Genomic DNA, 72089 nt, shown 5'->3' with positions numbered 1-72089 from the left:
ATGAGATGATCATGTTTTGTAAAAGTTATCGGCAACTGGTAGGAGCCTTATGGTTGTCGATTTATTGTATGAAATGCAATCGCTATGTAATCGTTTTACTTTATCACTATGCGGTAGCGATAGTTGTAGAAGCAATAGTTGGCGAGACGATAACGACGCTATGATGGAGATCAAGGTGTCAAGTCGGTGACGATGGAGATCATGATGGTGCTTTGGAGATGGAGATCAAAGGCACAAGATGATGATGGCCATGTCATATCACATATTTTGATTGCATGTGATGTTTATCTTTTATGCATCTTATTTTTCTTAGTACGGCGGTAGCATTATAAGATGATCCCTCATTAAATTTCAAGGTATAAGTGTTCTCCCTGAGTATGCACCGTTGCTAGAGTTCATCGTGCAGAGACACCACGTGATGATCGGGTGTGATAAGCTCTACGTTCACAAACAACGGGTGTAAGACACTTTTGCATATGCAGAATACTTAGGTTAAACTTGACGAGCCTAGCATGTACAGACATGGCCTCAAAACACTGAGACCATAAGGTCAAACGTGAATCATATAGTAGATATGATCAACATAGAGAGGTTCACCATTGAAAACTACTCCATCTCATGTGATGATCGGACATGGTTTAGTTGATATGGATCACGTGATCATTTAGATGACTCGAGGGATGTCTATCTAAGTGGGAGTTCTTTAGTAATATGATTAATTGAACTTAAATTTATCATGAACTTAGTTCTGATAGTTTTTTGCATATCTATGTTTTTGTAGATCAATGGCTCATGCTACCGTTCCCTTGAATTTTAATGCGTTCCTAGAGAAATCTAAGTTGAAAGATGATGGTAGAAACTACACGGACTGGGTCCGTAACTTGAGGATTATCCTCATTGCTGCACAGAAGAATTACGTCCTTCAAGCACAACTGGCCGCAAGGCCTGCTGCAGGAGCAACACCGGACGTTATGAATGTCTGGCAAGCTAAATCTGATGACTACTCAATAGTTCAGTGCGCCATGATTTACGGCATAGAATCGGGACTTCAAGATGTTTTGAACATCATGGAGCATATGAGATGTTCCAGGAGTTGAAGTTAATATTTCAAGCAAATGCCTGAGTTGAGAGATATGAAGTCTCCAACAAGTTCTATAGCTGCAAGATGGAGGAGAACAGTTATGTCAGTGAACACATACTCAGAATGTATGGGTACCATAACCACTTGACTCAGCTGGGAGTTAATCTTCTGAATGATAGTGTCATTGACAGAGTTCTTCAATCACTGTCACCAAGCTATAAAGGCTTCGTGAGGAACTATAATATGCAAGGGATGGAAAAGACAATTCCCGAGCTCTTCGCGATGCTTAAGACTGCGGAGGTAGAAATCAAGAAGGAGTATCAAGTGTTGATGGTTAACAAGACCACTAGTTTCAAGATAAAGGGCAAAGGTAAGAAGGGGAACTTCAAGAAGAATAGCAAGCAAGTTGCTGCTCCCGGGAAGAAGCCCAAGTCTGGACCTAAGCCTGAAACTGAGTGCTTCTACTGCAAAGGGACTGGTCACTGGAAGCGGAACTGCCCCAAGTATTTGGCGGATAAGAAGGATGGCAAAGTGAAAGGTATATTTGATATACATGTTATTTATGTGTACCTTACTAATGCTCGTAGTAGCGCCTGGGTATTTGATACTGGTTCTGTTGCTCATATTTGCAACTCGAAACAGGGGCTACGGATTAAACGAATATTGTCTAAGGACGAGCTGGCGATGCGCGGCGGAAATGGTTCCAAGGTTGATGTGATCGTCGTCGGCATGCTACCTCTGCATCTACCTTCGGGATTAGTTTTAGACCTGAATAATTGTTATTTGGTGCCAGCGTTGAGCATGAACAATATATCTGGATCTTGTTTGATGCGAGACGGTTATTCATTTAAATCATAGAATAATGGTTGTTCTATTTATATGAGTTATATCTTTTATGTTCATGCACCCTTGATGAGTGGTCTATTTTTGTTGAATCTTGATCGTAGTGATACACATGTTCATAATATTGAAGCCAAAAGATGCAGAGTTAATAATGGTAGTGCAACTTATTTGTGGCACTGCCGTTTAGGTCATATTTGTGTAAAGCGCATGAAGAAACTCCATGCTGATGGGCTTTTGGAATCACTTGATTATGAATCACTTGATGCTTGCGAACCATGCCTCATGGGCAAGATGACTAGGACTCCGTTCTCCGAAACAATGGAGCGAGCCACTGACTTATTGGAAATAATACATATTGATGAGTGTTAAGGCTTGCGACGGGTATCGTTATTTTCTGACCTCCACATATGATTTGAGCCGATATGGGTATATCTACTTAATGAAACATAAGTCTGAAACATTTGAAAATTTAAAAGAATTTCAGAGCGAAGTGGAAAATCATCGTAACAAGAAAATAAAGTTTCTACATCTGATCGCGCAGGCGAATATTTGAGTTACGAGTTTGGTCTTCATTTGAAACAATGTGGAATAGTTTCGCAACTCACGCCACCTGGAACACCACATCGTAATGGTGTGTTCGAATGTCGTAACCGTATTTTATAAGATATGGTGCGATCTATGATGTCTCTTACCGATTTACCACTATCGTTTTGGGGTTATGCTTTAGAGACAGCTGCATTCACGTTAAATAGGGCAGCATCTAAATCCATTGAGATGACACCATATGAACTGTGGTTTAGCAAGAAACCTAAGCTGTCGTTTCTTAAAGTTTGGGGTTGCGATGCTTATGTGAAAAAGCTTCAGCCTGATAAGCTCGAACCCAAATCGGAGAAATGCGTCTTCATAGTATACCCCCTGTTCAAGAATTCATCCGATTAACCAGTTAACTTGCCGATTAATCCCTACTCATAGGGTCACCGAGTAGCCGATAAACCGAAAAATCGTCTGATTAATTGATTAAATGGCCGATTAACTTGCCGATTAGCCGATTAATACCCTACTCGCTAGCCAACCGAGCAGCTACTAGTTAACGATTTCCTCAACAATGAGTATACCCAAAAGAAACTATTGGGTACACCTTCTATCACAGATCCGAAGGCAAGATATTTGTTGCTAAGAATGGATCCTTTTTAGAGGAGTTTCTCTCTAAAGAAGTGAGTGGGAGGAAAGTAGAACTTGATGAGGTAAATGTACCTTCTCTAGAGTTGGAAAGTAGTTCATCACAGAAATCAGTTCCAGTGATGCCTACACCAATTAGTGAGGAAGTTAATAATGATGATCATGAAACTTCAGATCAAGTTACTACCGAACCTCATAGGTCAAACAGAGTACGGTCCGCACCAGAGTGGTACGGTAATCCTATTTTCGAAGTCATGTTACTAGACCATGACAAACCTATGAACTATGAGGAAGCGATGATGAGCCTAGATTCCGTAAAATGGCTTGAGGCCATGAAATTTGAGATGTGATCCATGAATGAGAACAAAGTATGGACTTTGGTTGACTTACGCGATGATCGGCAAGCCATAGAGAATAAATCGATCTTCAAGAAGAACACTGGCGCTGATGGTAATGTTACTATCTACAAAGCTCGACTTGTTGCGAAAGGTTTTCGACAAGTTCAAGGAGTTGACTATGGTGAGACCTTCTCACTAGTAGCGATGCTTAAGTTTGTCCAAATCATGTTAGCAATTGTCGCATTTTATGATTATGAAATTTGGCAAATGGATGTCAAAACTACATTCCTTAATGGATTTCTTAAAGAAGAGTTGTATATGATGCAACCAGAAGGTTTTGTCTATCCTAAAGGTGCTAACAAAGTGTGCAAGTGCTACCTCTTGAGAATGCGTTGGTTTTCCCTTAAAGAGGAAAGGGTGATGCAGCAAAGTAGCGTAAGTATTTCCCTCAGTTTTTGAGAACCAAGGTATCAATCCAGTAGGAGACTACACTCAAGTCCCCTAGTACCGCACAAACAAACAAGAACCTCGCAACCAATGCGATAAAGGGGTTGTCAATCCCTTCACGGTCACTTACGAGAGTGAGATCTGATAGAGCTAATAAGATAAATATTTTTGGTACTTTATGATGTAGATTGGAAAATAAATATTGCAAAATAGATAGTAACTAGAATTGTAGATTGGAAACTTATATGATGTAAAGTAGACCCCGGGGCCATAGGTTTCACTAGTGGCTTATCTCAAGATAGCATGTATTACGGTGGGTGAACAAATTACTGCTGAGCAATTGATAGAAGAGCACATAGTTATGATGATATCTAAGGCAATGCTCATGAATATAGGCATCACGTCCGTGACAAGTAGACCGAAACAATTCTGCATCTACTACTATTACTCAACACATCGACTGCTATCTAGCATGCATCTAGAGTATTAAGTTCATAAAAACAGAGTAACACATTAGGCAACATGACATGATGTAGAGGGATAAACTCAAACAATATGATATAAACCCCAACTTTTTATCCTCGATGGCAACAATACAATACGTGCCTTGCCGCCCCTGCTGTCACTGGGAAAGGACGCCTCAAGATTGAACCCAAAGCTAAGCACTTCTCCCATTGCAAGAAAGATCAATCTAGTAGGCCAAACTAAACTGATAATTCGAAGAGACATGCAAAGATATAAAATCATGCATATAAGAATTCAGAGAAGAATCAAATAATATTCATAGATAATCAAGTTTATAAATCCACAATTCATCGGATCTTGGCAAATAGACCACAAAAAGAGTTACATCAAATAGATATCCAAGAAGATCGAGGAGAACTTTTTATTGAGATCCAAAGAGAGAGAAGAAGCCATCTAGCTAATAACTATGGACCCGAAGGTCTGTGGTAAACTACTCACACATCATCGGAGAGGCTATGGTGTTGATGTAGAAGCCCTCCGTGATTGAATCCCCCTCCGGCAGATCGCCGAAAAAGGCCCCAAGATGGGATCTCATGGGTACATAAGGTTGCGGCAGTGGAAAAGGTGTTCCGTGGTGCTCCTCCATCATGGAGAGCATACTAACAAAGTAATCATGTCTTCTCAAAATAACATGGCCAAAGAAAGCTATCCCTACAAAATCATATAGTCTAGCTATGCTCTATCTTCATCACACAAATATTTAAATCATGCACAACCCCGATGACAAGCCAAGCAATTGTTTCATACTTTTGATGTTCTCAAACTTTTTCAATCTTCACACAATACATGAGCGTGAGCCATGGATGTAGCACTATAGGTGTAATGGAATGGTGGTTGTGGAGAAGACAAAAAAGGTGAAGATAGTCTCACATCAACTAGGCATATTAACGGGCTCTGGAGATGCCCATCAATAGATATCAATGTGAGTGAGTAGGGATTGCCATGCAACGGATGCACTAGAGCTATAAGTGTATGAAAGCTCAAAAAGAAACTAAGTGGGTGTGCATCAACTCGCTTGCTCACGAAGACCTAGGGCATTTTGAGGAAGCCCATCATTGGAATATACAAGCCAAGTTCTAAAATGGAAAATTCCCACTAGTATATGAAAGTGACAAAATAGGAGACTCTCTATCATGAAGGCCATGGTGCTATTTTGAAGCACAAGTGTGGAAAAGGATAGTAACATTGCCCCTTCTCTCTTTTTCTCTCTTTTTTTAGTTGGGCTTCTTTGGCCTCTTTTTTTTTTCTTTCCTCACATGGGACAATGCTCTAATAATGATGATCATCACACTTTTATTTACTCATAACTCAATGTTATAACTCGATACTTAGAACAAAATATGACTATGTGAATGCCTCCGGCGGTGCACCGGGATATGTGATGAATCAAGAATGACATGTATGAAAGAATTATGAACGGTGGCTTTGCCACAAATACGATGTCAACTACATGATCATGCAAAGCAATATGACAATGATGAAGCGTGTCATAATAAACGGAACGGTGGAAAGTTGCATGGCAATATATCTCGGAATGGCTATGGAACTGCCATAATAGGTAGGTATGGTGGCTGTTTTGAGGAAGGTATATGGTGGGTTTATGGTACCGGCGAAAGTTGCGCGGTACTAGAGAGGCTAGCAATGGTGGAAGGGTGAGAGTGCGTATAATCCATGGACTCAACATTAGTCATAAAGAACTCACATACTTATTGCAAAAATTTATTAGTTATCAAAATAAAGTACTACGTGCATGCTCCTAGGGGGGTATATTGGTAGGAAAAGACCATCGCTCGTTCCCGACCGCCACTCATAAGGAAGACAATCAATAAATAAATCATGCTCCGACTTCATCACATAACGGTTCACCATATGTGCATGCTATGGGAATCACAAACTTTAACACAAGTATCTCTCAAATTCACAACTACTCAACTAGCATGACTCTAATATTACCATCTTCATATCTCAAAACAATCATCAAGTATCAAACTTCTCATAGTATTCAATGCACTTTATATGAAAGTTTTTATTATACCTATCTTGGATGCCTATCATATTAGGGCTAGTTTTATAACCAAAGCAAATTACCATGCTGTTCTAAAAGACTCTCAAAATAATATAAGTGAAGCATGAGATATCAATAATTTCTACAAAATAAATCCACCACCATGCTCTAAAAAATATAAGTGAAGCACTAGAGCAAAATTATCTAGCTCAAAAGATATAAGTGAAGCACATAGAGTATTCTAATAAATTCCGATTCATGTGTGTGTCTCCCAAAAGTTGTGTACATCAAGGATGATTTTGGTAAACTAAAAAGCAAATACTCAAATCATACAAGACGCTCCAAGCAAAACACATATCATGTGGTGAATAAAAATATAGCCTCAAGTAAAGTTACCGATAGACGAAGATGAAAGAGGGAATGCCTTCCGGGGCATCCCCAAGCTTAGGCTTTCGGTTGTCCTTGGATTTTACCTTGAGGTGCCTTGGGAATCCCCAAGCTTAGGCTATTGCTACTCCTTGTTCCAAAATCCATCAAATCTTTACCCAAAAACTTGAAAACTTCACAACACAAAACTCAATAGAAAATCTAATGAGCTCCGTTAGTATAAAAAAACAAATCACCACTTAAGGTACTGTAATGAACTCATTCTTTATTTATATTGGTGTTAAACCTACTGTATTCCAACTTCTCTATGGTTGATGCCCCCCGATACTAGCCATAGATTCATCGAAATAAGCAAACAACAACCCAAAAACAGAATCTGTCAAAAACAGAATAGTCTGTAGTAATCTATAGGTTTCGAATACTTCTGTAACTCCAAAAATCCTACCAAATTAGGAAGACCTAAATAATTTGTATATTGATATACTGCAGTTGGAATCAGTATTTTATCGCTCTCTGGTTAAAAATGAAAATTATTCTCGTGAGCGCATACTTTCTGTTTTTTTCAGCAAGATCAAATAACAATCATCCAAGAAGATCCTAAAGGCTTTACTTGGCAAAAACACTAATTAAAACATAAAAACACAATCATAACAGAGGATAGATGATTTATTTATTACTAAACAGGAACAAAAATCAAGGAACAAAAATAAAATTGGGTTGCCTCCCAACAAGCGTTGTCGTTTAACGCCCCTAGCTAGGCATAAAAACACGAATAGATTTAGGTATTGTCATCTTTGGTATGCAATCCATAAGTGGCTCTCATAATAGATTCATAAGGTAATTTAATTTTCTTCCTAGGAAAGTGTTCCATGCCTTTCCTTAATGGAAATTGGAATCTAATATTTCCTTCTTTCATATCAATAATTGCACCAATCGTTCAAAGGAAAGGTCTACCAAGAATAACAGGACAAGTAGTATTGCAATCTATGTCAAGAAAAATAAAATCTACAGGCACATAATTCCTATTTGCAACAATAAGAACATCATTAATTCTTCCCATAGGTTTCTTAATGGTGGAATCCGCAAGATGCAAATTTAAAGAACAATCATCAAATTCACGGAAACCTAGCACATCACACAAAGTTTTTGGAATCGTGGAAACACTAGAACCGAAATCACATAAAGCATAGCATTCATGATCTTTTATATTAATTTTGATAGTAGGTTCCCACTCATCATAAAGTTTTCTAGGGATATAAACTTCTAATTCAAGTTTTTCTTCATAAGATTGCATCAAGGCATCAACAATATGTTCGGTGAAGGCTTTCTTTTGACTATAAGCATGAGGAGAATTTAGCACGGATTGCAACAAGGAAATACAATCTATCAAAGAGCAATTATCATAATTAAATTCCTTGAAATCCAAAATAGTGGGTTCATTGCTATGTAAAGTTTTGACCTCTTCAATCCCACTTATAATAATTTTTGCATCAAGATATAAAAACTCTGAATCATTGGGACGCCTTCTAACTAAAGTTGACTCAGCTCCAGTCCCATCTTTATCAAGATTCATATTGGCAAAAAAAGATTTAATAGGAGACACATCAATCACTTTTAGATCTTCATCATTATGATCATGTAAACTAGAAGAACACGCTTTTACATAGCAATCTTTCTTAGCACGCATCCTAGCGGTTCTTTCTTTGCACTCATAAATGTAAATTCTCATGGCTTTGATAGACTCATTGATATCATGCTTAGGTGGAATAGATCTAAGTTTCAAAGAATCAACATCAAGAAAAATTCTATCCACGTTCCTAGCCAACTCATCAATCTTAAGCAATTTTTCTTCAAGCAAAGCATTGCAATTCTTTTGCGAATTCATAAATTCTTTAACGCTAGTCTCAAAATAAGAGGGCATCTTATTAAAATTTCCATAAGAGTTGTTGTAGGAATTACCATAACTATTAGAGGAATTACTAGGGAACGGCCTAGAATTAAAGTTTCCTCTATATGCCATAGATTCATTATTATTCTCAATCAAAGTAGACAAAGGCATGTCATTAGGATCATAAGAAACACTGTTATTAGCAAAAAAATCATAAGTTCATCCATCTTTCCACTCAAGACATTAATCTTTTCTATCGCATGAACCATTTTACTAGTAGATCTTTCGGTGTGCCATTGAGAATAATTAACCATAATATTATCTAGGAGTTTAGTAGCTTCTCCTAAAGTGATTTCCATAAAAGTGCCTCCCGCGGTCGAATCTAAAAGATTTCTAGAAGGAAAATTCAACCCAGCAAAAAAAATTGTATAATCATCCATAAATTCAAACCATGTGTAGGGCAATTACGTATCATTAATTTCATCCTCTCCCAAGCTTATGCAACATTCTCATGATCAAGTTGCTTAAAATTCATAACATCGTTTCTAAGAGAGATGATCTTAGCGGGAGGAAAATATTTAGAGATAAAAGAATCTTTGCACTTATTCCATGAATCAATACTATTTTTAGGCGAAGAGGAGAACCAAGTTTTAGCACGATCTCTAAGCAAAAACAGAAATAGCTTCAATTTAACAATATCATTATCCACATCTTTCTTCTTTTGCATATCACATAAATCAACAAAGTTGTTTAGATGGGTAGCAGCATCTTCACTAGGAAGGCCAGCAAATTAATCTTTCATGACAAGATTCAGCAAAGCAGTATTAATTTCACAAGATTCGGCATCGGTAAGAGGAGCAATCGGAGTGCTAATAAAATCATTGTTGTTTTGTATTGGTAAAGTCACATAATTTAGTATTATCTTGAGCCATCGTGACAAACACTCAATCCAACACACAAGCAAAAAAGAGGCAAGCGAAAAGAGACGAACGTAAAAAGGACGAACAAAAAGGAGGCGAATAAAATGGCAAGGGTGAAGTGTGGGAGAGGAAAATGAGAGGCAAATGGCAAATAAAGTAATGCGAGAGATAAGAGTTTCTGATGGGTACTTGGTATGTCTTGACTTGTGCGTAGATCTCCCCGGCAACGGCGCCAGAAATGGCTAGTTGACAGGAGATCAAATCTTGACTTGACTTGGTGAAAATATCCCCGTCAACGGTGCCAGAAATCCTTCTTGCTACCTCTTGAGCATGCGTTGGTTTTTCCATGAAGAGGAAAGGGTGATGCGGCAAAGTAGCGTAAGTATTTCCCTCAATTTTTGAGAACCAAGGTATCAATCTAGTAGGAGACTACATTCAAGTCCCCTAGTACCTGCACAAACAAACAAGAACCTCGCAACCAGCACGGTAAAGGGGTTGTCAATCCCTTCACGGTCACTTACGAGAGTGAGATCTGATAGAGATAATAAGATAAATATTTTAGGTATTTTATGATATAGATTGGAAAATAAAGATTGCAAAATAGATAGTAAAGTAGAATTGTAGATTGGAAACTTATATGATGTAAAGTAGACCCGGGGGCCATAGGTTTCACTAGTGGCTTCTCTCAAGATAGCATGTATTACGGTGGGTGAACAAATTACTGCTGAGCAATTGATAGAAGAGCGCATAGTTATGATGATATCTAAGGCAATGATCATGAATATAGGTATCATGTCCGTGACAAGTAGACCGAAACGATTCTGCATCTACTACTATTACTCCACACATCGACCACTATCCAGCATGCATCTAGAGTATTAAGTTCATAAGAACAGAGTAACACATTAGGCAAGAAGACATGATGTAGAGGGATATACTCAAGCAATATGATATAAACCACATCTTTTTTTCCTCGATGGCAACAATACAATACGTGCCTTGCTTCCCCTGCTGTCACTGGGAAAGGACATCACAAGATTGAACCCAAAGCTAAGCACTTCTCCCATTGCAAGAAAGATCAATCTAGTAGGCCAAACCAAACTGATAATTCAAAGAGTCTTGCAAAGATATCAAATCATGCATATAAGAATTCAAAGAAGAATCAAATAATATTCATAGATAATCAAGTTCATAAACCCACAATTCATTGGATCTCGGCAAACACACCGCAAAAAGAGTTACATCGAATAGATCTCCAAGAAGATCGAGGAGAACTTTGTATTGAGATCAAAAGAGAGAGAGGAAGCCATCTAGCTAATAACTATGGATGCGAAGGTATGTGGTAAACTACTCACACATCATCGGAGAGGCTATGGTGTTGATGTAGAAGCCCTCCGTGATTGAATCCCCCTCCGGCAGATCGCCGAAAAAGGCCCCAATATGGGATCTCATGGGTACAGAAGGTTGCGGTAGTGGAAAAGGTGTTTCGTGGCTCTCCCCGAAGGTTTCAGGGTACGAGAGTATATATAGGTGAAAGAAGCAGGTCGGTGGAGCTGCGAGGGGCCCATGAGGGTGGGGGCGCGCCCACCCCCTGGGCGTGCCCTCCTACCTCGTGGCCGCATCGCTGCTTCCTTCACGTCCACTCCAAGTCTCCTGGATCACGTTTGTTCCAAAAAATATCCTCGTGAAGGTTTCATTCCGTTTGATATTCCTTTTCTGCGAAACACAGAAATAGGAAAAAAACAATTTGCACTGGGCTTTCGGTTAATAGGTTAGCCCCAAAAATGATATAAAAAGGTATATTAAAGCCCATTAAACATCCAAAATAGATAATATAATAGCATGGAGCAATCAAAAATTATAGATACGTTGGAGACGTGTCAGCAAGCTCCAGCAATCCATTTATGGACTAGTGCAAGCCTCTCGGAGTTGGAATATACGCTTTGATAGTGTAATCAAAGCATATGGCTTTATACAGACTTTTGGAGAAGCCTGTATTTACAAGAAAGTGAGTGGGAGCTCTGTAGCATTTCTAATACTATATGTGGATGACATATTGTTGATTGGAAATGATATAGAATTTCTGGATAGCATAAAAGGATACTTGAATAAGAATTTTTCAATGAAAGACCTTGATGAAGCTGCTTATATATTGGGCATCAAGATCTATAGAGATAGGTCAAGATGCTTAATTGGACTTTCACAAAGCACATACCTTGATAATGTTTTGAAGAAGTTCAAAATGGATCAGTCAAAGAAAGGGTTCTTACCTATGTTACAAGGTGTGAAGTTCAGTCAGACTCAATGCCCGACCACTTCAGAAGATAGAGAGAAAATGAAAGTCATTCCCTATGCTTGAGCCATGGGTTCTATCATGTATGCAATGTTTTGTACCAGACCTGATGTGTGCCTTGCTATAAGTTTAGCAGGGAGGTACCAAAGTAATCCAGGAGTGGATCACTGGACAGCGGTCAAGAACATCCTGAAATACCTGAAAAGGACTAAGGATATGTTTCTCGTTTATGGAGTTGACAAAGAGCTTGTCGTAAATGGTTACGTCGATGCTAGCTTTGACACTGATCTGGATGACTCTAAGTCGCAAACCGGATACGTATTTATATTGAATGGTGGAGCTGTTAGCTGGTGCAGTTCCAAGCAGAGCGTCGTGGTGGGATCTAGTGTGAAGCGGAGTATATAGCTGCTTCAGAAGCAGCAAATGAATGAGTCTAGATGAAGGAGTTCGTATCTGATCTAGGTGTAATACCTATTGCATCAGGTCTAATGAAATCTTTTGTGATAATACTAGAGCAATTGCCTTAGTGAAGGAATCCAGATTTCACAAGAGAACCAAACACATCAAGAGACGCTTCAACTCCATCCGCAATCAAGTCAAGGAAGAGACATAGAGATTTGCAAAATACATACGGATCTAAATGTTGCAGACCCATTGACTAAGCCTTTTCCATGAGCAAAACATGATCAGCACCAAGACTCCATGGGTGTTACAATCATTACAATGTAATCTAGATTACTGACTCTAGTGCAAGTGGGAGACTGAAGGAAATATGCCCTAGAGGCAATAATAAAGTTGTTATTTATATTTCGTTATATCCAGATGAATGTTTATTATTCATGCTAGAATTGTATTAACCGGAAACTTGATACATGTGCGAATACATAGAGAAAACATAGTGTCCCTAGTATGCATCTACTTGACTAGCTTGTCAATCAAAGATGGTTAAGTTTACTGACCATAGACATGTGTTGTCATTTGATGAACGGGGTCACATCATTAGGAGAATGATGTAATGGACAAGACCCATCTGTTAGGTTAGCATAATGATTGTTAAGTTTTATTGCTATTGCTTTCTTCATGACTTATACATATTCCTTTGACTATGAGATTATGCAACCCCCGAATACCAGAGGAACACCTTGTGTGCTATCAAACGTCACAACATAACTGGGTGATTATAAAGATGCTCTACAGGTGTCTCTAAAGGTGTTTGTTGGGTTGGCATAGACCAAGATTAGGATTTGTCACTCTGAGTATCGGACAGGTATCTCTAGGCCCTCTCAGTAATGCACATCATGACAAGCCTTGCAAGCAATGTGACTAATGAGTTAGTTGCGGGATGATGCATTATGAAACGAGTAAAGAGACATGCTGGTAATGAGATTAAACTAGGTATGATGATACCGACGATCGAATCTCGGGCAAGTAACATACCGATGACAAAGGGAATTACGTATGTTGTCATTGCGGTTTGACCAGTAAAGATGTTCGTAGAATATGTAGGAACCAATATGAGCATCTAGGTTCTGCTATTGGTTATTTATCAGAGATGTGTCTCAGTCATGTCTACATAGTTCTCGAACCCGTAGGGTCCACACGCTTAATGTTCGATGACGGTTTGTATTATGAGTTATGTGTTTTGGTGACTGAAGATGGCTCGGAGTCCCGGATGAGATCACGGACATGACAAGGAGTCTCGAAATGGTCGAGAGGTAAAGATTGATATATTGGAAGATGGTATTCGGACACCAGAATTGTTTCAGAATGGTTCGTGTATTTTTTGGAGCACCGAGGGGTTACCCGAACCCCACAGGGAGAGTAATGGACCTACATGGGCCATAGGGGAGAGGGGAGGCAGCCCAACAAGGGGTGGCCGCACCCCCTTCCATAGAGAGTTCAAATTGGACTAGGGGAGAGGGCACACCCCCTTTCCTTCTCCTCTTCCCTCTCCCTTCCCCTTTTCCCCCTCCGTAAGAAAGGAAGGGGAGCTGTAGGACTTGAAGTCCTATTCGGTTTCCCCCCATGGCGCGCCCCTCTAGGCTGGCGGCCTCCTCCCCACCTCCTTTATATACGGGGGCAGGGGGCACCCCATAGCACAACAATTGTTCTCTTAGTCGTGTGCGGTGCCCCTCTCCACAGTTTACTCCTCCGGTCATAGCGTCGTAGTGCTTAGGCGAAGCCGTGCGCGAATCACATCACCATCACCGTCACCACGCTGTCGTGTTGACGAAACTCTCCCTCGACCCTTTGCTGGATCAAGAGTTCAAGGGACATCATCAAGCTGAACGTGTGCTGAATTCGGAGGTGTTGTATGTTCGGTACTAGATCGGTTGGATCGTGAAGACATTTGACTACATCAACCGCGTTAACCTAACGCTTCTGCTTTCGGTCTACGAGGTACGTGGACACAGTCTCCCCCTATTGTTGCTATGCATCTCCTAGATAGATCTTGCATGATTGTAGGAAAAAATTTGAAATTGCATGCTACGTTCCCCAACAATCAGTTCTTTGAAGGATCAAATTGCATATCAAGAAGACTAAGACTAGCCAGAGAGAAGATACCTCTACGAGAAGAACCTCCCTTGCCAGGTAGGCGAGCCTGGAAAGGTTAGAGTTACCCCGGAAGTGAGCCTCCATGATTGCCCCGGCAGACCTGCCGGGGCGCGGAGGCAAACCACTCCACCACACCACCTCACAGCGACGCACGTCGTCGATCAGTGCGGTGTCAAGCTCCTAAGTGACTAAGTCGCTACTCTCTGCCACATGGCAGTGACTTCCTACAGAAAATACCTCCAAGCGACACCCCTCTTGAGACATGTCAAGCAAGCAGGCGCAAAGCTGGCAAAACAGCCCCGCAGGGCCTACCGGGCAAGCCGTGATGTGACATTGAGCGACACATTTAATGTGCTCTATCAGCCTGCAGATTTAGGTATGATAGCACTGTTTGCTATCTAATCAGTATGTAAAGACTGATTTGCCGATGTGGTGGCCCCTTGATCTATAAAAGGAGGCCCATGGCAATCGTAGAAGGGATTCAGACCCCCGCACATTCATACGCGCGTTGCCACTTTCGCCCCGAGGCAACCTTGTCGGGCAAGAGCGCTACGTTTTTCCGCCATCTTCCACCATCAATCCACCAAAGCAGGAGTAGGGTTTTACGCCTCCCAGCAGCCCGAACATGGGTAAAACTGCCCATGTGATCTCTTCCGCACTGTGTTACGCTTCTCCGCTCTTTGTGCAACGTGCCCATCCCCCTGCCGAACCAAAAGGGGCTCATGGCCCCATGGGTGGTTGTGGTTTCCCATGACATCTTTGACGCGCCAAGTAGGAGGATCACTTGCGCGAACCCGAGAGCGTAAGCAGCGTGTCATATTCATCGCCATTCTCATCATCGACGGCTCCATGGACTATGGCGCCCAAGAAGAAGTCTGGTGCCATAGCTCACCCGTCCACCTCAAAGGCCCTGCCGCCCGCGACCGCTGACACCGCGGGAAATGCAGAGGCACATGAGGATATGGGCGTTGTGGGAGACGTGGTCGGCGCAGGCGGCGTTTTCACCACCTCCCCCGCAGCTGAAGCAGGAGCGGGAGGCACTGGAGAAGGATGGCACCAACAACATCCCGGCGACCACGCTCCGCGAGGTATGGGTAGAGAGATTATTCCTTTTGTCCCTCCCGGCCTGGCCTAGGGCATAGCCACGATGGTGACGCTCATCCCGAGGCAAATCGCAAACCTATGGCTGCCCCTGCCGTGGGCGCGGTTGTAGGACATGCGCCGACCTCGGAGCAAACTGGCCCAGCCAATGCTCCGAACGGAGTCATTGGCCCGCCCGCGCCATCAACTCGTCACCACGCCATCCCAGCGACTGGCTCCCGACGACGGGAGCCCGACGCAGCCACCGCCGGCGCCGTCAGGAGCCGGGCGACGGTGCGGTCTACATCATCATCACCAATGCCAAGCACCACTTCAGAAGCCATGGTGCAGGCCCAGCTGCTACTGAGGTTTCCATCGGCGGCTGATCATATGGATGAGTGGAGAGCCACCATTCAGAGTCCGATTGGCTTTGTCGAGGCTGGAGGCTCACATCAAGCTGGCCCACCATGGCCTCCCAAGACGACGATGGCGACCCACGTTGCTGGCCATGTGGAAGGGGCCACCCCCATGGTGCAATCCCCACCGCGGCAACCAACATGAGGGCCGCAAGACGAAGAGCTTGATGATGTCTCGATGGCTTCGTCCAATCCTCGAGCACGTCAAGGCCGACGACGAGCCCCGGAGAACAGGCAGATGGAGGGCGCGCGCGTCACCATCGAGCGACACCGCGACGGCCACCACCAGTCCAATGGGCGTGATGGCCCCAACGTCAACGAGCCTATGCCCGTGAGCTGCGGCTAGTCCGTTGGCCGTCCGCTCGCACATTCAAGCCAGAGATTCTAGAGAAGTATGACGGAAGACTGAACCCAGCAGAGTTCTTGAGCATCTACACCATCGTCGTTCAAGCTGCCGGGGGAAGAGATGAGAAGGTTTTTGCCAACTACTTCCCTTTGGCACTCAAGCCAAATGTGAGGTCTTGGCTGATGCATCTGCCGGAGAACTCCATCTCGACCTGGGTTGATCTGTGCCATGAGTTCGTTGGCGCCTTCACGGGCAGCCACCAAGAAACAGGACGGCCCAGCGATTTGCAGCTTCTCCCGTAGAAGGAAGGAGAGACTCTGCGAAAGTACATGCAGAGGTTCAGCCGAGTCCACAGGAATATTCCAGATATCCACCCAGCAGTTGTGATAGCTGCGTTCCAGTCCAACATGCGCAACCGTCGGATATGTTCGAAGATGAATGTTTGATTGCCCAAGACTGTGAACGAACTTTACACCTAGGTAGACAAGTGTGCTCGGGTGGAGGAGGGGAGGAAACTCCCTAGAGAAGAGGATGGCGTTGATGTCGACTCAGAAGATGACGACGAGGCCACCAGTCAGAAGAAGAAGAACAAGAAGCGCAACAAGAAGTGCAGGAAAAAGCAGTACTAACCATTGAGGGATCGGGCATGCCTTAGTACTGGCAAGAAGGCTAAGGCCGAAGCCCCCGACAAGGAAGTTGCCGCGTGTAGTGACTGTCAGGAGGCTGCGGCTACTGAGAAGGCTGGAAAAGGTGATGGGCCGTATTGCAAGATTCATCGGACCAAGGGCCACGAACTGCAGGAATGCCATCAGGTTGAGCAGCTCGTTAAAAAGCAGAGGGCTGAATATGAGAAGCATGATAAGGAAAAAGGTCAGGATGGCGTTGGCGGGAAGGGCCGAGGCGGTGAAGCAAATCGCCCTGGCAAGGCTCTTCGGAACCAAGGAAAACCAACCAGGGGCCAAGAGAAGGAAGATTGCAATGATGAAAGTGGTGGAGGGGATGAAGAAGAAACCATCGAGCATGAATTCCAGAAAGCCAGTGATGCCCTGTGCATTGACGGAGGTGCATCTCTGCACTCCTCTCACCGACAACTTAAACGGTGGGTGCATGAGGTCAATGCCGTGGAGCTAGCGGTAGAGTCTCGGAAGCCGCTCAAGTGGTCACGCACGCCCATCATCTTTTACGAAGAGGACCATCCTGACCGCACCACCGCGATAGGATGCTTGTTGTTGTTGGTTTCACCAACGATCCGCAACCTCAGAGTCACAAAGATGTTGGTTGACGACGGGGCCGGGTTGAATATGACCTCCCCAAAGGTTATTAGCAAACTTCACATAGTAGAGGAAGAACTCAAAGTCACGGGCACGTTTCAAGGAATCAACCCCGGTAGGATTCATCCTAAGGGAAAGATCATGTTGCCAGTGACATTCGGAGGAGAGTTGAACTACCGGACTGAGAAGGTTGTGTTTGATGTGGTCGACCTCCCCCTGTCATACAATGGAATCCTTAGACGCCCAGCTCTGGCAAAATTCATGGCGGCATCCCACTATGCCTACAACACCTTGAAGATGCCAGGGCCGGTGGGAGTCATTTCCATTCCATCAGACGAGAAGGATACAATTATTTGCATGGATAAGATGTACCGGGACGCAGCAGTGGCATAAGCCGTAGAAGCCACAGTTCTCACCAAGGAAATCAAAGGAAAGAAGAAGGCTAGCAGGGACACCAACAAGGAATCCGAGAAGCATACCTCTTAGGAGTATGCTGCGCCTGTTGATGACTTGCCGGAGAGTTCCAACAGCAAGAGATCCAAGGCTACTGCACCTCATGTGAAAAAGGTCCCGGCAGGGCTGGCTAGCGCTGATGGTACCTTTACTATCAGTGCCACCCTTGATGACAAATAGGAAAGCGCGCTCGTTGCCTTCCTGCGGGTGAATATCGATATGTTTGCTTGGAAACCATCTGATATCCCCGGTGTTCCCAAGGAGGTAATCGAGCACCACCTTGCTGTCTGCCCACGTGCCCGACCCGTCAAGCAGAAGGTCTGAAAGAAGCTTTGGAGTGGCAGAAATTCATTGCAGAAGAGATCAAGAAACTTGAGGTAGCTGGTTTGGTCATAGGAGTACTACATCCGACGTGGTTAGCAAACCCAATGGTCGTACGCAAGGCTAACGAAAAATGGAGGCTTTGCATAGGTTTCACAAATCTTAACAAGGCCTGCCCGAAGGACCCATTTCCCTTGTCGCGCATCGACCAGATTGTGGATTCCTCTTCAGGATGTGATTTGCTCTCTTTTCTGGATGCATACTCTGGATATCATCAGATTTTTATGTCCAAGGAAGATGAAGAGAAGACGTCATTCATCACCCCATGTGGCACATACTGCTTCATGCGCATGCCTTTCGGGTTGAAGAGTGTTGGGTCCACTTTTGCAAGAGCAGTACAGATTGGTTTTGAATCACAGTTGCACAGGAACATGAGGCTTATATGGATGATATTGTGGTCAAGACCAAGGACGGATCAACCCTCATCCAGGATTTAGAAGAGACATTTGCTAATCTGCACAAGATCAACTTGAAGCTGAACCCGGAGAAGTGCTTGTTTGGCGTTCCATCCGGCAAGCCACTTGGTTTCTTTATGTCCCATCGCGGGATAGAGGCCAACCCCGATAAGATCAAGGCTATCGAGCAGATTCAGGCACCTAAGACAGTTAAGGATGTAAGGCGTTTGACAAGGTGCGTTGCCGCGCTTAGCAGATTCAAATCCAAGTCTGCCGAGCACGCCTTGCCTTTGTTCAAGATCTTGAAGAAGGCAGGACCCATGAAATGGACCCCGAAAGCAAATGCAACACTACAGACTAGCGCCACTGCAAAGGGATCCGACAAGGAGATTCTATATCTCCCTTCCTCTTTAACCTAGCAGCTGAGTGCCTTACTAAAATGATTCTCAATGCCCAGAAAAATGATCTGCTTAAAGGGTTGGCAACTGACCTTATTCCTAATGGGGTTGCTATTTTGCAATACGCAAATGACACGGTTCTCTACATTGAAGATGATGTTGATAAGCGGTCAATCTTAAGCTTTTGTTATATCTGTTTGAGCTAATGTCTGGCCTAAAAATCAACTTCCTTAAAAGTGATGTGTTGTGTGTGTGCGAGGATGATTCTGTCCTTCAAAAACATGCCGATTTGTTTGGATGTCAAATAGGGCGCTTCCCTATGAAATACCTGGGAGTGCCGGTTAGTTATTCTTCCCTGAGGAATTCTGATCGGGAATATGTTGTTGCTCGGTATCTCAAATGTTGTGACTCCTGGATCGGCAATTCTGCCTCATCTGGTGGGAGATTGACCTTGTTAAATTTGTCCTTATCGAGCATCGCATACTACTATATGTCGATGTTCCTGCTCTCTAAAACCTTTATTGAGAGACTAGACAAGTATCGTCGTAAATTCTTTTGGTGCGGAGGGATGGGAAAAAGGCGGTATTATCTGGTTAAGTGGACACGGGTGTGTTGCTCTAAGAATAAAGGAGGTCTATGCATTAAAGATCTTCACAAATAGAACATCTCTCTTTTATCTAAATGGTGGTGGAAATTAGATACAGGGGAGGGGCTCTAGCAAAAAGTAGTGAGAGTGAAATACTTGGGAAATAATTCCGTGGCCAATGCTAAGACCAAGTTTAATGATTCCCCTGTTTGGAAAGCCCTGCTCAAACTTAAAGAAGTTTATATGGCTGGGAGGAAAGTGATTGTCAACAATGGCAACATTGCCAGAATATGGTATGACCCTATTAGCACTCATCCACCTTTATGTGTTGCTTATCCAGACCTGTTTAGTATTGCCAATTATCAGGGTGACCCGATTGCTCAATTTAGGAACCGTGTCAATGGAGAGATTTTTAGGCGCAGATTGAATGCATATCTGACCCGTCAGTATGAGGGGGTCAAGAATATCATTGATAGCCTTGAAACCTCGGCTGGCCAAGATGGGATTGTATGTGCTTTTGGTTCCAAAGGCAAATACACAACTAAATCTGTATTTGGAAGGCTAAATTGCCTGTCAAAATACAGATCTTTCTTTGGCAACTTTTTCAAGATGCTATTCTGACCAGAGATGTTATGAAGCGTAGAAACTGGGTTGGCAACCCTCGATGTTCCTTTTGTGATTGTAGAGAAACATATCTACATTTGTTCTTTCGTTGCCCTGTGGCAAGGATAACTTGGCGCACAGTTGGGGCACTGCTTGGTACAGATTTATGTCCCAATAATTTGTGTCAATTTTACTCTTGGTGCTATGCTTTCCTCCCTCAGAGGGAGTGATATTTCACGATGGGCCTAGCGGCTGTTTGCTGGGCTATTTGGAATCGAAGAAACCAAGCTACTTTTGAATTTAAAAACATTTCATCTCCTTTTGAGATTGTTTTCACTGCCTGTGTGCATTTATCTTATTGGGCAGGTCTCCTGAAAGGCGAAGGGGAATGGAGCTAGAGCGTGGCGCGATGTTGCTAAGGGAGAATGTCAAGGAGATGATGAGACTCTGTGAGACCGTGTATGTTGGTGACACTATGAAGTGATTCATCAGAGGCACCATAGCTCTCTGCAGTTTGTTCACTGGAGCTGGGGGATGAAGCTCCACCCGAAGATCTCAGTAGTTTCCTTTTTAGTCTGCTTCTCTTGTTATGTCGCCTCTACGTAGGCTGTGATGGAACCTGAACTTGTTGCTGTTTGCTGCGTGTTGATAGTGCTTCGGGGTTTTTGCCTCGTAGTGGGTGTTTAGATTGCGAGTGCTCACAAAGGGTTTCCCTCAACTGTTTGAACTCGCCTTTTCCCTTTCCTTTTTGTGTGGACTTGGATTTGGCTGTATTTCTGTTATATCTTTAATGAAAAGAGGATTAGCCCGGTTCAAAAAAATTATCCTTCAAAAAATAACACACTGCACGATTGCAGCATGGCTTCCAAAAATAAATGGATGTGGCATTTTCTTTAGGGCTGGAATTGACAATGCATATAGGGAGTGAAAATTGTATATGCACCTACAAATTGGAATTTCTCTCAAAAACCAATATACCTATTATGAAGGAACTGAAGGAGAATATAGTTCAATGCAAACAAATGCAACCATTCTCGTCGCATTCAGCAAACTACTTTGGTAATCATTCACCAACCGGGTACAACAATGCAGACTTCAAACATATACTCAGCCGTTTCGAAAGAAGAAGAAAAAAACATATACTCAGGATAGCGCACACACTTGAATATAAAGTGTGTTTTCGCGTAAACTTGTTCAAGCCTTGTAATTTACTTTTGTTGTCTTTGTTATTTTATTTTTAGAAAAGGAGGATGACCCCTGGCCTTTGCATCTGAGAGATGCATTCAACCATTTTATTAATTATTCCCGAGGACCTTACAAAGTAGTACAACAATATACCTGAATCCGCCATCTTGACAACATCTGCCGTTACTCCAATCCATATGATGAAGGGGCGCAAGGTGGGCCAAATATCCAGACCTCTCACCTAAGCCTAACATCTAAAGCCGGGGGTCCTGACCGAGCCACATACCAGGTCCGGGGCACAAACCGGTCCGACGCACTCACATGTGTCATCGCCGCCATCTTCCACTGGTCCATCTTCAGAGCAGATTGAGGTGCCAACCTTGACAGGTGCATCTGCCATCGACGCCACCATGACGCCAAACAACGACCTCCACCTACGCGAGTCCATCTCCAAGCAACGGATGCAGATCCATGCTAGGATAGGGCCGCACCACAGCCGTCGTCCACCACCCACAAGCACCACCCAGCCCCAAGGTTCCCAAAGCGGCGCCTTCAAGAAGTGAACGGCGCCGTGAGTGCCGTCGCCGCCCAACAAAGTTAGGGCTTTCGCCGGGGAGACCTAGGGGAATGGGAAGAGATGGGATCAGTCAATACCGACGCCTCCAAGAAGGGGAAAGGTGCCCTCAGGTGTCTCCATCGACGCGGCCGGCATGGCCGACCAGGGATTTCGCTCGAACTAGATCCCCGCCACCAGCAGTGCTTCCTGTACAGAACCGGCGACCCAAGGAAGCACGGCCCGACGAGGCTGACCCGCACGCCGAACAGGAGAGGAGGGGAGGCGCCAGATCGCCCGCACCGGCCACCGAAGAAACTGCCGCCGGCCGCCAACGACCACCGGATCCCGCCTCCCGCGCGGCCGGGACGCCAAATCCACCGCCCGCACGGCTGCTAGCCGGCCGTGCCTTGCCAATGGAGGCGTCGCTCTAGATCCGTGGTTCCCCACGTAGTGGCAGGGCAACTGAGGCCCCACCGCCACCATCCTTGGCGCCCCGGGCTTGCCCGGCGGCTGCCTCAGGCGGCGGCAAGGAAGGGAAGAGGAAGAGGGGTGACTAGGGAGGAGGAGGGGCTCCTTGTATCTATGTTTATTGTTGAATATATGGTTTGTGCAAGTATATTGTATCCGGCCCACCTCCTAGTCTTTGTAGAGTTGAGGTTGTGGCCCATCTTGTACTCCATATATACGTGCGCTATGCACCGATCAATACATCGTGAAGCATTGCCAAAACATTCGTTTCCAACATGGTATCATACCTGCGATCCTAACCCTAACCCTTGTCGCCGCCACCGCCACCCGCCGCCGCCCCCGTGTGCCGCCGCCGCTCGCGCTTCCGCCCTCACACTACAGCGCCGCCCCAAGCCGCGCCACCACCCCCCTTGCCGCGCCATCTCACCACGCGCCGCCGCACCCCCCCCCTCTCGAACATGGCCTCCCCCGATTCCACCGGTACCACCCGCAGCCGCCGCACCAACCCGTTCGAAGGCCCCGATCCCGTCGTCATCCGCGATCTCAACATCCTCGCTCAAGTTCCCGTCGTCCTCGACCACCTCATCTCCACCTACTATGCCTGGAAGACGTACTTCTCCCTTGTGTTATGTGAGTACAATCTCCGGGATCACATCGATGGCTACGTGGACTCCCGCTTCCTGGAGGACGATGAGGAGTGGACGTCCATCGACGGCACTCTCATCTGTTGGTTATACACCACCATCTCGAAGGACCTCTTCCACACGGTGGTCTCCGTTGATGATGATGCTCACGCCATTTGGACTAAGCTCAACGGCCTCTTCACCGACAACGCACTCCAACGCAAGGTTTTCTTGCACGGCGAGTTTTTTGGGTGCCAGCAGCTCGGCTCGTCCGTTGATGATTATTGCATGCGCCTCAAGAAGCTTGTTGACGAGCTCCGTGACCTCGGCGAGAAGGTCTCTGTCGGTGTCAAAACCGTTGGATCTCGGGTAGGGGATCCCGAACTATGCGTCTAGGCCGGATGGTAACAGGAGGCAAGGGACACGAAGTTTTACCCAGGTTCGGGCCCTCTCGATGGAGGTAAAACCCTACGTCCTGCTTGATTAATATTGATGATATGGGTAGTACAAGAGTAGATCTACCCCGAGATCAGAGAGGCTAAACCCTAGAAGCTAGCCTATGGTATGATTATTGATGTGTATGTCCTTCTACGGACTAAAACCCTCCGGTTTATATAGACACCGGATAGGGTTAGGGTTACATAGAGTCAGTTACAATGGTAGGAGATCTTCATATCCGTACGCCAATCTTGCCTTCCACGCCAAGGAAAGTCCCTTCCGGACACGGGACGGAGTCTTCAATCTTGTATCTTCATAGTCCAGGAGTCCGGCTTGAAGGTATAGTTCGGCTATCCGAACACCCCCTAATCCAGGACTCCCTCAGTAGCCCCCGAACCGGGCTTCAATGACGATAAGTCCGGCGCGCAGATCGTCTTCGGCATTGCAAGGCGGGTTCTCCTCCAAATTCCGTGTACCTGTTTGAATAAAGTCCAGTTTCTTGTAGATGTTGCGCTCCTTAGCTTCTACGCCCAATAATGGCTGTTTCCCACGTGTCAAACGAATATGAAAAGTCTGAGTGTTTTTTCATTCACACCCTTAGCCGCGTAAATGAGCTGCCCTATTTAAGGGGACGAGGATTTAGATCCAATCCACACCTTCTCCCCTCCACGAGTGTTCATCAGAGCGCATCCGACAAAGGTCCATTCCACCATGGCCAGCCGCCGCAACTCCTCCGCTCGCCCTTCCAACCCTAAGCCTGGATATTGGGAGAGATGTTCCACTCCGCATAGCGAACTAGTGATGCTCCAGACCAAGGGATTTCTACCCCCGGCCTATATGGTCCCGGTTCGAGCCGGTCTTGCCGTCTACAACTGCGGAGAGCAAGCAGAGAATGCCCCTAATCCATCCAAAGGAGAGCGGGTGTGCCTTGTCCCTTACTTAATAAGGGGGCTCGGATTTCCCATCCACCCATTTCTCCGGGGGCTGCTGGAGTTCTACGGCCTCCAGCTACATCATCTCTCATCTCACGCCTGCCTCAGTATTGCATATCGTGAGCTTTGTAGCCCTTTGCGAGCTGTTCTTGGGTATTGAAGCTCATTTCGGACTATGGAAGGAGTTGTTTTGCCTTGTGCCCCGTTCCAAGAAAGGGTCAATATATCAAGTGGGCGGAGCCGAAGTATGGCGCATCGCCGGGACCGGATATCTGTCCGGAACTCCAAAGAAGGCGTCCGAAGATTGGCCCTTGGAATGGTTCTATATAGAAGACGTCCCGCTGTCGAATCCTGTCCGGATCGGCCTCCCAGAATTCGATAGTGCTCCCTTAAAGAAGCGCCTAAGCTGGCGTCCACGGAGCCCTCAAAGGGAAAGTGACAGGAACATCGTTTACCTGATGGGCTGAATAAGATTGTTGGCCCATTCCGGACTAACCATGATCGGAGTTATGGCCGAATGCATCATGCGGGGGGTGCAGCCGCTTCAGTATAGAAGCCACCCCATGTGGGATTTCAACAGGGAGGATGATGCCACCCGCTACGGACGTAAAGGGCCAGATTCAGTTACCGCTCTATTAAAGATCTTGTCCACTTTGTACAAGGGAGAAGAGGAGGAATTTCTCCGTGTCAACCCACAGGGTGGATTATCTATGCACAATCCCCCAAGCTGGGTAAGTGGTCGCATCTACTTGCTCATCCGTTTAGTGTTCCCATTGTTGAATACTTAGTCTGATGACCTCAATGCAGGAACTGCGCCGGGCTGTTAAGGAAATAAGCAGCCCGCCTCCACAAGCCGAGGACCCAGGATGGTCTCTCGACCTGGCCTCTCAAGAGGATCCGGACATATCTGTGGAGATGATTGATGGAGTGTTCCATCAATTGAGCGAGGACAACACCTTGGTGGCCATTACGGCCGATTACCCAGGGCTAATCCTGACGCCCCAGGTATTTGAGATCGAAGTCCAAGTACCCTGGATAGGGGTCCATCCATGCGTGTTCAATTTCCTGATTGCAACCGAACTTTGCAGGGGAGGTTGTTGAGGCGGAAGGCCGAACCTGCGGCGACAAGCCAACGAGGGGCCGTAGGGCCTCGTGGGCAGAAAAGAGGTGCAGACCGGACCGAGGCATCAGCGCAAAGGTATGGCGCGCCCCTCTATCCCAGTTGTTATACCTTCGAGGCACATTTGACACTTGCGCCCCCTTCAGGACAAAGAGACCTCGCCGGACTATATCCGGAGAGACTGCCAATCGCGCCTCCACCAGCCAGGCTCCAAAGCCTAGTCCGGGGGCGAAGGCGAACGCAAGGCGCGTGCCGGACATTCCTCCAACGGAGGATGCGGACGGGTTGTCTGCCACCAACTCTGAAGTGGAAGGTGCCATGAACCACAGGCGTCGCCGGACAATTCTTCGCGACGCTTGCTTCTCCCAAGAGGCGTTAGATGCCTTCAATTCGGGAGATGCGCACCTCCGTGCCGCTCAAAATGGTCTAGCCAGAGCCACGGAGCAATATGTAGAAGACATACGGGTAAGAAAATTTTGGTAAATATATATGTAGCAGTAGCCCCTGAGACTTGAAACAGTTAGAATAACTGGTTTAAGGATCATTTGATATGCAGGTTCTTAAAGAAAAGAATTCCCTACTGTCCCAGGAGCTGGAAGAGTGCAAAGCCCAACTGGAGGCCACACTAGCCGCGGCAGGGGAGCCTAAGGAGGCCCCTTCTGGTAATATACATTTCGAAAGATAAGTATTTTGCGAAGCACGGGTTTGGTGCGAATCTGACAAATAAAATTGCAGATGGCGCCGGATTGAATCCGGAAAAGCAACATCTCCTACGCCAGCTAAAGGTTGGTGAGAGGGTGTTATTAAAGGTGATGGGGGAGAAGAACGTTCTCCAAGATGCCAACACCCGGCTGGGCGTCGAGCTAAAAGATGTTCGTGCCCAGCTATCAGACTCCGTGAAGGAGAATCAGCGGCTTCGGTGCGGCATATTTAGTAAGTGCTTGAACGAACCATTTGAAAGAAAGTTCGGCGGGGAAGTCAACTGATAGAGCAATGTTTGTAGGTGTGTTAACAGGTCGTCCGGCGGAGGAGATGCCCGGTTCTATGGGTGACCTTCTTCCCGAGCTCTCGCAACTGCTCCATCGAGTTCGGCAGGCGATGCGAGGCGTCGCCCAGGCCCTGTGGCCATCCGTCTCCATGCCCGAAGGTATTGGAGAGCTTGCGGAGAAGCTAAAGGGAGCACGGTGGCGCTTCCAATTGTGGAAGATATCAGCCTGCCGTCAAGGCGCTAGGGAGGCCTGGGCCATGGTGAAGACGCGGTACTCAAAGGCTGACCCCAACCACATGGCCGAGGTCGGTCCTATAGGGCCCGATGGGAAGGAGATCCCTATAAGCTTAGTGTACGGCCAAGTAGAGTTGTCCGCAAAGTACTCCCAGCAGGACTGTAAATTAGACAGCCTGTTAGATGGTATTGAAGAGGAATACAATCAGTCAAAATGACTATGTAATCGAATTGACATTTATAATGCCTTCTAGCCGGATTGTAGATCATTTGTCATGGCCGACCTTTTCGCTTCAACCTCGGGGCCTGACAGTCCGGAGTGTGTCCGAATTCTCGTGCGGTTATATACGAACCGGGGAATGCGTGGAGACCAGGCGTAGGGGTCATTAGTGCGTGAACAGACAAGTGCCCGACTAGTTATGTTATATTACATGGTTAGTAAGAAACATCTTCCGGGGAGAATAGTTCCGTTAGGGGTTCCTTTCCCTGGGGGGCATGCCCTAAAGTGCATGTCCATGCTGCGAAAAGAAACGCAGGAAAAACGCCTGGGGGCACATAGATAAAGAAAAAGATCATCTTTAGTTCACCGACCGAATATTCTCTTAAGAACGCTAGCTTTCGGCTTCACCCAGTCTGAGGTACACGTTCGGCTGATCCGGCAGTAACAATCGCAGAGGTGCTCCCTTTACCACCTAGCCGAATAATCGGGAACGTAGGGGTAAGCACAGGAGCCAGGCAACCCAGCTTGGCCAAAACTTAAGTCATATCGATGCATATAATGGTGAATAAAAGGTACATGCGGAAGTTTGACACATGTGTTAGGCATGAAGCCCGTATAAATAAGCTTCTGTTTAAAGAAGCCCCCAGGTTTACTGAGCGCGGATAGCGCGTCAATTTGTGAGCCTTTAAAGGTTATAAGAGAGAGAAAAAGGGAGAAGGAGAGAAATGTAAGACGGACAGTATATAAAAAATGGACAGAGTAAGGAGACGAACACAGGATCCGGTGCTAGGCATAGAATCTTCGGAGACGGGCTGCGTTCCATGGGTTCTGCTCGAGTCGGTTATCCGATGCGTTTCGCAGGCGGTATGCTCCACCAGTCAGGACTTGGTCAATTATGAAGGGACCTTTCCACTTGGGCTTGAGTTTGTCCTTTTTCTTGTCCGGCAGGCGTAGAACTAATTTGCCAACGTTGTAATTTTTGGCCCGTACTTCTCTGCTTTGGTATCTTCGAGCTTGTTGTTGATAGAATGCAGAACGGGCTTTCGCCACGTCACGCTCCTCCTCTAATGCATCCAAACTGTCCTGCCGATCGAGCTCGGCTTCTCTTTCCTCGTACATGCGCACTTGAGGTGAGTCATGAATTATGTCGCAAGGCAGAAGTGCCTCTGCGCCGTACACCATGAAGAATGGTGTGTATCCGGTGGTGCGATTCGGCATGGTCCGCAGCCCCCAGAGTACGGAGTCGAGCTCCTCTACCCAGTGCGTGTTAGATTCCTTGAGGGACTGCACTAGTCTAGGTTTGATGCCGCTCATGATAAGACCATTTGCACGTTCGACCTGGCCGTTAGTTTGTGGGTGATAGACGGAAGCATAATCGCGTTTTATGCCCATGTTCTTGCACCAGAGTTTTACCTCGTCGGCCGTAAAGTTCGTGCCATTATCAGTGATGATGCTATGGGGTACGCCGTAATGGTGTACAACCCCGGATATGAAGTCTATCACAGGTCCGGATTCGGCCGTCTTAACAGGCTTGGCTTCTATCCATTTGGTGAACTTATCTACCATGACCAGTAAGTATTTGTGCTTGTGGGTTCCACCTTTAAGGGGTCCAACCATATCAAGCCCCCAGACCGCAAAGGGCCAAGTGATGGGGATAGTTTGGAGGGCGGTGGGTGGCATATGGCTTTGGTTTGCAAAGAGATGGCAGCCGGTGCATCGTTGGACTAAGTCCTGAGCGTCTGCTCGGGCTGTCGGCCAATAAAAGCATGTACGGAAGGCTTTGCTTACCAGGGACCGGGCTGCAGCGTGATGACCGCCGAGTCCGGCATGGATTTCAGCCAGGAGATTCTGCCCCTCCTCTTCGGAGATGCACCTTTGAAGGACTCCGGTAGTGCTTTTCTTATAAAGCTCTCCCTTGTGGACTCGGTAGGCTTTGGATCGCCACACTATGCAGCGTGCCTCATTTTGGTCCTCAGGGAGTTCCTGCCTAGTAAGGTAGGCGAGGAATGGTTCTGTCCACGGGGCGATGACGGCCATTATTACATGGGCTGAAGGTGTTATTTCAATGGCAGAGCCTCCGATTGTGTCAGAATGTTCGGTGTCGGGCAGTGCGGTTGGGTCCGGGCTGTTATTGTTCGGCTCCCCTTCCCATACCATGGATGGCTTGAAAAGCCTTTCCAAGAAGATGTTGGGGGACTACATCGCGTTTTGCGCCGATGCGTGCCAGGACATCTGCCGCCTGATTATTTTCTCGGGCTATATGGTGAAATTCAAGTCCCTCGAACCGAGCTGACATTTTTAGGACGGCGTTGCGGTAAGCTGCCATTTTTGGATCCTTGGCATCGAAGTCTCCATTTATTTGGGAGATTGCGAGGTTCGAGTCCCCGCGCACCTCTAAGTGTTGGATGCCCATGGATACTGCCATCCGGAGACCATGTAGAAGGGCCTCATATTTGGCTGCATTGTTGGAGTCCGTGTACAGAATGTGTAGTTCGTATTGAACTGTGTCTCCTGTGAGGGACGTCAAAACGACGCCAGCCCCCAGTCCAGCCAACATTTTGGAGCCGTCGAAATGCATGATCCAATTTGAATATGTGCCGTACTCTCTAGGGAGTTCGGCCTCCGTCCATTCTGCGACGAAGTCGGCCAAAACTTGTGACTTGATGGCTAGTCGTGGCTTATAAGTTATGTCGAACGGGAGGAGCTCGATGGCCCATTTCGTGATCCGGCCCGTTGCGTCACGGTTGTTTATAATGTCGTTAAGTGGTACTTCCGAGGCTACTGTTATTGAACACTCTTGAAAGTAGTGTCGTAGCTTCCGGGATGCCATGAATACCATGTACGCAATCTTTTGATAATGCGGGTACCATGATTTGCAGGGAGTGAGGACAGTGGACACATAATAGACCGGCCTTTGAAGGGGGAATTTGTGTCCGTCCGCTTCTCGTTCTACGACGAGCACTGCGCTTAGAACCTGATGTGTTGCTGCGATGTACAATAGCATTGGTTCGCCGGTGTTTGGCGCGGCCAGGACTGGGTCTGTTGCCAGTATGGCTTTTATTTCGTCGAGTCCGGCCGTGGCTGCGTCCGTCCATTTGAAGTGTTCGGTGCGCCGAAGGAGGCGGTAAAGGGGAAGGGCCTTTTCTCGCAAGCAGGAGATAAAGTGGCTTAGAGCCGCCACACATCCGGTTAACTTTTGTATTTGTTTGAGGTCCTTTGGGATATCCGGTTGCGACAGAGCTCGGATCTTGGCTGGATTTTCTTCAATTCCTCTGCTGGATACAATGAAGCCCAAGAGCTTTCCGGCTAGAACGCCAAAAACGCATTTTTCCGGGTTGAGCTTGATGTCGTATGTTCGGAGATTATCAAATGTGAGCCTCAAGTCGTCTACTAGAGATTCAACATGTCTTGTTTTGACGACCACATCATCTACGTATGCCTCCACTGTTTTACCGATCTGGCTTGCCAAACATGTCTGAATCATGCGCTGATATGTTGTGCCAGCGTTTTTGAGCCCGAAGGGCATCGTGTTGAAGCAGAATGGCCCGTATGGTGTGATAAATGTCGTTGCGGCTTGGTCTGTGTCCGTGTCAAAACCGGCGGATCTCGGGTAGGGGGTCCCGAACTATGCGTCTAGGATCGATGGTAACAGGAGGCAGGGGACACGAAGTTTTACCCAGGTTCGGGCCCTCTTGATGGAGGTAAAACCCTACGTCCTGCTTGATTAATATTGATGATATGGGTAGTATAAGAGTTGATCTACCATGAGATCAGAGAGGCTAAACCCTCGAAGCTAGCCTATGGTATGATTGTTGATGTGTATATATGATATATCGACTAGCCTGGCCCTGGTTTATATAATGCACCAGAGGCCTAGGTTAACAAGAGTCCTAGCCGAATACGCCGGTGGGGAGAAGTCCTTGTCTTGATCTCCAAGTCTTGTGGAATCTTCCTTGTATGCGGCAGTTGTCCGAACTGGCCCATGAGTATACGGCCACGGGGGTCCTCGACCCAATCTATCAGATCGGGAGATGACGTGTTGAGTACCCCCTAGTCCAGGAAACCGTCAGTAGCCCCCTGAACCGGTCTTCAAGTTAGGGACGCTCCTCGATTCTTTTGAACTGTTCTTCATCTTCGGTTGACGGTCTTGAAAACTAGTTCAACAAATCTTCTCATCTTCGATCTTGAGGATCGCCGAAATGAATTCGACAAGTTTATACATCGGGTATCCGAGGAGCCCCTTTAAGTTTCCGGCCTTTACCAATGCCTTATTATTTTTATGCCACACCTCGGGTTTGAAGTTGTTCCCGGGAGGCAGTGTCCTCTTGCGTCCGAGCTCTAACGCCGAACTGCATTCGACGTATCTTTTGCGGCCAAGCACCAATGTCGGACCGCTTCCGAGCTCCAACGCCGGAATGTATCCGAGCTCCAACGCCGGAATGTATCCGAGCTCCAACGCCGGACTATGTCCAAGCTCCGACGCTGGACAGTGTCCCAGCTCCAACGCCGGACTATATCCAAGGTGTCATATCACCTTGGTTCAAAAAAAGTTGAAGGAGTTTAGCCGAGCTTAATGCCGGAAATGCCCTCTATAGAGCCAGCCACTAGCGCCCGAGCTTTATGCCGGACTACTTCCGAGGTGGTGCACCACCCCGAATGTGGGCAGACTTTTGTGAATATTTTTTGTTGGTGCAATTTATTCTCTGCTGAGATATATAGCCAGTAGCCCTCAAGGTGTGTATCGGTGTAAAAACCGAGATGCACATGAAGGATGACATAAGACCGCTGATCCCAGTAGCCGCTGAGACTCAGGTTGATTTGCAAAATCGGCCTGAGGATCAAGTCCTAGCTCGGCAGAATACTTTGGGACACTAAAAGCGGCGTGCTCAGTCCTCGAGACTCAGGTTGGGTGCGGCCGACCAACCTGAGGATCAAAATCTCCTCGGAAACTATATTGCACATAAAATTCTCTGCATTGGACAAGCAATGCAGTAGGCCCCGAGACACTGGTCGGGTGGCAACACCAGATCAGGGGACCGATGTGCCCCTTTAATATTTGTAAATAATAAGCCCGAAGCCCAGTAGCCCCCGAGCCTTAATGCGGGCACGGGTGGCCGAATTAAGGATCAATATCCATAGTAAAATCACAAATTATGTGTAATGACTCTATGTATCCAAGTACTTTACGTCATTAATGCTCGGATTCACATTGTACAAAACTTTGTTGACCGACCATCGGCTTCCACCTCCTCGGCCAGTAGCCGAGGAGTGTTTGTCCTACTTTATAAAGCCTTTATGAGGGCAAATATTTACAGCAAACAAGGCAATCTGGCCATACGGTTTTATAAACAAAGGTACGCAGAGAGATATGTTATATTACTGTTTAACAGAAGAAATGTCTTCCAAAGAAAAATAGTCCCGCTATCGGTTTCTTTCTTTGGGTTTTCATGCTAAGCATGATCATTAAACCTCAGCTCTAATGTAAGAGCAAAATATCGAGGATTTAGTTTGGGAGGCCAGTTAATAGCCCCCGGTAGTGTTCGGCGACAGTCGGGGTCAAGCCGTAAACACTTCGGCTAATGTTATGAACGGCCCGTCATAGTCATCGGATCGCTGACCAGTTTACGCTTATTGTGACAGTCAGTTTTCGGCTTTCTCCACTAAGGTGCTTAACCATGTGAGCTGGAAGCACAATCGCAGTGGTTCTCCCTTTGCACGCCTAGCCGAACAAAACGGAACGTAGGAAGCAAGTGCAGGAGCCGGGCAACCCAACTATTGACTGAAGACACAATTTGAAACCGATGCATATATAGCAATATCTGAGAATGTTTTTGCCGAATCCCTAAAGGTGTCCGGCGTTGCACTGCGAGACTAATGCTGGAAAAGCACAAATAGTTTAAAAGTGCCATAGGCTCGAAAAGCCAAAAAAAACATCAGTAAACACTTGACGTCCGAACAAGATCAAGTGTTCGGTGCCAATCCAAAAATTGGTTTTAGAAAAAAAAAGTGCTTCTGTCGTGCTTTAACATGATAAATCCTATCTCAAGACTTCGAGCGGGTCAGCCTACGGCTTCAACCTCCTATCCCGAGGGCGGAGTACTTCTCATCAGGCAAGTTTAGAAAACTAAACTCTAGCGGCTTTGAGAGAGAAATTAGGCTCCCCGGCTAGTGACCGCACACTCGTGTCGAAAAAGGGAGTGATAAATAATAATAAAACTTTGCAACGACTAAGAAGAAGAATACTTATTATAAAACGGCTCAAATAAACTTAAGAGCCCCCAAGTGACTTGGGTAGAAGAATGATTGCATGTACCGAAGTACTTATATCATATCTATGTTCAACCAAACTTTAAACGCGTCTTAACCGACCGTCAGCTTCTCCCTCTTCGGTCAAGGACCGAAAAGTGTTATGTACTCCATCGGTCGAGAATATCGATGGTGTTTCCAATAACCAGGCAATCAGGCCATAAGGCTGTAACAGACAAAGCGCGCTCAGGGAACTTATGCTATATTACCGTGAAGTGTAAGAAGCATCTTCGAAGAAAATAGTACCCCCACCGATACCTTTCTTCGGTGCTCATTGTTATTATGAGACTTGTGCAATAGATTTTTTGTACTCATGAGTTCCGTTGTGTGCCGAGCATCATTGAAAACTATAAGAGCGCTAGCTTTCGGCTTCACCCAGTCTGAGGTCCGGCTCGGGCGACCCGATCGTGACAATCGCAGAGGTGCTCCCTTTACTACCTAGCCGAACAATCGGGAACGTAGGGGTAAACGCAGGAGCGAGGAAACCCAGCTTGCAAATCGCTTAAGTCAATATGGTGCATATTGTGGCATAATACACGAACAAGGAACGAAGCCGTACAAGTATAATCATATGCAAGAGGAAAAGCTTCATAAAGGAAGCCCCCAAGTGAATTGGGTCCTTGAATTTGTGTGTCACAAACAAAGTTTGGACAAGGAAAATTTTTTACAAGCAACTTTTTTTCAAAAAAGTATAATGCTTGGTCGAACCGAACACAAGTTAGAAATTAAAGCTTTGAGCATGAAAGCGACTTAGCTGGCTAATGTGTTCGGTATTGATGACGCGGTCCGAGCTTGATGCGGGGCAAGGTTCCATCCCCCAAGCCGGTCCCGAGGTGGCGGAGCGGAGAGCTCGACACGACGAAGTGGTGACATAGCACGGTCAATGCAGACCGGCAGAGTGACGCCGAAGTCCCCGGATCATTTTCCTGTGCACAAAAAATAGTGCAAACCGGAGATCATAGAATAATGATAATTAAAAATCGTTTCATAATAAATAATTTATGCAAAGTGAGTAATAAAAGAAATATGGCCTGGCGCCGAAGTCAATGTCGATGTAGGGCGTCGGCGTGATGCGGTAAAGGCGTGGCAAAGCCTGAATTCACAGGTCGGTCCGGGCTCCGGATGAGGCGTTCGCCGGACTATGTACGGAAACTGACCGAACCACCATGCGACTGTCGTCAAGGCGGCCACCATTTGATAGACCTGTGTACATATGATGGACAAACCAGAGTAATAATTCTTTGGGAAAAATGAACCCAAACAAGCAAAAAATACTGGGATTAATAGCACCTGGTTTATTTGTTGTAGCAATCTGAAGGAAGGTGATTCCCAAAATTGGAACTCGATCCGCACATCCATTGCCTGGTGGGCGATAAAACGACGGCATGGCAATGCTGGCAAAGGTTGGCTCGCCGAGGCAAAGCCCTCGGCCCAGCTAACGTGACGGAGCTGGTCGGCTAGTGACGCCGAAGTGTCCGGAGTAGGTTGATGAAGAGATGGCGAAGCCCCCGGTCCAGCCGAGATGTCGAAGCCTCGATGTCAGCCGATGAGTCGAAGTAGGTCGGCGTGATGGACACCAGCTTGAAGAAGCAATAGTGCGGCCCTGCCGATGCAGGTCGTGACGTGGTCGATGCCGGCTTGATGAAGCGACCGTGCGGTGATGCCGGTATGCCCGCTCCGTATAATCCGTGGGGCCGCGATGTTGGTGATGATTTATCCTTCGCGATGCCAGACTCTTGTTCGGCTTGCCGAGATGATGATCCGAAGAAGTTGATCTTGGCTCAACAAAGTGACGACGTGTCTAGCGCAGGTCGGCAGCCGTGGAGCAATATTGCCAGACTGGTTTGACACCAGCATGATGTTGAAGATCATGTTCAAAAGATCTTAAAGTTAGTGGGATGTGTTCGGAAACAAAACACAATACCCCATACAAAACTTCCTTCAAAAGGGATGTCCGAAATCCTGTTCATAAAAAAGACGAACTCTGGTCGGATTCGTTTTCGCGCAGAAAACAGATCCGAAAAGTGATGCACTAATCGGAAGGTTCCCGGAGTTTGGACGGTCGGATCGAGCTGAAATTTTGAGAGGTGGTAGATCTAGGAATTCCACAGCCGATCAACGGTTGGATCTTACAAAGGACGTCCGAGCTAGAAGCTGGACACCACGCCCTAAACTCGTCCAGATTCCCATCCAGATTTGACAGGGCTCCGGTATATCATAGATTGCCAGAGATTCCTCCATCGGAACTCGACGAAATTTTCCAGGGTTGTTGTAGACTCGATTCCGCACAATTCCACCGAAGCGATCGTTAAAGCGATGCTCGAGGAGGCGGCGGCGGCGGATACGCGTTCGCTGTTCGGAAAAACAGCACGGTCGCCCGAGGGCAATGTTGACGTTGAGCCCCCGAGCTCCATGGACGATTCCTCCATGATCTTGATAGAGATCGGAGTTGGTGTTGATGAAGGCCCTCGTCCGAACATGGTGATCCGAACACGGGGCGCAGTTCTTGGTCGAACCAAGGTGACCAGTCGAGCTCTTGACGAAGATGCCGAGGTCGCAGTTGATCTGCAGGCGAGCCATCGATCCTTTTGTCGATCACACAGCGGAACTCTCAATGAAAGCACCAATGTCGGTGTCAAAACTGGCGGATCTCGGGTAGGGGGTCCTGAACTGTGCGTCTAGGATCGATGGTAACAGGAGGCAGGGGACACAAAGTTTTACCCAGGTTCGGGCCCTCTTGGTGGAGGTAAAACCCTACGTCATGCTTGATTAATATTGATGATATGGGTAGTATAAGAGTTGATCTACCACGAGATCAGAGAGGCTAAACCCTCGAAGCTAGCCTATTGTATGATTGTTGATGTGTATATATGATCTATCGACTAGCCTGGCCCTGGTTTATATAATGCACCAGAGGCCTAGGTTAACAAGAGTCCTAGCCGAATACGCCGGTGGGGAGAAGTCCTTGTCTTGATCTCCAAGTCTTGTGGAATCTTCCTTATATGCGGCAGTTGTCTGAACTAGCCCATGAGTATACGGCCACGGGGGTCCTCGGCCCAATCTATCAGATCGGGAGATGACGTGTTGAGTACCTCCTAGTCCAGGACACCGTCAGTCTGGTTCTGCCATCTTGATTTGATGGTAGCCAGAATATGCATCGAGGAAACACAACGAATCGTGTCCTGCGGTCGCATCGATAATTTGATCGATGCGGGGGAGGGGGAAGGGATCCTTTGGGCAAGCCTTGTTAAGGTCTTTAAAATCAACACACAGGCGCCAGGATTTGTCCTTCTTTGGTACCATCACCAGGTTTGCTAGCCAGTTCGGATGTTTTATATCTCTGATGAATCCGGCCTCCAATAGCTTTTCTAGATCCTCTCCCATGGCCTGTCTCTTAGGTTCGGAAAAACGCCGAAGAGCCTGTTTGACAGGTTTGAATCCTGTTTGGATATTTAAGCTGTGCTCGGCCAGCCTGCGTGGGATTCCTGGCATCTCTGAAGGGTGCCAGGCGAAAATGTCCAAGTTCTCTCGTAGGAACTCTCGCAATGCGGCGTCGACATCAGGGTTTAGCTGTGCCCCGATGGAAGCTGTTTTATTGGGGTCCGTTGGATGGACTTGGAATTTGACTATTTCGTTCGCTGGTTTAAAGGAGGTGGATGTGGATCTTTTGTCAAGTACCACGTCATCCCTATTCACCGTAGAGCGCAGCGCAGTCAGCTCCTCAGCCGCTAGGGCTTCAGATAGTGCCTCGAGGGCCAGTGCAGCTGTCTTGTTTTCGGCGCGGAGTACTATGTCCGGATCACTAGCGAGAGTGATGATGCCGTTAGGCCCGGGCATCTTGAGCTTCATGTACCCGTAATGGGGTATTGCTTGGAAGATTGTGAATGCTTCCTGCCCTAGCAAAGCGTGATAACCGCTGCTGAACGGGGCCACATGGAACGTGACCTCTTCGGACCTGTAATTGCCCGGCGTGCCGAACACCACATCTAGTGTGATTTTTCCTGTACATCGCGCTTCCCGACTGGGGATTATTCCTCTAAAGGTTGTGCTGCTTCGCATGATGCGGTTCCAGTCTATATCCATTTTTTGAAGAGTTTCCTCATAAATGAGGTTCAATCCGCTGCCGCCGTCCATGAGTACCTTGGTAAGACGAAAGCCGTCCACTATTGGACTAAGGACCAATGCAGCTGGTGCTCGGGCTATTCGGAATTTCGGTTCATAACTGGCGTTAAAGGTGATGGCCGTGTCACTCCATGGGTTTATTGTTGCCACTTGGTAGACTTCGGCAAGGCTGCGGAGTGTCCTTTTTCGCATATTATTTGATGCGAAGGTCTCGAAGACTGTTAATACCATATTGGTGTCTCTGGGGTGGCTTTCTGTGGCCTCCGGAATTAGGAGGTTTTCGCCAATTTTGGCCACCTGCCGGAGTATCCAACATGCTCTAAGGCTGTGAGTTGGTGTGGCGTCCTCTGTACTATGAATTTTACAGGGTCCATTAAGCCATCCTTCCAGTACGGTTCCATGCCCTATAGAGGGTTTTTGCCTTTTGGTGTTTGACCCGGGTGTCTGGCGATGATGCACCCTTTTATTTCGGACTGGGCTTGCCTTAAGGGCCGGATTGTCCCAAAATTTTGTTTCGGTTTTCCGGGCGCTTTCCATCGCACAATACTTTCGTACTATGGACGCTAAGTCAGCGAAGCGTGTAATATCACGGCGACTTATGGCGTTGAGTATTCCCTTGTCCGTGCAATTATTGCAGAAGAATGAAATTGCGTCTTCCTCGCGGCAGCCCTTTATCCTGTTCATAACCAAGAGGAATGTGGCCCAGTAATGATGTACTATTTCTTTGGGCTCTTGCCTGATTTGGGATAGATCGCTAATGTTCGGGTGGGTGGGTGGAATTAAATCCAAAGCCTTACCCCTTCTGAGGCTCAGAGGCCGAGGAATTTCCGAACTCGAAAATTTGGATTCCTGGATGTCGTCCAATGAATCCAGTCCGTCGCCTGATTCTAAGTTCAGGTCTTGAGTGATATCCTCCCCTCCGCGGACATCCGTCTTGGAGGGATCGGGAATCCGGACGTAGCGAGTCCTTAAGATAGATGAAGGGTCGCCGCACTGTCCCTCTACCACGGCAACGTGATGGGTGGCTTGGGGAGAGTTAATCTCTCTCAGATCGGTTTTAGGCCTAATCTGGTCGTAATCCGTAGCGACTCCCAGGGCGGCGAAGCGATCCAAGAGCTCGTTTATGGAGGAAAGCTCTATTGGATCTAAATGCTCGGCAAGTTCCGAGTTGACATGAAGATTGTTTTCGATGGCTCGAGAGGTCATCGTCGGCGCAGAAGCCGAACAGGTGGTGATAAGAAAACCACCTAGCCGGAGGGTTTGGCCGACAGCCAAAGCTCCTTAGCAACGGTGCCGTCTTTAAAGACGGGGCGAGGCATCCTTCCTGATGGCGACGACACAGAGAAACTCTTAATGAAAGCACCAATGTCGGTGTCAAAACCGGCGGATCTCGGGTAGGGGGTCCCGAACTGTGCGTCTAGGCCGGATGGTAACAGGAGGCAAGGGACACGAAGTTTTACCCAGGTTCGGGCCCTCTCGATGGAGGTAAAACCCTACGTCCTGCTTGATTAATATTGATGATATGGGTAGTACAAGAGTAGATCTACCACGAGATCAGAGAGGCTAAACCCTAGAAGGTAGCCTATGGTATGATTGTTGATGTGTATGTCCTTCTAAGGACTAAAACCCTCCGGTTTATATAGACACCGGATAGGGTTAGGGTTACATAGAGTCAGTTACAATGGTAGGAGATCTTCATATCCGTATCGCCAAGCTTGCCTTCCACGCCAAGGAAAGTCCCTTCTGGGCACGGGACGGAGTCTTCAATTTTGTATCTTCATAGTCCAGGAGTCCGGCTTGAAGGTATAGTTCGGCTATCCGAACACCCCCTAATCCAGGACTCCCTCAGTCTCCGACGAGCTTCTTCTTGGCACCCTCATCACCGGCCTGAACGAAGACTTCGGGAACGCCGCCTCCAACATCCCTCTCATCACCAACCCGACCTTCCCCAAGATCGTCGCGTACCTGAAGCTAGAGGAGCGGAGGATGCGGATGTCGTGCACCCGGACCACCCACACGGCCCTCACCACCGGTACCCACGGTGGTGCGCCACCCACCGCCCCGGTTCCCCCGCCGCGGCCCGCCCCGGGCCCCTTCCAGGCGCCGCCGCCGCCCGGGTTCCCCTACCCGGCGCCGCCGCAGGCCCCCCCGCCGCCCCCGGCCGAGTAGCCGCAGCGCCGGGGCGGGCGTCGCGGCCAAGGTGGCCGCAAGCAGCAGCCGACTGCCCACAGTGGAGCGCCGCGCCAGCCGCCGCAGCAGCTCCCGCCGGTGCCCTGGCAGGCCGTCCAGAACCCTTGGACGGGGGTCACTCACGCGTACTCCATGCCTATACCGCGTGTCCCCGTCCCCGGCTTCTTTGGCGCCCGCCCGACATCTCATCAGGCTCTGTACGCGGCTCCTCGGTCGTATCCGTCGGCGCCGCTCTACGGCCCCTCTGCGGCCTATGGGCTGCCTTCGGCCGGTGGGTTCGCGGCGCCGCCGCCACAGCCGCTGTCGTCGGCCCCGGCCCTCTTGCTGGTGCCTTGGGACCCCGCGCTACTAGCGGCCCTCCACACCGCCCCCACGCCACAGCAGTACACTGGTGGTGGCGACTGGTATATAGACACCGGAGCCACGGCTCACATGGCCGCCAACCCCGGTAACCTTCTTACCGCTCATCCTGTTCACACCGCTGCTCGCATTACCGTGGGCAACGGTTCCTCCATGCCTATTACTCATGTCGGTCATGCTGCTTTTCCTTCTAACTCCATGCCATTATATCTTTTTAACATACTTGTCTCACCTGACATCATTAAAAATCTTGTTTCCGTTCGTTCTCTTACACGTGAAAATCATGTCACCGTTGAATTTGACATGTTTGGCTTTTCTGTTAAGGATGCCCGTACCCGGATGGTGCTCCACCAATGTGACAGCCCCAATGAGCTCTACCCGGTCCACTCATCCACCGCCTCCGTCACTGCACCCATGGCGCTTTCCGCCGGAGTGGACCTTTAGCATGCTCGTCTCGGTCATCCCAACACCGCCACTCTTTCTCATATTCTTCGGAGTTTTTCATTCACGTGTAATAAGATCGACGATCACACTTGTCATGCTTGTCGTCTCGGCAAATATGTTAGTATTCCCTTTAGCACTTCCTCGCATGTTGCATCATACCCGTTTGAGTTAATTCATAGTGATGTTTGGACCTCTCCTGTTGCAAGTAACACGGGCTATCTTTATTATCTTGTCATACTTGATGATTTTTCGCACTATGTGTGGACCTTTCCGTTGCGGCGAAAGTCGGATTCTGTTGCCACTCTCACTACATTTTACTCCTATGTCTCCACACAATTTGGTCGACCCATTCATGTGTTGCAAACAGACAACGAGAAGGAGTTTGATAATCTTGCGATCCGCAACCTTCTCGCCACACACGGCACGATTTTTCGTCTCACTTGCCCATACACTTCGCAACAAAATGGCCGCGTTGAGCGCGTGCTTCGCACTCTTAATGACTGCGTCCGCACCCTCCTCTTTCATGCCAACGTGCCACCATGTTTTTGGCCTGATGCGCTTGCCACCGCATCACTACTCCTCAACACCCGTCCTTGTCGCACTCGCGGGAACTTTGCACCTCATCACCTTTTGTTTGGCACATCACCTTCCTACGCCGAGCTCCGCATCTTCGGTTGCCTGTACTACCCTAGCATCGCTTCCACTACTCCTCATAAGCTCGCACCACGGTCCGTGGCATGTATTTTTCTTGGCTATCCCCCCAACACCAAAGGCTACCGCTGCTATGATTCTATCTCACATCGGGTGATCACTTCCCGACACGTTTACTTTGATGAGATGGTTTTTCCGTTTCAGCAGGTACCTTCGGACGTTGCGGCCTTGCCCGCTCGCGTGCTTCTCTTGGGCCGCCTCCCGGCTTTGAGGGTGCCCCCCGCGCCACGGGTCGAGTTCCTCCCCGGTTGGCTGCCTTAGGGGTTGCACCCCTCCCGGCGCCTGCGACGCCCACTGCGCCCTCGGACTCCCCGACGGCCGCGCCGCCATCGGCCTCCCCGGCTGCCACACGAGCCTCCTCGGTGCCCCCGCACCCTCGCCTGCCGCCTCGTCCGAGGCGGCCTCGCCCGCGTCCACACCCGCGGCGGCTTCGCCCGCGGCCTCGCCCGTAGCATCGGAGGTGGTGGGTTCTTCTTCGTCTTCGCCCGTCGCCAACCCGGACTCGCTGCCCCACCCGATGACTCGCTCTTGGGCTAGCACCTTCCGCCCGGGCACGCGGTACACCAGCGCTGAGTATCTTCTCGCTGCTTCCGTCTCCGAGCCATCTCCTCTCCCATCGTCAGCTCAAGCCGCCCTTCGGGACCCTCATTGGCTCGCTGCGATGCAGGAAGAGTTCGACGCGCTCCAACGGAACCGCACCTGGCAGCTTGTCCCTCGGCCGCCTCGTGCCAACATCATCACGGGCAAGTGGGTTTTTCGGCACAAGACTCGTCCGGATGGCACTCTCGAGCGCTACAAAGCTCGCTAGGTGGTTCGAGGCTTTCGGCAACGTGCGGCCGTGGACTTCACCGACACTTTTGCCCCGGTTGTTAAACCGGGCACGATCTGCACCGTGCGTCAGCTAGCCGTCTCCCGAGCTTGGCCTGTGCATCAGTTGGATGTCTCCAACGCCTTCTTGCGCGGCCACCTCGCTGAGAAGGTGTTCTGTGAGCAGACCACCGACTTCGTTCGACGCCACGCATCCAGAACATGTGTGCTTGCTCTCCCGTTCCCTTTATGGGTTGAAGCAGGCGCCTCGGGCCTGTTACCAGCGCATCGCTGCATTCCCGCAGACGCTCGGATTTACATCGACTCGCTCCGACGCGTCCCTCTTCGTGTACCATCACGGGGTTGACACGGCCTACTTGTTGCTCTACGTCGACGACATCATCCTGATGGCATCCACTGTCGCGCTCCTCCAGCGGCTCACTGCTCGTCCTCGCGATGAGTTTGCCCTGAAGGACTTGGGGTCCCTCCACTACTTCCTTGGCATTGAGGTGGTTCGACGGCCAGATGGGTTCTTTCTGCACCAGCAGCGTTACGCCCATGAGCTTCTCGATCGAGCCGACATGCTTAACTGCAAGCCTGCTCCCACGCCTGTCGACACCAAAGCCAAGGTTTCCGCTCTGGAGGGTTCTCCCGCATCCGATGCGGCCTTCTATCGCTCCATTGTGGGTGCTTTGCAGTACCTCACCCTGACGCGCCCCGACTTGCAGTATGCCATTCAGCAGGTCTGTCTTCACATGCATGCTCCGCGTGACTCTCACTGGACCTTGGTGAAGCGTATCCTCCGTTACATACGCGGCACCCTGTCCATGGGACTTACACTGACGGCCTCCGCCTCCACCGACCTCGTCGCCTACTCTGATGCGGATTGGGCTGGCTGCCCAGACACACGACGCTCCACTTCGGGGTACTGTGTCTACCTTGGGCCGTCTCTGATCTCTTGGTCCTCGAAGCGACAGCCCACCGTCTCCCGCTCGAGTGTCGAGGCAGAGTATCGGGCAGTGGCTAACGTCGTTGCCGAATGCTCTTGGCTTCGTTAGCTGCTCCAGGAGTTGCTTTGTGATGTTCATAAGGCCATGCTCATCTACTGCGACAACGTCTCCGCCGTGTACCTCTCCGCCAACCCGGTCCACCATCGACGAACGAAGCATATTGAGCTCGACATACACTTTGTTCGTGAGCAGGTGGCCCTTGGGTGCATCCGGGTCCTCCACGTCCCGATGGCGCAACAGTTTGCCGATGTCACAACAAAAGGGCTGCCTACTTCTGTTTTCGAGGAGTTCAGGTCCAGTCTTTGCGTCTCCGGCGACGCTTCGACTTCGGGGGGTGTTGAATATGTGTTTTGTGCATGTATATTGTATAGCCCGGCCCACCTCCTAGTCTTTGTATAGTTGAGGTTATGGCCCACCTTGTACTCCATATATACGTGTGCTATGCACCGATCAATACATCGTGAAGCATTGCCAAAACATTCGTTTCCAACATTTATCCTTCCTGATGCAATGCACCGATGCACCATGATGATTTCCAAACCTGACTACTGATCATGCATAAGCTCTCTGCTGCTCTAGCATTATATGCACTAAGCAGAGATGCAATTAGCTTTTCATAATAAGAATTATCTTATCTGTTAATATAAAAACCAAGAGGAAATGACTGCTGCTAGGACTCAAGTCAGTGGAAAATCTGCATAAACAAGGCATCAATCTCTTCGGCTCTATTGCTCTTAACAAGTGTACAAATAAATGCTTTATACAAAAAAAATCGACATAGTAAAGAGATCTCTCATAGAAGGGAATGTACGAGTAGCAAAGCATTCTGCTTCACATCTAGCACAATCAAGAAATCAACAAAGAGCAAAAACATATGTCCAAGAGTCGCAGACAATGGCGATCTGGTCACACACATGATTAATCTTCCTCTGAACCGGATGAGGGACTGTAGTACGAACAATGGAGACTGAGATCGATCAACGATGTAGAGACAATGCGATAGCCAGGAGTCGCAGACAATGAAGGACATGATGACGATGGCCGCTCTCCATGCGTACACTGCTGCGAGTTCCACTGCCGCGTCCTGCAGCTCGCAATCATGCCTCCCTGCGCTCTCTCCTCGTCATTGCATAATTACACCGTCCTATCTTGTTCCTTAAACGGCCATACGGCGCCCCGGGGACGTCAACTAAGCCAGAGCTGCAAGATGTGCGGGATTTCACCGGGGGCGTGGCGAGCGCAGTAGACACAAGAGCCAAGAAACTCGATCGTGGGGTCGATGGTGGTAGAATGAAGATTGACAAGGCGACTGTCATGGTAAATTATTTTGGGTTCTCAAGTAGGTAGGCACACATGGAAGGTACGAAAGGCCACATGATTGATGGAATCAATCTCAGTCATTTTGTACGGAATGTGTGATTAATGCGAGATCATGAAAGGAGCAAAAACTTTGGTACTACGGACGATTTTCACGGCGCGGACAAAAACAACAACATAAGTGGGAAATGAAACCTTACGGTTCTTTTATTATTATTTTTGCGAAAAAACTTTCAATCTATTCATCTTCAATCATGATAGTACAACTATAACATCAGAAATAATAAAAATTACATCCAGATTTGTAGAATACCTAACATCAGAAATAATAAAAATTACATCCAGATTTGTAGAATACCTAGTGACGACTACAAACACCGAAGGGTAATAGAGAAAATCCGATTGTGCAAGCTATCATGTTGGTCCCTTTTTAGAACACCTATGCAGCCACAGCAAAAAATTGTAGATTGAATTCAGCACATCCTCCTTTTAACTAAACGTTGGATCCTTCCTCGTTTTTATACGACTAAACTCTTACTCTAATGAAACTGCATGCTCTTATTTCAAATAACTGAAAATGCCATCAATTTTTTGAGGTGATCTTTCGGCGCAGCAAAGCACCCTACTGCTTAGTACTCGTAGCATAAGCTAGCATGCGCTACCTGAAATTCTAAATCGAGGATCAAAATAATCACCTCGGGATTCTAGTAGATCTTTGTGCCTTGCAGCTAGGCTTCCTTCGAGTCCAATCCTGATGAACATTTTCTTGAATAATCTCTCAAATCCATGTTTTCTTTTCGTCTTCTTCTTTTAGATGGTGTTTCTTTTCTATTGATTTCTCTCATGTGCATTACATTTTGTCATGTGGTTTATAATTACACCCGACCTGTACACACCAGCATAGTTCTTGGCCATTTTGATCTTGGTCAATGTGACAAACTAGAGAGCAGTGAAGGTTCCATAGACAGCAAAAACAAGGCCAAAGAGAAGGAAACCGTAGTCCAGCAGGCGTCGCCACAAGCTCATCGAAGACCCCACAATGCTGAGATGGAAGGTGGTAGGCAGCACAAAAGCGAGCAGAGCACACACCGTGCTCCCGACGAAGGCGATGAAGGCCCCAAATGCAGGCACGTACGAGGCCACCACAGCAAGGATGGTCACCACCATGATGCGGCTTGCGTGCAAGGCTAACCAATTGGGGCCACCAACATTCTGTGAAAACTTCTGAAAGCACTGACTCGATCTGATTCTCGCCTCAACGATCTCATGGATCGGGTGCATCATGACCGGAAATGTGAATGCTAGTGCAATGCATAGGCCAATCTGTAAAATTTAAATCTTCCAACTGTTAGCTTGGTACAACCATCATTACTTCAGCAAATTCAAATCTGGTCACACCAAATAAGTTGCAAAAAGTGGACTAACCTTAACTGCAGAAGAAGACCAGCTGTTGGGAAGATTAAGTGTTACGATGTCCTTGGTGGCTTCACCATAAGCCAAGTATCCGCACACTCCAAAACACGCATAGACAAACATGATACATACAAGTGCTTGAGAAAGCACCCATTTGAATTTTTTCCGTTCCGCCATCGATGCTTCCAGTGCCAGAGTCATGCTGAACCCTTCAAAGCAGAAAAGTGCAACCCCAAAAGAGAAGGGTATCGCCCAAAGCCCATTAAAAGCACTTCTATCTGCAAATGGATGGTCGAAAAGCCGTATGTCCTCTTTGATAACTATGGCCATCGCTAGGACATTGCATGCATCTGCAAATATGCTGAAAGGTGAAAGGGAGGACAGCGAGCGAACGAAGGAGAGTGCAATTTGCATAGGCAGGAGGACGGCAAAGATGAAGCCGTCTGGTGACATGAACTGGGTAAGCATGGAGTGGAGATTCTGAGCAATGAATATCAGGTAAGCAACAGAACCGCCGGCTTGAGAAAGGAAGATGAGGATTTCTGTCGAGCACCGACCGATTGTCCCAAAACACTTCTGACCCAAATCCCCGTATGTGTAGAGAACATCACATGGCTCTTCTGTTTCTTCCTCTTCCAGTTTATCTCTACACTCCACCTTCAGATAGAAAATACACCAATTAAATTACACAGCTGAAAAATGGTAATGTATTCGTCAAAACTAAAGTTGAACAGTTTATAAGAGTAAAAGATTCGTCATAATGCACACACAAAAATTCACCATAAAAGTAGTGCCAATTGTTGTGAACTAAGCCAAATAAAGTTCTTAGGCTTAGTCCAACTGAAAGCATTGAGCATGCTCAACAAGCAACAGAAAACGTAGAATACACATGTCTAACCATTTAGGACCTGTTCAGAAAAATAAATAAATAACATTTGGCTCTCGGGGTCACATGACCGCTTAAAAAAACAAAAAAAATGCACTCATCCCAAAAAATTCAAAAGGAATCTCAAATGTAAATGACTCAATTTGAAGTTCTGAGAAAAACACAACAGATGGGTGAACTGTGGATAAATAACAAAGCAAAGTTTTCTTTCACAATGTGAAAACGCTATTTTAGCCTCTTTAGTTTTTTCTTAAACCCGGTTTGAATTCATCTTTACAAAAACTTGTTACATGACTCACTCTAATATAAAACTTTTTAACTCAGTTTTTGAAATTTTGGAATAAAGAGATCATGCGATCCCAAGAGCCAAAAATCCACTTGTAGGAAAATACCTCATTTATTTTTATTTTTGCACGCATGGCAAATAATCATGCTCATTAACATAAATTTACACGTTGATATTTCATCTCGTAGATACATGTATGAGTTTTTTTTGTATATATGCACATTATTGTTCTTTCAGAAACCAACTAAGGGTAAAATCGTCCAAGACATGATACTTTCGGGGGAACAAAATAGCATGCTATGACAAAATAGCGCAATCCTTAAAATCCACTATAGTGACCGTATATCACGTTGTAGCGAACGATTGTCCGCCGATTTCATTTAACGAGACATTGCTTAGAACCCTATAGCACGCTATTTTTTTCATTGGATACTTAAGGGGTTAAGCGAGCTCAATAAAAAAAGGTGAGAGAGGAACAGAGCCACACAAATAATTTGTGGGTAAACTGTATTTTCTGCACCACTAATGGCGATTGAGATCTTCAAATCATCATAATACTTGGAAGTTTAAGCACGAATGTCATCCAGTTTATCATGAACAGTTCACCCAATCTGCATATAGACAGAACGCATTGCAGCTCCAAATATATTATTTGGCTTAAACTCAGATAATCAGCGGGAGAGAAACAAAAGAGGAAGATGCAAAGCAAATTTGGGTAGATACTGACGAGGAGGAGCATGCAGTAGAGCGTTGCGCAGCCCGCGGCGGCGACTCCGAGGGTTCCCGCGAGCCAGCCGGCGGCGCGGAAGGCGTAGGGCAGGCCCAGCACCCCCGTGCCGACGATGGACACCACCACGTTTCCCAGCGTCTGCGCCCACGTCGCTCCGCCGCCGCGCCCGGATCCCTCGGCGGCGGCGCCCCCGTCCTCCCGCGCCAGCAGCGCCGCCGCCTTTGCCTCCGCCATCCCCCCCAGCAGCAATCGCGTACGTGTCGAGAGGGCAGAGATAAATTTGGCTTTCGGAGTTGTGTTTGGTGCGCGAGGCCGCGACACGTACGACTCACGAGGTTATATGTGCCGTGGTTTTGTCCTGGGCGCGTGAGTGAGTGGGACGTGTAAAGCGCACGAGGGAAGCACACATTTCCCTAAAAAAAAAAGAAGCACACATGATTTTCTGTTGTGATTATATGAAGTTTATTTATGAGATGTGATTATACTCCTTCCGTTCTGAATTACTCGTCGCAGAAATGAATGTATCTAAATGTATTTTAATTCTAGATACATCCATTTCTGCAACGCGTAATTTAGAACGGAGGGTACTCAAGTTGAGATGGATGAAGTAGTATCAAAAGCGCACGAGGGAGGCACACGTGGATTTTCTGATTTGGCCTTTAGTTTGGTTGAGAGGGATATATACACTACTCCCTCTGTCCCAAAATATAAGAAGGTGTAAAAAACGTTTTTATATTTTGGGACAGAGGGAGTAAGATGCACACATAGATTTTCGCATCTATTTTTTTATAGTATAAAAAGAGCTTCTTCTTATTTCCATTAACAAAAGGAGGCTGCTACGTGTCGGCGGGCAGATCTTTTTAAAAGGTCCACAACCTTGAGAGCCGTCGGATATGAGACAATCTAGTGGCCAAACGTTTTCTTCTACTTTGCAACAAAAATCTTGTTGCAGAAACATTCGCAACAGAGGTCATGTTGCAGAATATATTTTTGCAACATAGGTTGTGTTGCGGGATTTTTTTTGCAACATAGGTCGTGTCGCAGAAATTTTTTCTAGCTTCAATTTTTTTGGCAACAACAGTGATGTTGTGGAAGAACTTTTTGCAACATAGGTAATGTTGCGGAAAAGTTTGCAACTGAAATGATGTGCAGACACATCGCCGCCGTTGCTTGCGTCGTGCGCGTCGCTGCCGACCGCAACAGAGCAGCAGCGCCATCGCTCCCGCTGTTGCAGAAGCATGTCGGCGAGTCGTGCCTCGCCTGAAAGTGATTTGAGGTGAACGTGCGCTAACGGTTCAGCGTAGGAGCCCCGCCCTGCTACAATACCTTTTGGAATCCCTTGCAATGGCGATCCTTGCAGCGGCGATTTGCAACATGGATGTGTCGTCGCCTGCTCTCTTACAACCACAGCGACTAGTTCGGCAGCGCAGATGAGGCTGGGTGATGTGAGGAAGGAGTGATGCAGATGGTGCTAGAAAGGAAAGGGGTAAGACTTGTGGATGTGCAGCGAGGAGATAGGGTTGAAAGGATAAGCGGTTTCGTGGGACTTGTGAGGACACGTGTCGTTTGCTCGAGGAGGTCAACGTCTCTGATGTTTATCCGCTGGCTGATCGCTATCATTTCCCTTAACAGAAACCACAATGTCTTCTTGCAAAAACTATAACAAGTAAGCATAAAGGGTGACCATGCATGACTAAGAGCATCTCCAGCCGTTCGCCCCCTCCCCTCAGGACGCATAAAAATCGCCCCCTGGGGGCGAGCCGGCGATACAATCGGCACTGGGGGCGGTTTTGCGCCCACTCGTCGCCCCCAGCTCGCCCCCAGGCGCCGATATTGGCCCACTTTTCAGCCCCATTTCGGCAAATAAAGGGCCCATATGGGCGACAATAGGCCCATATTCGGCATGGTTCGCCGTTGTTCGGCGTTCAATTATCCACATAAATTTTTTTATCACATATTTCATCACAGAAATATCAAATACTTCAACAAAATAATACAACAACAAATAGTTCAATACAAATTATATAGTTCAACAAATAAAAACTCATATTTCATCACACGTCGCGCCCGGCGTCGCCCTTGAGCCTCCATAGGTGCTCTATCAGATCTTGCTGCAGTTGATGATGCACTTGTGGGTCTCGGATCTCCTGACGCATACTGAGATAGGCAGTCCAGGTTGCCGGTAGCTGGTGATCAACTTCGGCTAGAGGAACCTGCCTGTAGTATGGTTCAGTGTCAAACACTGGGTCTTCTTGCTCGCTCTCGATGATCATGTTGTGCAAGATGACACAGCAAGTCATAATCTCCCACATTTGATCTTTCGACCAGGTCTGAGTGGGGTACCGGACAATAGCAAATCGAGATTGGAGCACACCAAATGCCCGCTCGACATCCTTCCTGCAAGCCTCCTGAACCTTCGCAAACCAGGAGTTCTTGCCTCCTGGCACAGGGTTTGAGATCGTCTTCACAAATGTCGACCATCTCGGATAGATGCCATCAGCTAGATAGTACCCCTTGTTGTAGTGCCGCCCATTGATCTCGAAGTTCACCGAAGGAGAATGACCTTCAACAAGCTTGTCAAAGACAGGAGAGCATTGCAGCACGTTGATGTCATTGTGAGTTCCTGGCATACCAAAGAAGGAATGCCAAATCCAGAGGTCCTGTGTGGCCACCGCCTCAAGTACCACACTGCAACCGCCTTTGACGCCTGTGTACATCCCCTGCCAAGAAAATGGGAAATTCTTCCATTTCCAATGCATGCAGTCGATGCTTCCAAGCATCCCAGGAAATCCTCTTGCTACATTTTGTGCTAGGATCCGAGCAGTGTCTTCCGCATTGGGTGTTCTCAAGTATTGCGGTCCAAACACTGCCACCACAGCCCGACAGAACTTGTAGAAACACTCCATGCTGGTGGACTCGGCCATGCGCCCATAGTCGTCCAGTGAATCACCGGGAGCTCCGTATGCAAGCATCCTCATCGCTGTCGTGCACTTCTGGATCGAGGTGAATCCAAGTTTGCCGGTGCAATCCATCTCGCACTTGAAGTAGTTGTCAAACTCTCGGATGGAATTCACAATACTGAGGAAGAGCTTTCGGCTCATCCGATAACGGCGTCGAAATGTTTTGTCGCTGTGAAGTGGAGCATCGGCGAAGTAGTCGGACTAAAGCATGCAGTAGCCTTCGAGACGATGCCGGTTTATTACTTTCACCCGCCCCGGCGCCGAGCCACCTCGCCGCAGCTTTTCATTGCTCGCCAGCAGATGGGCGAGGGCGGCGAGCACCATCAAATGCTCTTCTTCCTGGACGTCGGCCTCGGCTTCCTCCTCCAGCAGCGCGGCGAGCGCTTCCTCGTCATCCGAGTCCATCGCCGAGGCAGGCAAATTGCCGAACACCTTGCACCCGGTGGGCGTGCACCCGCCGAACTGCCCCTCCGCGGCCGGAAACGGCGACCGAAAATGCCCAGCTGTTGTTGGAGGGGCTGCCGCGGCGAACCTCTGCTATTTGTCTAGCGGGGAATGGCTATCTAGCGGTGAAGGGCGGCGAGCGGCGCCGGGATATAGCTAGTGGCGGCCGAGGGCGCGGGGGCTGGAAGGCGGGTCGAGGAAGAAAATCTTGACTTTTCGCCTGATGGTGTGGGCCAGCCGTGCTTTTCCCTTGCGCCGGAGCCCCCGATCGCCCCCCAGTGTGCCAGGTTCGTCCTGCGGCCGCCGGGCGGAAAAAAGGGCCGAACCGGCACTTTTCGTCGTCCTGGGGGTGCGACTGGGGCGTTTTTTTGGCGCCGGCGCCAAAAAAGTGGCCTGGGGGCCTGTTGGGGGCGCGGCTGGAGATGCTCTAAGTGGTCGTCCGATGGTCTTGAAATCTCAATTAAATTTTTATTATGTTTGAGATGCTTTATACTTTCGGTGTGAAGGAAATATTCCCTAGAGGCAACAATAAAGTTGTTATTTTATATTTTCTTATTCGTGATAAAGGTTTATTCATGCTAGAATTGTATTAATCAGAAACCTAAATACATGTGTGAATATATAAACAAACACCGTGTCCCTAGTGAGCCTCTACTTGACTAGCTCATTGATCAAAGATGGTTAAGGTTTCCTAACCATGGACATGAGTTGTCATTTCATAACGGGATCACATCATTAGAAGAATGATGTGATGGACAAGACCCATCCGTTAGCCTAGCATTATGATCGTTCTATTTTATTGCTATTGCTTTCTTCGTGTCAAATACATATTCCTTTGACTACGAGATTATGCAACTCTCGGATACCGGAGGAATGCCTTGTGTCCTATCAAACGTCACAACGTAACCGGTTGATTATAAAGATGCTCTACAGGTATCTCCGAAGGTGTTTGTTGAGTTGGCATAGATCGAGATTAGGATTTTTCACTCCAAGTATCGGAGAGGTATCTCTGGGCCCTCTCGTTAATACACATCATAAGAAACCTTGCAACCAAAGTGACTAATGAGTTAGTTGCAGGATGATGTATAATAGAACGGGTAAAGAGACTTGCCGGGGTAATGAGATTGAACTAGGTATGAAGATACAGATGATCGAATCTCGGGCAAGTAATATACCATAGACAAAGGGAATAACGTATGTTGTCATAATGGTTCGACCGATAAAGATCTTCGTAGAATATGTAGGAGCCAATATAGGCATCCAGGTTTCGCTATTGGTTATTGACCGGGGAGGTGTCTCGGTCATGTCTACATAGTTCTCGAACCCGTGGGGTCTGCACGCTTAACGTTTGATGACGATTTTGTATTATATGAGTATGTGATTTGGTGACCGAATGTTGTTCGGAGTCCCGGATGAGATCATGGATATGAGGAGGAGTCTCTAAATGGTTGAGAAGTAAAGATTCATATATAGGATGATAGTATTCAGACAGCGGGAGTGTTTTGGGGGTACCGGGTCCTTATCGGGTCACCGGAAGGGTTCTGGGCACCTCCGGCAAAAGATATGGGCCTAGTGAGCCAAGAGGGGAAACGCACCAGCCACCGGGGCTGGTGTGCCCCCCATATGGGCCAAACTAGAGGAGAAGGACATCGGGGAAGGGAGAAGGAAAGGGGGGATTCGGCCTCCCCCTTCCTTCCCTCCTCCCTCCTCTTTCCTTCCCCCTTCGACAAATAAGGAGGGGGCGCCGGCCTAGGAGGAAGTAGGATTCAGTCCTACTTGGGGCACCTCCTGGCCTATCCCCTCTCCCTCCCACCTATATATATATGGGGGGCACCCCTAGCACACACCAGACAATTGCCTAGCCATGTGCGGCGCCCCCCTCCACCGTTTACGCCTCCGGTCATATTTTCGTAGTGCTTAGGCGAAGCCCTACGGAGATCACTTCACCATCACCATCACCATGCTGTCGTGCTGACGGAACTCATCTACTACCTCGATGTCTTGCTGGATCAAGAAGGCAAGGGACACCACCGAGCTGACCGTGTGCAGAACTCGAGGGTGTTGTACAATCGGTACTTGATCGGTCGGAGGTAGAAGAAGTTCGACTACATCAACCGCGTTGTCAAACGCTTCCACTTACGGTCTACGAGGGTACGTAGACACACTCTCCCCCTCGTTGTTATGCATCTCCATGGATAGATCATTGCTTGTGCATAGAATTTTTTTTGTTTTTCATGCAACGATTCCCAACAGTGGCATCATGAGCCAGGTCTATGCGTAGATGATATGCACGAGTAGAACACAAAGAGTTGTGGGCGGTGATAGTCATACTGCTTACCACCAACGTCTTATTTTGATTCTGCGGTATTGTGGGATGAAGCGGCCCGGACCAACCTTACATGTCAATGCACATGAGACCGGTTCCACTTACAGACATGCAACTAGTTTTGCATAAAGGTGGATGGCGGGTGTTTGTTTCTCCTAGTTTAGTTGAATCGAATTTGACTGTGGCCGGTCCTTGAAGAAGGTTAAAACAACAAAATTGATGAAACACCATTGTGGTTTGATGCGTAGGTAAGAACGGTTCTTGCTAGAAGCCCATAGTAGCCACGTAAAACTTGCAACAACAAAGTAGAGGACGTCTAACTTGTTTTTGCAGGGCATGTTGTGATGTGATATGGTCAAGACATGATGTGATATACATTATTGTATGAGATGATCATGTTTTGTAAAAGTTATCGGCAACCGGCAGGAGCCTTATGGTTGTCTCTTTATTGTATGAAATGCAAACGCCATGTAATTGTTTTACTTTATCACTATGCGTTACCGATAGTTGTAGAAGCAATAGTTGGCGAGACGACCACGACGCAACGATGGAGATCAAGGTGTCGAGCCGGTGATGATGGAGATCATGACGATGCTTTGGATATGGAGATCAAAAGCACGAGATGATGATGGCCATATCATGTCACATATTTTGATTGCATGTGATGTTTATCTTTTATGCATCTTATTTTGCTTAGTACGGCGATAGCATTATAAGATGATCCCTTCACTAAATTTCAAGGTAAAAGTGTTCTCCCTGAGTATGCATTGTTGCTACAGTTCATCATGTTGAGACACCACGAGATGATCGGGTGTGATAGACTCTACGTTCACATACAACGAGTGCAGGACAGTTTTGCACATGCAGAATACTTGGGTTGAAGTTGACGAGCCTAGCATGTATAGACATGGCCTCGGAACACTGGAGACCTAAAGGTCGAATGTGAATCTTGTAGTAGATATGATCAACATAGAGATGTTCACCACTGATGACTACCCCATCTCACGTGATGATCGGACATGTGGTAGTTGATTTGGATCATGTATCACTTAGATAACTTGAGGGATGTTTGTTTAAGTGGGAGTTCATTAGTAATTTGATTAATTGAACTTAAATTTATCATGAACTTAGTCTTAATAGTTTTTGCATATCTATGTTGTAGATCAATAGCTCGCGATATAGCTCCCCTATTTTTTGATATGTTCCTAGAGAAAACTAAGTTGAAAGTGGATAATAGCAATGATGCGGATTGGGTCCGTGATCTGAGGATTATCCTCATTGCTTCACAAAAGAATTATATCCTTGATGCACCGCTAGGTGACAGACCTATTGCAGGAGCAGATGCAGACGTTATGAATGTTTGACAAGCTCGGTATGATGACTACTTGATAGTTTAGTGCGCCATACGGCTTACAACCGGGACTTCAAAAACGTTTTGAATGCCATGGAGCATATGAGATGTTCCAAGAGATGAAATTGGTATTTCAGACTCATGCCCGTGTTAAGAGGTATGAGACCTCTGACAAGTACTTTGCCTACAAGATGGTGGAGAATAGCTCAGCCAGTGAGGATGTGCTCAGAATGTCTGGGTACTACAATAACTTGAATCAAGTGGGAGTTAATCTTCCAGATAAGATAGTGATTGACAGAGTTCTCTAGTCACTATCACCAAGCTACTAGAACTTCGTGATGAACTATAATATGCAAGGGATGACAAAAACGATTCCCGGGCTCTTCACGATGCTGAAACCGGCGAAGGTAGAAATCAAGAAAAAACATCAAGTGTTGATGGTTAACAAGACCACTAGTTTTAAGAAAAAGGGCAAAGGGAAAGAAAGGGAACTTCAACAAGAATGGCAAGCAAGTTGCTACTCACGTGAAGAAAGCCCAAAGCTGGACCCAAGCCTGAAACTGAGTGCTTCTACTGCAAAGGGAATGATCACTGGAAGCGGAACTGCCCCAAATACTTGGCAGATAAGAAGAATGGCAAAGTGAACAAAGGTATATTTGATATACGTGTTATTGATGTGTACTTTACTAGTGTTCGTAGCAACCCCTGAGTATTTGATACCAGTTCAGTTGCTCATATTAGTAACTCGAAACGGGAGTTGCATAATGAACAGAGACTAGTTAAGGACGAGGTGACAATGTGTGTTGGAGGTAATTCCAAGGTTGATACGATCACCATCGCACTCTCCCTCAACCTTCGGGATTAGTGTTGAACCTAAATAAATGTTATTTGGTGTCTGCGTTGAGCATGAATATCATTAGATCATGTTTATTGCAATAATGTTATTCATTTAAATCAGAGAATAATTGTTGTTCTATTTACATGAATAAAACCTTCTATGGTCATACACCTGATGTAAATGGTTTAAATCTCGATCGTAGTGATACACATATTCATAATATAGATGCCAAAAGATGCAAAGTTGATAATAATAGTGCAGCATACTACGACACTGCTGTTTTGGTCATATTTGTTGGGAAACATACCATGCAATTTCAAAAAAAATCCTACGCTCACGCAAGATCTATCTAGGAGATGCATAGCAACGAGAGGGGGAGAGTGTGTCTACGTACCCTCGTAGACCAAAATCAGAAGTGTTTGACAACGCGCTTGATGTAGTCGAACTTCTTCTAGCTCCGACCGATCAAGCACCGAACGCATGACACCTCCGAGTTATACACACATTCAGCGCGATGACGTCCCTCGCCTTCTTGATCCAGCAAGGTGTCGAGGAAGTAGATGAGTTCCGTCAACACGACGGCGTGGTGATGGTGCAGTGATCCGCACAGGGCTTTGCCTAAGCACCGCGAGAATATGACCGGGGGTGTAAACTGTGGAGGGGGGCGCCACACACGGCTAACAATTGATGTTGTTGTGTCCTAGGCGCCCCCTCCTCATATATATAGGTGGGAGGGAGAGGGGAGATGCCAAGGGGCACCCCAAGTGCTGGCCGCCGGACCCCTTGAGGCTTCCCTGCCCTGCGCCCCCCCGCCATATTTGACGGATGGGGAAGGAAAGAAGGGGGAGAGAGAAGGAAGTGTGAATCCTAATCCACACTTGCCTTTCTCCCTTCCCCTTTCCTTCTCCATCCTTGGCCAGCCCATATGTGGGGTGCACCAGCCCCTTGTGGCTGGTGTGTTCCCCTGTTGGCCCATAATGCCCATATCTTTTGCCGGGGGTGTCTGAAACCCCTTCCGCTGACCCGATAAGTACCTGGTACCCCCACGAAACACTTTCGGTGTCCGAATACTATCATCCTATATATCAATCTTTACCTCTCGACCATTTCGAGACTCCTCGTCATGTCCGTGTTCTCATCCGGGACTCCGAACAACATTCGGTCACCAAATCACATAACTCATATAATACTACATCGTCATCGAACGTTAACCGTGCGGACCCTACGGGTTCGAGAACTATGTAGACATGACCGAGACACCTCTTCGGTCAATAACCAATAGCGGAACCTGGATGCTCATATTGGCTCCTACATATTCTACGAAGATCTTTATCGGTCGAACCATTATGATAACATACATTATTCCCTTTGTCATCGGTATGTTACTTGCCCGAGCTTCGATCGCCGGTATCTTCATACCTAGTTCAATCTCCTTACCGGAAAGTCTCTTTACTCGTTCCGTAATACATCATCCTGCAACTAACTCATTAGTAACTTTGCTTGCAAGGCTTCTTATGATGTGCATTACCGAGAGGGCCCAGAGATACCTCTCCGATACTCGGAGTGACAAATCCCAATCTCGATCTGTGACGCCCAGATAATTAAGCTACAGTAACTCCACGCTAAAGATGCCAAGTCAGCATGCTTACTAAGCTAATTGCCCTATGATTGAAAACGAATTCAAATTCAAAATTAAATTTCAAGTCAACGTTATACTTTTCAAAAAAATGCAAACAAAATAGTTAAGGCCTTTCGAAAATAATCTAAAACTCTGTGGATAGTTCCACAATATTACAAAGTATTTATGAGACAAGTTTCTTATGTAACAAATTTATTTGGATCTAAAAAAAATCAAAACAGAAAGTTTAAAAGAAAAGAAAATGAAGAAAATGCTAGACACTTAGGCCTACTACTACAGGAGGAGGCCCAACCCACGTCCACGTCTCCTGCTACCTCTCGCTACAGTGGGAGCAGGGGGATCGGGCGGCCATCCACGCCTCCCTGGCCGCCGTGTCGAGCATCCAGTACCACCTCGAGGAGGATAAGGTCACCCCGACCCAGTAGACGAAAACCCTAGCCCCAAATCCCTCTGCCTCTCTCTCTCTTTCGATTCGGAAGTTCGCCCGAGAGCTACTCGTCATGGACATCGTCGTCGTCGCGGCCACCGACTCCCCCGACGCCTGAAAAGTTGTCCAGGAGTTGCACCATGGACGTCTCCTTCGGCTACTTCTACTGGTTCGAGCAGGGAAGCACTGCATCGCCGGGATCGACGCGTCTTCCTCGCCTACAGGCGCCGCTGCCCCGCGCCCGATCTACCTCACCGAAGCTCCTCCGCTCTGCCGGATGCGTCCTCGGCCTTCCCCTGTGAGCTCCACCCCCATTCCCCTCGATCCCCCCACTGTTTGTTGCTCTATTGCGCCGCCCAAGTTCCGGCCGATGGCCACGGTCACCGCGACCACGTTACGCTCACCGCGCCCACGCCCTGCATCCTGGCCGCCTAGTGTGCGCCCTGGCCGTGCCGACACGCCCTATGTCCGCAGCACAGGCCACTCGGCCCGCGCCCTGACCGGCGCCCGACCGTGCTCGCGTGTGGCCGCGCCCGTCCGCTGCCGCGCTGCTGCTTCCGGCCGCCGCTGCCGCTGCTCTATTTTAGCTGCTGTCGCTGCCTTTTCTGTTACTTGCAGCGGGGCTGCTCTGCTTGCCACTGCGTGCACTCCTGCTTGCTGCGGCCTACTGCGTTGCTGCTTGCCTCGCGCCCATGGCTGCTACTGCCGCCGGCTGCTGTTGTTGGAGCTGGCCATGGCGCTGTGTGTGTGGCTGTGAGATGTGCGTGTGTGTGCTATGTGTGTGTGCGTGAGTGTGTGTTATGTGTGTGTGGCCGTGAGATGTGCGTGTGTGTGCGCTATGTGTGTGTGCGTGAGTGTGTGTTCTGTGTGTGTGTTGCCGGTTCAAATAGTAGACTAGTTTAGGGACTAATTTAGTTAGTTAGTCTAATTAGTAGTACTAGTTGATTAGTCCATTAGTAGATGACATGTGGACCCCTGATAGTTTACAGAAAAACAAATTTTAAGAAAAGCCTAAGTCAATGACATGTGGCCCCTACACTGTTCATATGTTGACTTGTCAATATTTGACTGGGTCAACCTAACCCCACTGACCCCACTGGCATACACTATGGCTAGAATAGCACTAGGTGACAAAAGTATTTTGCTGTTTTATTTTCAAATTAAAAGAATTCTGTAAACTTGGAAAATCAATGAAAACTTTGCAAATTAATATAAAATAAACCGTACCTCGGATGAAAATACTTTATATATGAAAGTTGCTCAGAACGACGAGACGATCTCGAATACGTAGTCCTTTCGTCCATCACACGTCCCTAGCATAGCGTACACGTGACTTTCCCCCTCCGGATCATCTGTCCAAAAACGCGAACACCGGGGATATTTTCCCGGATGTTTCCCCCTTCACCGGTATCACCTCATACCGCGTTAGGTCACCTCTAGCACCGCGTATTGCCATGTTATGCTCTGTGATGCTTTGATTGCTTTGTTATTTATTGTGTTCCCCTCCATTACTTCTTTCTGGTAGACCCCGAGACCACTGTCAGTACCCCTGTGATCGACTACATCGACGACGAACCACTCTTGCCAAAGCAACCAGGCAAGCCCCCCCTTTGATCACCAGATATCGCCTATTCTTCTCTCTACTGCTTGCATTTGAGTAGTGTAGCATGTTACTGCTTTCCGTTATCCTATCCTGATGCATAGGCTGTCCTTGCTACTACTGCTGTTACCTTTACCTGCAATCCTAAATGCTTAGTATAGGATGCTAGTGTTCCATCAGTGGCCCTACACTCTTGTCTGTCTGCCATGCTATACTACTGGGCCGTGATCACTTCGGGAGGTGATCACGGGCATATGATATATACTTATACTGTTACATTACTTTTGATACTGTTCGGAGATGGGGGCTAAAGGGGCAAGTGGCTCCATCCCGGTAGAGGTGGCCCTGGGTTCTCGACGGCCCCCGACTGTTACTTTGAGGTGGAGCGACATGGTAGGTTGAGACCACCTAGGAGAGAGGTGGGCCAGGCCCTGGTCGGCGTTCGCGGATACTTAACACGTTTAACGAGATCTTGGTATTTGATCTGAGTCTGGCCACTGGCCTATACGCACTAACCATCTACGCGGGGAAAGTTATGGGCACTCTACGTCGTGGTATCAGCCGAAGCCTTCGTGACGTCAGCGACTGAGCGGCGTGCGCTGGGTTGGACCGCGTAACACAACTTCCTTTGTAATGGAGGTTGCTAGGTCTGCTCATCGGCCGCCTACGCAACGTGCAGGTGTGCAATGGGTGATGGGCCCAGACCCCTGCGCCATAGGATTTAGACCGGCGTGCTGACCTCTCTATTATGCCTAGATAGGGCTGCGACGTGTTGATCTTCCGAGGCCGGGCATGACCCAGGAAAGTATGTCCGGCCAAATGGGATCGAGCGTGTTGGGTTATGTGGTGCACCCCTGCAGGGAAGTTAATCTATTCGAATAGCCGTGATCTTCGGTAACAGGACGACTTGGAGTTGTACCTTGACCTTATGACAACTAGAACCGGATACTTAATAAAACACACCCTTACAAGTTCCAGATACAACCGGTGATCGCTCTCTAACAGGGCGACGAGGAGAGGATTGCCGGGTAGGATTATGCTATGCGATGCTACTTGGAGGACTTCAGTCTACTCTCTTCTACATGCTGCAAGATGGAGGTTACCAGAAGCTTAGTCTTCGACAGGACTAGCTACCCCCCTCTTATTCCGGCATTCTGCAGTTCAGTCCACATATGATAACCTTACTCCATTTGATACCAATGCATACATCTGTAGTGTAGCTCCTTGCTTGCGAGTACTTTGGATGAGTACTCACGGTTGCTTTTCTTCCCCTTTTTTTCCTTTTCTATATCCGATTGCTGCGGCCAGACGATGGAGACCAGGAGCCAGACGCCACCGTCGATGATGACTGCTACTACTCTGGAGGTGCCTACTACTACGTGCAGGCCGCTGACAATGACCAAGAGTAGTTTAGGAGGATCCCAGGCAGGAGGCCTGTGCCTCTTTCGATTTGTATCCCAGTTTGTGCTAGCCTTCTTAAGGCAATCTTGTTTAACTTATGTCTGTACTCAGATATTGTTGCTTCCGCTGACTCGTCTAAGATCGAGCTCTTGTATTCGAGCCCTTGAGGCCCCTGGCTTGTAATATGATGCTTGTATGACTTATTTTATTTGTAGAGTTGTGTTGTGATATCTTCCCGTGAGTCCCTGATCTTGATCGTACACGTTTGCGTGTATGATTAGTGTATGATTGAATCGGGGCACCACAAGTTGGTATCAGAGCCGACTGCCCGTAGGAATCCCCCTTCCACGCTCCTTGGCCGAAGTCGAGTCTAGTCATTGAAAAAAAAACTTTTACTAACATGGCTGTGTGGCTTACGGGCCCACATCGCCATTGGGTGGTATTAGGATCTTTTACTCCTTGTCTATACTCTGGGACTCTGATCTCTCTTCTATTCGGGCTAATTAAATTTTGCTAAATCTAACATTAGGATCTCGTTATCACTTTCATCCGGACAGCCCCTTATTACTGATGATCCTCTGCTGCACGTGAAGACCCTGAAGATACTCTCCGCTGTTCACCCGAGAACTTGTGTTCATCGCGTTTGCAATTCCCCTTCCACCCTCAACCCTTATGGGTAACTACTTGCAGTTGTTATTCTTACATTCATCCCCAGTTGGTCTTGTTATTACAAGATACCCCGAAATACTCGTCGTTGTTTCGATAATCCTTTAAGCTTACTGCCTTGCTGTTCTTTGTCACATGAATACCCCTATGGATAATTCTCGCACTTATCGAGTATCTGCTCATCCCCCAGTTGATTCATGTATGTCACCAATCTTCGAAATACCATTCGATCTTTCAAAAATCCTCAGGAGCGTATTGCTCTTGAAATTCTTGCTTGCTTGCATTATGGTTAATCCCATAAGTCTCGTAATCATATTGGCATCCCTTGTCATTATCATTTTGAGTTCGTTGATTCAAAATGTTGTGCATGCTCGCAATCCTCAATCAGATCCTAGAATTCATCCTTTCGGCTCAGACGTCATTTTAAACATGAGCTGAATCTCGACCAATCAAATTGTTTTCGATTTTACCCCTAAGCTTACTCAACCTATCCATCCTTAATCAGAGCATTTGCTTCTGATCCTTTGATTTGGAAATCATAATTCCTTTACATGTGAGCTTTGAATTAGCTAGTTGCTTCTATAATCCAATGCCTTCGCATTGTTTCTTCCTCTGGTTGTGTGCCGATACTCACATCAGCTTCGCTATGGACCGTCGGATCCTTTGTTGAAATATCATCCGACAATGTCCTTCATATTCAATCACCTTGTGAGTTCTTTCCCCGATACATAATGCCTTTGGTAAATTATATCCTATGCTTTCTCAAGCATGCTCTGTTGGAAATATGCCCTAGAGGCAATAATATATTGGTTATTATTATATTTCCTTGTTCATGATAATCGTTTATTCTCCATGCTAGAATTGTATTGATAGGAAACTCAGATACATGTGTGGATACATAGACAACACCATGTCCCTAGTAAGCCTCTAGTTGACTAGCTCGTTGATCAATAGATGGTTACGGTTTCCTGACCATGGACATTGGATGTCGTTGATAACGGGATCACATCATTAGGAGAATGATGTGATGGACAAGACCCAATCCTAAGCCTAGCACAAAGATCGTGTAGTTCGTTTGCTAAAGCTTTTCTAATGTCAAGTATCATTTCCTTAGACCATGAGATTGTGCAACTCCCGGATACCGTAGGAGTGCTTTGGGTGTGCCAAACGTCACAACGTAACTGGGTGGCTATAAAGGTACACTACAGGTATCTCCGAAAGTGTCTGTTGGGTTGGCACGAACCGAGACTGGGATTTGTCACTCCATGTAAACGGAGAGGTATCTCTGGGCCCACTCGGTAGGACATCATCATAATGTGCACAGTGTGATCAAGGAGTTGATCACGGGATGATGTGTTACGGAACGAGTAAAGAGACTTGCCGGTAACGAGATTGAACAAGGTATCGGGATACCGACGATCGAATCTCGGGCAAGTATCGTACCGAAAGACAAAGGGAATTGTATACGGGATTGATTGAATCCTCGACATCGTGGTTCATCCGATGAGATCATCGTGGAACATGTGGGAGCAAACATGGGTATCCAGATCCCGCTGTTGGTTATTGGCCGGAGAGTTGTCTCGGCCATGTCTGCATGACTCCCGAACCCGTAGGGTCTACACACTTAAGGTTCGATGACGCTAGGGTTATAGGGAAAGTATGTACGCATTTACCGAATGTTGTTCGGAGTCCCGGATGAGATCCCGGACGTCACGAGGAGTTCCAGAATGGTCCGGAGGTAAAGAGTAATATATAGGAAGTATGGTTTTGGCCACCGGAAGTGTTCCGGGCATCACCGGTAGTGTACCGGGACCACCGGAGGGGTCCGGGGGTCCACCAGGTGGGGCCACCAGCCCTGGAGGCCTACATGGGCCAATAGTGGGAAGGGAACAGCCCCTAGGTGGGCTGGGGCGCCTCCCACCAAGGCCCAAGGTGCCTCCAAGAGGGGAGGGGGGCATACCCTTGGGCAGATGGGCCCTAAGGCCCACCCCAGGTGCGCCTCCCCCTTGTGGCCGCCACCCAGATGGGATCTGGGGGCTGCCACCACCCCTAGGGAGGGAACCCTAGGTGGGGGCGCAGCCCCTCCCCTTCCCCTATATATACTTGAGGTATTGGAGGCTGCAAGATACACGAGATCCTCTCCCTCTTGGCGCAGCCCTACCTCTCTTCCTCCTCGTCTCTCGTAGTGCTTGGCGAAGCCCTACTGGAGTCCCGCGCTCCTCCACCACCACCACGCCGTCGTGCTGCTGCTGGATAGAGTCTTCCCCAACCTCTCCTTCTCCCCTTGCTGGATCAAGGCGTAGGAGACATCACCGGGCTGTACGTGTGTTGAACACGGAGGTGCCGTTCGTTCGGCACTAGGATCATCGGTGATTTGGATCACGATGAGTACGACTCCATCAACCCCGTTCACTTGAATGCTTCCGCTTAGCCATCTACAAGGGTATGTAGATGCACTCTCCTTCCCTCGTTGCTAGATTACTCCATAGATTGATCTTGGTGATGCGTAGAAAATTTTGAATTTCTGCTACGTTCCCCAACAGTGGCATCATGAGCTAGGTCTATGCGTAGTTACTATGCACGAGTAGAACACAAAGTAGTTGTGGGCGTCGATATTGTCAATTATCTTGACGTTACTAGTCTTATCTTGATTCGGCTGCATTGTGGGATGAAGCGGCCCGGACCAACCTTACACGTAAGCTTACGTGAGACCGGTTCCACCGACTGACATGCACTAGTTGCATAAGGTGGCTAGCGGGTGTCTGTCTCTCCCACTTTAGTCGGATCGGATTCGATGAAAAGGGTCCTTATGAAGGGTAAATAGAAATTGGCATATCACGTTGTGGTTTTGGCGTAGGTAAGAAACATTCTTGCTAGAAACCTATAGCAGCCACGTAAAAACTTGCAACAACAATTAGAGGACGTCTAACTTGTTTTTGCAGCATATGCCTTGTGATGTGATATGGCCAAAAGGATGTGATGAATGATATATGTGATGTATGAGATTGATCATGTTCTTGTAATAGGAATCATGACTTGCATGTCGATGAGTATGACAACCGGTAGGAGCCATAGGAGTTGTCTTAATTTATTTATGACCTGCGTGTCAACTTAAATGTCATGTAATTAATTTACTTTATTGCTAAAGCGTTAGCCATAATAGTAGAAGTAATAGATGACGAGACAACTTCAAGAAGACACGATGATGGAGATCATGGTGTCATGCCGGTGACAACGATGATCATGGAGCCCCGAAGATGGAGATCAAAAGGAGCAAAATGATATTGGCCATATCATGTCACTATTTGATTGCATGTGATGTTTATCATGTTTTACATCTTATTTGCTTAGAACGACGGTAGCTTAAATAAGATGATACCTCGCAATAATTTCAAGGAAAGTGTTCCCCCTAACTGTGCACCGTTGCGAAGGTTTATTGTTTCGAAGCACCACGTGATGATCGGGTGTGATAGATTCTAACGTTCGAATACAACGGGTGTTGACGAGCCTAGCATGTACAGACATGGCCTCGGAACACATGCGGAACACTTAGGTTGACTTGACGAGCTTAGCATGTACAAACATGGCCTCGGAACATGGAAGACCGAAAGGTCGAACATGAGTCGTATAGAAGATACGATCAACATGAAGATGTTCACCGATGTTGACTAGTCCGTCTCACGTGATGATCGGACACGGCCTAGTTGACTCGGATCATGTTTCACTTAGATGACTAGAGGGATGTCTATCTGAGTGGGAGTTCATTAAATAATTTGATTAGATGAACTCAATTATCATGAACATAGTCTAAATTGTCTTTGCAAATATGTTGTAGATAAATAGCTCACGTTGTAGCTCCCTGTTTCAATACATTCCTAGAGAAAGATTAAGTTGAAAGATATTGTAAGCAATGATGCGGACTAGGTCCGTAGTCCGAGGAGTGTCCTCACTGCTACACAGAAGGCTTACGTCTTTGATGCACCGCTCGATGTGCAAACCCTTACAACGTCGTCTGTGGATGTTGTGAACACCTGACAGACACATCCTGATGACTACTTGATAGTTTAGTGCACCATACGTTACGGCTTAGAATCGGGATTCCAATGACGTTTTGAACGCCATAGAACATATGAGATGTTCCAAGAGCTGAAATTGGGATTTCAGGCTCATGCCCGTGTTGAGAGGTGTGAGACCTCTGACAAGTTCTTTTGCCAACAAGATGGTGGAGAATAGCTCAACTAGTGAGCATGTGCTCAGAATGTCTGGGTGCTACAATCACTTAAATCAAGTGGGAGTTAAACTTCCAGATAAGATAGTGATTGATAGAGTTCTCTAGCCACTATCACTAAGCTACTAGATCTTTGTGATGAACTATGACATGTAAGGGATGGAGTTGATCCTGGAGCTGTTCGCGGTGCTTAAGACCGCAAAAGGTAGAAATCAAGAAGGAGCATCAAGTGTTGATGGTTTAATAAGACCACTGGTTTCAAGAAGGGCAAGGGCTAGAAGGGAAACTTCATGGATGGCAAACCAGTTGCCGCTCCAGTGAAGGAACCCAAGGTTGAACCCAAACCCGAGACTGAGTGCTTCTAATGTAAGGGGAACGGTCACTGGTAGCGGAATTACCCCAAATGCATGGTAGATAAGAAGACTGGCAACTTCAACAAAGTATATACGTGTTATTAATGTGTACCTCACTAGTACTCTGAGTAGCACCTGGGTATTGGATACCAGTTCAGTTGCTATTACTGGTGACTTGAAGCAAAAGCTACAGACTAAACGAAGACTGGCTAAGGGCGAGGTGACGATGTGTGTTGGAAGTGTTTCCAAAGTTGATGAGATCACCATCGCACGCTCCATCTGCCTTCGGGATTAGTATTGAACCTAGATAAATGTTATCAGGTGTCTACGTTGAGCATGAATATGATTAGATCATGTTCATTGCAATACGGTCATTCATTTAAGTTAGAGAATAATGGTTATTCTGTTTACATGAATGATACCTTTCATGGTCATGCACCATATGTGAATGGTTCATTGAATCTCGGTCGTGGTAATACACATGTTCACGCCAAAAGATGTAGAGTTAATAATGATAGTACCACTTTCTCGTGGCACTGCCGCTTAGGTCATATTGGCGTAAGATGCATGAAGAAACTCCATGTCGATGGATGTTTGGAGTCACTTGATTTTGAATCGCTTGACACATGCGATCCATGCCTCATGGGCAGGATGACTAAGACCCCGTTTTCAGGTACAATGAAATGGGCAAGTGACTTGTTGGAAATCATACATGCAGATGTGTGTGATCCAATGAGAATTGGAGCATGCGGTGGATATCGCTATTTTCTCATCTTCACTGACGATTTGAGTAGATATAGGTATATTTACTTAATGAAGCACAAGTTTGAAACGTTTGAAAAGTTCAAGCGATTTCAGAGTGAAGTTAAGAATCATCATAACAAGAAGATAAAATTCCTACAATCTGATCAATGAGAATATCTGAGTTATGAGTTTGGCAAACACTTAAGACATTGTGGAATTGTTTCACAGTTGAAGCCACCTGGAACACCACTGGGTTATGATGTGTCCGGACGTCGTAATCGAACCTTATGAGATATGGTGCGATCTATGATGTCTCTTATCAATCTACCGTTTTCATTTTGAGGTTATGCGTTAGAGACATCTGCATTCACTTTAGATAGGACACCATCTAAGTCTGTTGAGATGGCGTCGTATGAACATTGGTTTGGCAAGAAACCAAAGTTGTCGTTTCTTAATGTTTGGGGATGCGATGCTTAAGGCTTCAGCCGGAGAATCTCGAACCCAAAGCGGACAAACACATCTTCATAGGATACCCAAAGGTGACAGTAGGGTATACCTTCTATCTCAGATCCAAGGGCAAATTGTTTGTCGCTAAGAACGGGTCCTTTCTCGAGAAGGAGTTTCTCTCGAAAGAATTGAGTGGGAGGAAGATAGAACTTGATGAGGTTGTCGAACCTTCACTTCAACCAGAGAGTGACGCAACACAGAAAGATGTTTTCTGTGGCGCCTACGTCTGTTGAATAGGAAGTTAATGATAGTGATCATGAAGCTTCGGATCAAGTTGCTATCGAACCTCGTAGGTCGACAAGGATATGTGCTACTCCTGAGTGGTGCGCTAATCCTGTCTTAGATATCATGTTGTTAGACAACAATGAACCTACGAGCTATGGAGAAGCGATGGTGGGCCCGTATTCCGACAAATGGTTAGAAGCCATGAAATCCGAGATAGGATCCATATATCAGAACAAAGTATGGACTTTGGTGGACTTGCCCGGTGATCGGCAAGCCATTGAGATAAATGGATCTTTAAGAAGAAGACGGACGTGGGCGGTAATGTTACCGTCTATGAAGCTCGACTTGTGGGAAAGAGTCTTTTCACAAGTTCAAGGAGTTGACTACAATGAGAATTTCTCACCCGTAGTGATGCTTAAGTCCGTCGGAATCATGTTAGCATTAGCTGTATTTTTCGATTATGAAATCTTACAGATGGATGTCAAAACAAGTTTTCTTACCAAGTTTTCGTAAGAAAAGTTGTATGTGATACAATAAAAGGTTTTGTCGATCCTAAGGATGCTAAAAGGTATGCTGGCTCCAGCGATCCTTCTATGGAATAGAGCAAGCATCTCAGAGTCGGAATATATGCTTTGATGGAGTGATCAAAGCTTTTAGGTTTATACAATGTTTGCTAGAAACTTGTATTTACAAGAAAGTGAGTGGGAGCACTACAACATTTCTGATAAGTATATGTGGATGACATATTGTTGATCCGAAATAATGTAGAATTTCTGGAAAGCATAAACGGTTTGTTTGAAGAGTGATTTTCAAAGGAAGACCTGGATAAAGCTGCTTACATATTGGGCATCAAGATCTATAGAGATAGATCAAGACGCCTGATGATACTTTCAAAGAACACACACCTTGACGTGTTTTTGAAGGAGTTCAAAATAGATCAGTCAAAGAAGGGGTTCTTACCTGAGTTTTAAGGTGTGAAGTTGAGTAAGACTCAAAGATTGACCATGGCACAAGAAAGAGGAAGGATGAAGGTCGTCCCCTATGATCTTGTCATAGGCTCTATACGGTATGCCATGCTGAGTACCACACCTGATGTGTGCCTTGCCACATGTCTGGCAAGAGGGTACAAAGGTGATCTAGGAGTAGATCACCAGATAGCGGTCAAAATTGTCCTTAGAGGAATAAGGAAATGTTTCTCGGTTCTGGAGGTGATAAAGAGTTCGACATAAAGAATTACGTCGATGCAAGCTTGACACCTATCCGGATAGCTCTGAGTAGAGATACCGGATACGTATAATGGAGCAATAATTTGGAATAGCTCCAAGTGGAACGTGGTAGCAGCATCTACGATATAAAGTTTTGCAAAATACATAGGGATATGAATATGGCAAGACCCGTTGACTACAACCTCTCTCGCAAGCATAACATGATCAAACCCAGAACTCTTTGAGTGCTTATCACATAGTGATGTGAACTAGATCATTGAGTCTAGTAGACTCTTGGATGTTGGTCACATGGCGATGTGACCTGTGAGCGTTAATCACATGGCAATGTGAACTAGATTATTGACTCTAGTGCAAGTGGGAGACTGTTGGAAATATGCCCTAGAGGCAATAATATATTGGTTATTATTATATTTCCTTGTTCATGATAATCGTTTATTATCCATGCTAGAATTGTATTGATAGGAAACTCAGATACATGTGTGGATACATAGACAACACCATGTCCCTAGTAAGCCTCTAGTTGACTAGCTCGTTGATCAATAGATGGTTACGGTTTCCTGACCATGGACATTGGATGTCGTTGATAATGGGATCACATCATTAGGAGAATGATGTGATGGACAAGACCCAATCCTAAGCCTAGCACAAAGATCGTGTAGTTCGTTTGGTAAAGCTTTTCTAATGTCAAGTATCATTTCCTTAGACCATGAGATTGTGCAACTCCCGGATACCGTAGGAGTGCTTTGGGTGTGCCAAACGTCACAACGTAACTGGGTGGCTATAAAGGTACACTACAGGTATCTTCGAAAGTGTCTGTTGGGTTGGCACGAATCGAGACTGGGATTTGTCACTCCGTGTAAACGGAGAGGTATCTCTGGGTCCACTCGGTAGGACATCATCATAATGTGCACAGTGTGATCAAGGAGTTGATCACGGGATGATGTGTTACGGGACGAGTAAAGAGACTTGCCGGTAATGAGATTGAACAAGGTATCGGGATACCGACGATCGAATCTCGGGCAAGTATTGTACCAATAGACAATGGGAATTGTATACGGGATTGATTGAATCCTCGACATCATGGTTCATCCGATGAGATCATCGTGGAACATTTGGGAGCCAACATGGGTATCCAGATCCCGATGTTGGTTATTGGCCGGAGAGTTGTCTCGGCCATGTCTGCATGACTCCCGAACCCGTAGGGTCTACACACTTAAGGTTCGATGACGCTAGGGTTATAGGTAAAGTATGTACGCGTTTACAGAATGTTGTTCGGAGTCCCGGATGAGATCCCGGACGTCACGAGGAGTTCCGGAATGGTCCGGAGGTAAAGATTAATATATAGGAAGTATGGTTTTGGCCACCGGAAGTGTTCCGGGCATCACCGGTAGTGTACCGGGACCACCGGAGGGGTCCGGGGGTCCACCAGGTGGGGCCACCAGCCCCGGAGGCCTACATGGGCCAATAGTGGGAAGGGACCAGCCCCTAGGTGGGCTGGGGTGCCTCCAACCAAGGCCGAAGGCGCCTCCAAGAGGGGAGGGGGGCAAACCCTAGGGCAGATGGGCCCTAAGGCCCACCCCAGGTGCGCCTCCCCCTATCCCCCTTGTGGCCGCCACCCAGATGGGATCTGGGGGCTGCCGCCACCCCTAGGGAGGGAACCCTAGGTGGGGGCGCAACCCCTCCCCTTCCCCTATATATACTTGAGGTATTGGAGGCTGCAAGATACACGAGATCCTCTCCCTCTTGGCGCAGCCCTACCTCTCTTCCTCCTCGTCTCTCGTAGTGCTTGGCGAAGCCCTGCTGGAGTCCCGCGCTCCTCCACCACCACCACCACGCCGTCGTGCTGCTGCTGGATGGAGTCTTCCCCAACCTCTCCTTCTCCCCTTGCTGGATCAAGGCGTAGGAGACGTCACCGGGCTGTACGTGTGTTGAACACGGAGGTGCCGTCCGGTCGGCACTAGGATCATCGGTGATTTGGATCACGACGAGTACGACTCCATCAACCCCGTTCACTTGAACGCTTCCGCTTAGCCATCTACAAGGGTATGTAGATGCACTCTCCTTCCCTCGTTGCTAGATTACTCCATAGATTGATCTTGGTGATGCGTAGAAAATTTTGAATTTCTGCTACGTTCCCCAACATGCTCTACTTTCGAGTTTGTATAAATTACTCCTGAAGTTTGTGGTATATGTTCCTAAGAGGCCCTGATGGGTTGGACCTATGCCTTTTCTAATCTGTGTGAACCCGGAAACTACTACGGGTCATACTCTACTATTGTCAAGCCAGATAAAATTTCTACACTATAGCCTCATCAAAAGCGAGAAGTAAAATGAAAGGTTATGCATTGAAGAAGTGGGAGTCGACCTTGAGCCTTTGCGTTCATGCCCATGGGCCCGATGTGGAACTTTTCATCGAAGCTTCTTGTAAATGATAATAATCCCCTTGTTATAAGTTCGTCATGTACCTATGTTTGGTCCTTTGCAATCATGGTTCCGACCATATTTTCTCCTTAATACCATTTCTCGGACAAGTTGAAGTACTTGTCTTGTGCAGATCATTGCACCTGTCCAACCTTTACTTTGATCTACTGTCGAGTATTACACTATGATATCTTGATAATGTCATGGAACTACATAACTTCTTATGGGTTCTTCATTAACTATTATTTCTCACCGATTCCAATTTTTCTGGTTTCTGGGTTGTCGTCAACCAAGAAAACCGATATGTGAACTGATTCCGCATTCTGGTTCGATAACCCTAATTAATTTTTTTTGCTTATGAGTTTAATAATCCTTCAAGTCATTCCTAGCCTGATCGGTTATACCATTATTGGGCTAATTTTTAACTGTGCTACCTGGTTCTTTTTCCCGGAGCACAATTTTCGATGATGAGCAAATCATGCACCGATCTTCCTCATCTAATCAATTTTCCTCGAACAGCAAACTTGATTTCAAGTTTGTGTCATACCCATGGTTTCGATAACCTTTCGCTTCATCATTCCTTTGACTTGATGTCATCGCTGACCGATTACATCTTCATGAAACCTCTCGACAAATTTGTCGTGATCATTGTCAACAATTTGACTTCTTCCAAGTTGTGTGTCGAAATTCAGGATGAGGAGTACCATCCTTGCCCCTCGATGAATTGTGTTATCATCGACAACAATTCTTGCCTTCCCCCAACACAAACTTGTTCATATTTTGTGTTGTACCTTGAGTTCCTTGCTATCCAGCATTTGTTCTTCTTTACCTTGGAGTATTACCATCTTTTATGTCAAGAATGTCATGAGGATTACTCCACCTCTTAAGAATTCTTGGTATAGTCGTACTTCTCACCATCACCATTTTTTCTTGGTCCCCATGTTGATTCCAACAAGTGAACGGTGTTGTTTGGATTCTTTCCTTCTAGCAACCCTA

The 72089-nt window shown here is 47.1% G+C and overlaps 1 protein-coding gene, 1 long non-coding RNA gene and 1 pseudogene across 2 annotated transcripts; 2 read left to right on the top strand and 1 right to left on the bottom strand.

The window, feature by feature from the left end:
* Window positions 1-45311: 45311 nt before the first annotated feature.
* Window positions 45312-48045, bottom strand: LOC125555987 (amino acid transporter ANT1-like). The gene is made up of 3 exons (XM_048718791.2): window positions 47735-48045; window positions 45848-46492; window positions 45312-45745 (listed from the first exon to the last, which is right to left on the bottom strand). The coding sequence occupies exons 1-3, from the start codon at window positions 47969-47971 to the stop codon at window positions 45362-45364; spliced, it is 1266 nt and encodes a 421-aa protein (XP_048574748.1). The 5' UTR covers window positions 47972-48045; the 3' UTR covers window positions 45312-45361.
* A 2250-nt stretch (window positions 48046-50295) lies between these two features.
* On the top strand, window positions 50296-51622 carry LOC147971420 (uncharacterized; annotated as a pseudogene).
* Window positions 51623-57521: 5899 nt separating this feature from the next.
* LOC147971419 (uncharacterized) lies at window positions 57522-60953 on the top strand. The gene is made up of 2 exons (XR_015604672.1): window positions 57522-58020; window positions 60631-60953. It is a non-coding gene; the product is annotated as an uncharacterized LOC147971419 (long non-coding RNA).
* Window positions 60954-72089: the final 11136 nt, after the last annotated feature.

This window comes from Triticum urartu, chromosome 5A (assembly GCF_056163025.1).
Source record: "Triticum urartu cultivar PI428250 chromosome 5A, HENAU_Tu73, whole genome shotgun sequence".
Taxonomy (NCBI): Eukaryota; Viridiplantae; Streptophyta; class Magnoliopsida; order Poales; family Poaceae; genus Triticum; species Triticum urartu.
Note: the sequence above shows the minus strand (reverse complement) of the source record. Positions and strands in the feature narration are given on the sequence as shown.

Bases quoted from the DNA above. Each gene is read 5' to 3' on its own strand.
- LOC125555987 (XM_048718791.2), bottom strand. From the start codon at position 47,971: ATGGCGGAGGCAAAGGCGGCGGCGCTGCTGGCGCGGGAGGACGGGGGC. The intron at 46,493-47,734 runs GTCAGTATCTAC...TTCTATCTGAAG, and splicing joins TCTACTGCATGCTCCTCCTC to GTGGAGTGTAGAGATAAACT. The intron at 45,746-45,847 runs GTTAGTCCACTT...TAAATTTTACAG, and splicing joins GGTCTTCTTCTGCAGTTAAG to ATTGGCCTATGCATTGCACT.